Source organism: Lytechinus pictus, chromosome 13, assembly GCF_037042905.1.
Source record: "Lytechinus pictus isolate F3 Inbred chromosome 13, Lp3.0, whole genome shotgun sequence".
Classification (NCBI taxonomy): Eukaryota; Metazoa; Echinodermata; class Echinoidea; order Temnopleuroida; family Toxopneustidae; genus Lytechinus; species Lytechinus pictus.
In genome coordinates this window covers 21,316,799-21,388,887 of record NC_087257.1, presented here as the reverse complement: position 1 = coordinate 21,388,887, position 72,089 = coordinate 21,316,799, and the positions used below count along the sequence as shown (strand labels likewise).

The 72,089-nt window shown below is 36.4% G+C and overlaps 4 protein-coding genes across 7 annotated transcripts in view; 2 read left to right on the top strand and 2 right to left on the bottom strand.

The window, feature by feature from the left end:
* The window catches only part of LOC129275295 (zinc finger MYND domain-containing protein 11-like), a 33,189-nt gene extending 10,468 nt beyond the window's left edge, over window positions 1-22,721 (top strand). For all 3 annotated transcript variants that reach the window (XM_064108304.1, XM_064108302.1, XM_064108303.1), the window contains 12 exons: window positions 1,097-1,383; window positions 2,399-2,551; window positions 3,342-3,425; window positions 4,463-4,555; window positions 5,079-5,222; window positions 6,977-7,057; window positions 8,257-8,375; window positions 9,161-9,494; window positions 14,637-14,753; window positions 16,704-17,051; window positions 17,754-17,927; window positions 19,335-22,721. In XM_064108304.1, coding sequence (XP_063964374.1) covers window positions 1,102-1,383; window positions 2,399-2,551; window positions 3,342-3,425; window positions 4,463-4,555; window positions 5,079-5,222; window positions 6,977-7,057; window positions 8,257-8,375; window positions 9,161-9,494; window positions 14,637-14,753; window positions 16,704-17,051; window positions 17,754-17,927; window positions 19,335-19,457 — 2,052 coding nt within the window. In that variant the 5' untranslated portion in view covers window positions 1,097-1,101 and the 3' untranslated portion in view covers window positions 19,458-22,721. The remainder of the gene's footprint in view (window positions 1-1,096; window positions 1,384-2,398; window positions 2,552-3,341; window positions 3,426-4,462; window positions 4,556-5,078; window positions 5,223-6,976; window positions 7,058-8,256; window positions 8,376-9,160; window positions 9,495-14,636; window positions 14,754-16,703; window positions 17,052-17,753; window positions 17,928-19,334) is intronic.
* Window positions 22,722-30,115: 7,394 nt separating this feature from the next.
* Window positions 30,116-38,147, bottom strand: LOC129274334 (uncharacterized). Its single transcript, XM_054911168.2, has 5 exons — window positions 38,016-38,147; window positions 36,081-36,210; window positions 35,319-35,565; window positions 33,333-33,404; window positions 30,116-32,391 (listed from the first exon to the last, which is right to left on the bottom strand). The coding sequence occupies exons 1-5, from the start codon at window positions 38,093-38,095 to the stop codon at window positions 31,568-31,570; spliced, it is 1,353 nt and encodes a 450-aa protein (XP_054767143.2). The 5' UTR covers window positions 38,096-38,147; the 3' UTR covers window positions 30,116-31,567.
* Window positions 38,148-46,495: 8,348 nt separating this feature from the next.
* Window positions 46,496-62,365, top strand: LOC129275296 (collagen alpha-2(VIII) chain-like). 2 transcript variants are annotated; one of them, XM_054912100.2, is made up of 3 exons: window positions 46,496-47,040; window positions 51,659-51,877; window positions 59,415-62,365. In XM_054912100.2, exons 2-3 carry the CDS (start codon window positions 51,664-51,666, stop codon window positions 60,110-60,112), a joined length of 912 nt encoding a protein of 303 aa, XP_054768075.2. In that variant the 5' UTR covers window positions 46,496-47,040; window positions 51,659-51,663; the 3' UTR covers window positions 60,113-62,365. The 2 variants fall into 2 exon arrangements, with proteins under 2 accessions (XP_054768075.2, XP_063964741.1); XM_064108671.1 differs by lacking the exon at window positions 46,496-47,040 and having other exon boundaries at window positions 51,471-51,877.
* A 9,279-nt stretch (window positions 62,366-71,644) lies between these two features.
* Window positions 71,645-72,089, bottom strand: part of LOC129274335 (snRNA-activating protein complex subunit 1-like) — a 14,595-nt gene continuing 14,150 nt past the window's right edge. The window contains exon 4 of the mRNA XM_064108266.1: window positions 71,645-71,683. Within this exon, the coding sequence (XP_063964336.1) occupies window positions 71,645-71,683 (39 nt within the window). The remainder of the gene's footprint in view (window positions 71,684-72,089) is intronic.

Genomic DNA, 72,089 nt, shown 5'->3' with positions numbered 1-72,089 from the left:
GTTTTAAAATTGTTTTGAAGGGCTAACGTGTTAAAATGTATACGTTATATACATGTATCTTTCGTTATGAACTCCCGTTCTCCCAGAAGAAATACAATTGACGTATTATTCCAACAACGTTGGAAAGGAAAATAAAACAGAATATAAGTTGGTAACATCTCAGATTAGTTGGCGATCTATCAAGATATGTTTTTAAATTGTTTTGAAGGGCTAACGAGTTAAAACTTCGCGTGTGTCCATGCTTCGTGGACGGTCATTATCTAAAAAATTAGCCAATATCCTTAAAATCTGACGTGAAAAGCGACCTGAAATTATCCTTTGGGGTAAGTATTTTTCAGGATGAGTTGAGTATTCATGAAAATATTGACAAAAAATTGGCAAATTTTTCATCATTAAACAGCAGTAAAGGCGCACAGCTAATATGGGAGACTCTCCAATATGGGAGACAATCTCCCATATTGGAGACTTGCTTTGCAAAAGAACAAAAGAAACAACACCAACAAAAGCATAATTTTTTCCTCCCAAAATTTGTCTCGCTGAGGTCAAAAGCCCATTCGTTTTGTGTGTGGATGACAACAAAAATCTTTATGGAAACAAAAGTAGATGGTGAATTTTTAAAGTAGATGGTGAAAAGGGATAATTTTTCATGAGGAATCCGCTTATCACATTTTTATTTGCCACCAAGCTAATCCTTTTGCAGCAAATGTAAACAAAGGAAATTGGTCTCCCAAACTGGAGACTGTCTCTGAAATTGGATACCCAAATTCTTTACAAACATGACAAAAGTCTCTGATATTGGAGATAATCTCTCTCATGGGAGACAGTCTCACATATTGGCCGTGCGCCTCTTCCGAAGAAATCTGATATCTGCATCACAAATCTGCATCACAAATATCATCAGTTTGCAAGCAGATATCATATAAAATGTGAGTTCAATGTGGTACTGACCGATTCTATATACATGTAGAGGGCGGCAACATCATGCATCATAGCACATAATTCATAACATGGAACTACATACAGTATATGTATAGCAAAATGTATCTTTATCTATTTTTATTACAACTACTCATGCTCTCTTCATTCCCTTAATCAGGCAAAATGGTGAAAACCGTGAAGCGCCGACTATCCAACCCCCAGATCATCCTCCAGCTATGGGAGGCTATTACGTGCATTCGGCAGAGCAAACAGGTGGCCAACATGGACCGCATCTATCGCTTCATGGAGCGTTCTTACGGTGTCTCCAACAAAGATGTCCAGAAGGAGATGGCTAATGCCGTGAAGGAGGGCTTGTTGGTGAAGGAAGTGTCAACATGCAAGCGTGGAGAGAGGGAGGGACTGACGCAGGACGGCTTCTGGTGTGCTGAAGAAAGAACCGAAGAGGTGATTACTTGGTCGTTTAATGCTACACTAACACCAACATAACCAGCTAATGACTGATTAAAACTGTTATGTTGTTTTGAATGACTTAACATTAGTCTGTTTCATTGGTGTGTCATTACGTTACATTAAGTGTTGGTGTTGAGAGCATGAATTAAGCTGCTTAACTCAGCTCTTATACCAAATGCAGGTTTAAAAAAATACTAGATCAATGAATGTGATAATGTTGGTCCCAGCACAATAATGGCCCAATAACGGAGGAAGGTTTGTGATCATTGATAAATGGCAGTGGCTACTGGCTAAGCCGCTAATCATGATCATTGTTTTTATTTTTGTTCGGAAAAAAATGATTTAGAACCAATCAGAATTGTTCTTTAACATTTTGCAATCTATCACAAATCTTGTGTTATGGGACCCATGTGTCGACACCAAATTTTATAATAAAAAATATAAGGAATGTTTTCAATAACTAGTGTTATCTTAAAGCAGACCTAAAAAAAACCAAGATATATCTCCATTTTAGCCATATTTCGCTTGCGCTCTTGTACATGTATAGGTTGATGCCAGCTTGTTGCTCTGTAACACAAATATTACCAGTTGATTGAACATTTCAAACAGTTCTTCCGATAGTTATAGTGGCCAAACGAAATGTGCATAATATTTGACTAACCTTTAGAAGTTTGCATGAATTGCTTACTACAGAGCCCTGGACTAGTGTTTCATAAAATTGTTTTTAATGATATGCATGACTCCTTTGTGATTGTGAAGGACTGAAAAAGAAGTATAACAAATAATTTTGAGGTTCTACCAAAAGTGGAATAAATCGTATTCCATTCTTGTATGGCACATAATATGTAGCATGCAACATCTCTAGGTGTTCTAAAGCCGGGGACTTGGTTATTACCCTAGCTTTAGCATGTTGTATTTTATACATGTAGCGCCTAAGTATTTCAAGGTATACAATCATACCAATTATTAACCTTATTCTTCTTTCCCTAACTCTTACTTTGTTGATTAGTCTGAAGAGCCCCATGATTGGTACTGTTTTGAGTGTCACGCAGGGGGAGATGTATTGTGTTGTGGGACGTGCTGCAGAGTCTATCATCCAGATTGTGTGAAGGTCAGTGACCCGGAGAAGATACTGAGCATTTGGATCTGTCCTATTTGTGAGGTTAGTATCAAAATCAGAATTGACAGTACAACCGAGTTGCCTTGAAATAATTTTGAAAAGGATTGTGTTCTTATTATGATCATGATACAGGATTATTGATTTATTAATAGATTGATAAATGCTGTAAATATTAATAGCATGTGCAGTGATGCCAACTAGTCCTTTTTTAGCAGATTTATGCAGTTTTTTGAATGAAAATACTGCAGGTTTTCATGAAATATTTTTTCCACCAAAAATCATAATAAACACAGACCTATGACAGAAAAGTTAACAGTGTTTATCCATCAAAATACTGCAGTTCTTTTTGTTCGATTGACTTTGCTGCAATGCACTTTTTTTTCTTCTGTTATCTTGCGATTGGAAAAAAAAAATCATAGAGATTTCCATGATTCTTCAATTGTCAATAGTTTTGTCAACTTATTGTTCTCAATGACATTTTCAGAATAATAGTCTTGATTAGATTTTACTCATATTCATTATTTTTTCAAAATAATTATATAATGCAAAGCAACATTGGTCATTGAAAATAAATGTACATTTTATATTATATTGACTATTCACTGGTTTTGTGATTCATTAGGAATTTGTAGTCATTTAGGACTACTATTGGCTAAATGTATTTTTAATTTATGGTAATAAATAAAGGGAATAGCCAGTTTTGCTTAGAATTAGAAATAGCTCTTTTACCATGCATGTACATGTAATTCCTTGACTTGATGATATGAATCTTGTAGGTCTATATACTATTAGTCAGATTTGATAAATTATTTTTATTTTTTCCAAACCGTAGAGTTTCAAGAAGAAGAGCATACATTTAAGTAAATGGGATCTCAACAAAATCTTACTGCATGTTCTCAACAGAATGAAAGAAAAGGTAAGCAAAAGGTCCACGCTTCTCCCCTCCCTTGTCTCCCATTATCCCTGCCCCTCTCTTGCCCCCCCCCCCCCCCCTCTGCGCCCCTTCCTTCTCCCTCACATTCTACCTCTGCCTCCTGAATGTGTCGCAAATTCATCTCATTCTCTTCCATTCTAATCTTGGATTGCTATCATGTACGTTACATTTTTGTGGTATATATCGAGTATTTGTAATATGTGAAGGGGAGGGCAGGGTAACTCTGACTTCAAGGGAAACTGAAACCATTTTATAACAAAAATGATAAAAACAGAAAAACAGTAGTTGAAAGTGTAAGCCAAATTGCAAACAGCAATATAAGAAAATAATAATTATTTTGTTGGTCAGCCCACCTGCTCGCTCTAAAGCATCTGTATAAAATATGTTTATTAAGAATTTTTGAAAGTTCATTTATTGCGATCACTTTACCAGGAATTTCAGATTGGCCGCATAATGTGATATTCTTGTGTTGTAGGATAGGAGCAACTCCTCCATTTACTCCAATACACAAGGGCCTGTATTCTGAAGTCGGGTTTAACTTGGACCATGGGCTAACTCTGTGCTATTATGGAAAGCCATATATGTCAACATTTTGTGTACATTATCTGCTTCTTTTGTTATCTGTGCTTTTTTCGTAATTATCTTATTTACCCTTCCCAGACAGTTAAAATGATTTGAGAGTCAAATAAGCTGATTCTATGAACCTCTACTGTTAGAGATTTATGTCACTATTGGCTATCCATAGTTAATCTAACACTTATGACCAGAGTTTAAATCAAACCTGATTCCTGAATATGGGCCAAAATGACTGAAAAAAAATATTTAGAAGAACATTTTCCATTATGATGATCAATAGCAATGTGCTATCTGATTAATACAAGAGGAGACTTTGGAGCTTCTATGAATATAATAATCTTCTTTGTAATCATAGAAACATAGTTTTGATAGCTATTCCAAAAGACTTTTGTTAAATTAAAGACACCCTTTGTAATAAAAATTCAATAATTTTTATCTTTCAGGCGAGGGATCTCTCAAGGAAGCTTAACCTGAATGAATTACCTAATTATTACAACCTAGTTTATCAACACATCGATATTTCCACTATGATGGAGGTAAAGTATAAAATATTCTTTATTCTAGGAAATTTCCTGTAAAATGTTGCCTACTAAGTTATGTTTTCTTGTAGGCTTTGTTTTGAGGATCGCCCAGTTTTATTACACATGAGATAATGAACAGTTTTTCTTTAATTTTGAGGAAATATTTCTCAAAATTGTTTCATTTACTAAAGTACATCTCCAATCCCTCTAAACTTAAGTTGTGCTTGCTATATAAGATTAATGTTTGTGTTTTATTTTTTCACTAATATTATACCAAAATGCTCACTTCTACACTGTATGTGTGTGTATTATTACCTCAGATGAAAAAAAACAACAGAATCATGAGAAATAAAAACTCAAGGATATACTGATTTAGTCTAATCTTTCAATATAGATACTTTACAGCCAAACATTGGCTGATGCATGCAGTATTGTTCAAATTAAATATAGTGATTGAAATTGCTATTAATAGAAGAAACCAAGTTTTTGTTAAATCACAAACAGTAATAGATTCTTACGTTTATTTCCTTCCTGTCAGAAACTGTCAGAGAAAAGGTATCGTACTCTCGAAGAATTTGAAGGTGATGCTAAGTCCTTGGTTCACATTGCCGTTATATACTATGGACCAGTCAGTGAGAGAGCTAATATTTGTGAACAAACCCTAAAAGACTGCCTCTATGATGTAAGTTTACATTTGTTGGATTGTTGTTGTTGGTAAATTAATTATTATGGTAACATTGAAGTGTAGTGATTCTGTCTTTTGCTTCTCAATCAGGCACACAGCTTCAAATCCTTACCATGATGTTTATTCAGTTCAGCCATAAATTATTCCATTTAATGATTCATGTAGCCAGTAGTAGTGTGTGTGTATAATTTCATACACGTATCAATAAGATATGATTATTTATGTCTGGAACTGGGGAGCGTTTCATCAATATTATCATCTGACAAGTTGTCGGATCTGACATCTTTCCATGATTTTGATTGGCTGAGAGGCACTGTTCCTATAGTAACTGTCGGATAAAATGGGACTTGTCGGATAAAACGTCCGACAAGTCCTTTCATGAAACGCCCCCCAGACCTTTAATGTCACCATCCAAAGAATGTGACCAGGGCTCGACCTCTGCATCAATTTGTTACTTCCGGATGTAGCTTGGATTACAGGTGCGCACACCACAATACCCAGTTGTTATCTTGGGTTTTAAGGCGCGTACCATTCGGATATGAATTAAAGCTAGATTTAAGCATAGTCTTGATTATCTGTAGGCCTAGATACAAAGCTGGTTACATCTTACAGTATAAATCAAATATCAGCTGTTTCTCTTTTGGTTCACAGTCAAAGTATTTCCCCCTCAGTGATATCTTATCAATGCTATGCCCTTAGTCTAGAGTACCGAAACGATGACGTCAGTTGCCATGGTGTTATGGCAGCCTGGTTCTAAACAAACCCTTGTAAAAAAGTACCATACAGTACCATGGTATACTATGGTATTACCATAGTATTACCATAGTAATACTATGGTAATACTATGGTAAACAATGGTACTGTATGGTACTTTTTTACAAGGGAATGAATCCGGGGGCCGTTTCATAAAGCTGTTCATAAGTAAGGAGTGACTTTATTTGACTGGCGATCCTTTATTATGCGCTAAACCATCACCAATTTATTATACCATATACCACAAGAAAGGATCACCAGTCGTTCTTAAAGTTGTTCTTAACTTACAAACAGCTTTATGAAACACCCACCTGGAAGTATTGCGACTCGCTCATATCGCTCTATAGCGCGTGTTTCTATTGCACATCACTCTTTTTGCAAATACAAATGTGTATAGACGATCGTCAGCTGCGACTCTGTTTAGAACCAGCCGGTTTGTTGTTATGACATTGTGACTTCACACTTTGGTACTCTATTTGTCTCGAGGCAGGGCACAAATGAGAAATTTCCTATGGGCAATTCTGCTGTCTCTCAACAAAAGGAAGCAACCCTGATTATTTTTATTACTTGATTTTTTTTCATGATTTGGCATATTTTCTGAATGCTCAACATGATGCTGAAGGATTTTGAGTTACAAAGCCCCCAATTATAGACATTTAAATACAGGTAAATACATAATTTCACATAAAACATTGACATTTTTCTAATTTATTATGAAACTCATGCCACAGAGTTGCATCCTTTTGTCATGGGATGGAAAAATTGCTTTCCCTCGAACTAGTCGGTACTTGCAAAGTAAATCTGACTGCCAAAGTAAAGAACTGTTAATTGATTGATTAGGGGATGATTGCCTCCTCTGAGATCTGTGATTGAATTGTTTGAATTTGATTTGATTTCATGCACAACAAAAAGTGATATTAACAGTTAATCACACAAATTACAGGTGTAAACTCTCCTTCCTTATGAGTTTTTTGCCCTTCTCTCTTTGACCTTTTTAGCTATCAGAAATCCGTCTCTGCAAAGATTGTTACATCATGTCCAACGATAGAACACAGAAAGATTGGTTTTGCAAACCTTGTGTAAGTATGCAAATTTCTCGCTTGCTCTACAATACATGTAGGTGTCTGTCACCTTGCAATTTTACTCGGATCTTAATTTTATCAATTCACTCCTACTCGCTGCCACTTTAAAGGGAATTCATTCGATGTCTTACAGATATATGTCATTGATGTCAAATATTATTGGAATTCATTTGATGTAAGATGTCAATGGATGTCAAGATGTCATTTGATGTCATTTAAATGTCTCTTTCTCGCAATTACCAAAGAACCCTTTGTGGGTTCGACTTCAACTGGGATAATGTATAAAGCATATTGGAGTTACAATCGTTTGCTTGGATTTTGGCATCAATACATCATAGGAAAACTATCATTGGAAATTTATCCTTATTTTTAGAAATTAAAATGTATTAATTATCTAGACTTTCTTTAAGCGCATGGGCTTCTGGCAGTGCATGATGTTGATCGTGTACCAATACATGTATGTACCCTCTACCGAGTCAGTAAAAAAAAAACTTGACCCCTCACAAATCCCCATTTTAAGGAAAAATACGTCATAAATGCTTAATTGTTATATTTGTCTGTAAAGAGTATCTTCTCCCGAATAATTTGATACCATATTTTTGTTATAAGTCTTCACACTTGGATAATTGGTAGGTATTTTTTGCAGTGATGTAAATTTTGACTTGCACCAAAGTAAGGCAAGACTGCAATGATGAATCCAGATGTCATTGATGTCAAAATCCTATGTGAGTTAGTAAACATATTTGCAAATCACTTTTTAATGTAATTAACTTTAGAATTGATACTAAAATGTGCTAATTATAATGTAAGTTACTGAAAAGGTGTGTTGAAATGGATTTTAATGCAATCCTTACAGGATTATGACATTGACATCTGGATTCATTCATTGCATTTATGCCGTAATTAGGCACAAATCAAAATTTACATCACTGCAAAGAATCCCTCGTGGTCATCCAAGCGTTAACACGTACCACATAAATATGATATCAAATTATTTGGGAGAACATATTCTTTCAGGCCATATATAATAATTATGTGTTCATGGCATATCTTTTCCTTAAATTATGGATTTGTGAGGTGTCAAGTTTTTTTTTTTACTCACATGGTAGAATGATAAATAATAACTTTCACAACTGGAAACTTTTATGTACAATTTGTATTTTTTTTTTCAATCTCTCTGAATGGATTTGAAACAGAATCCTCCTCATGAGCTTGTCTGGGCCCAGATGACGGGCTTTGGATTCTGGCCTGCTAAAGTACTACAGAAAGCAGACACAAACGCAGATGTTAGATTCTTTGGATCGCGGCATGAAAGGTAACACTTAACAAACCTGTACAGATTGATGCGACAAAGCTCATCATCATTTTGTGTGGTATTCATATATGGGCCCATTGGAGAAGGAATTATGATCAAACGCAACTCCTATAAATCTCTGTCAACCACACTTCCTTATTACATTTCTTCATTATTTCAGCAACAAAGATCTACATACTCTCTTCGTTCTGCAGCTGCTCCTTCCTATGTCATTCCAAAATCCAGAAAACAGGCCAGTTTCAATCTCTTGCCCTCCGTCTTTGAAACAAACTTCCTCCATCTCTTCGAAACCTCTCCTCTTGACCTCTTTAAGAAACATCTGAAAACACACTTATATACTATAAACCTTAAACTTATGCCATCAACAGCGCTTTGTATCCTCTGGGAAAAGTGCTATATAAATCCAGTTATTGTTATTGTTATCTCTATTTTGAAATATCTGCATCAAACTATTGATATATGCACTGAAATAGTGTGGGACCATTTTGAAGCTCAAAGGCTTAGTATGTAATGATTACATTCATTAAATGGGAATGAAACATTGACAATGACATGATTAATGTGAAAAGGGATAAATTAAAAAGAGAGAAATTTGATAGTTTAAATGATATAGAGAAAAGGGGGAAAAACATGATATGGCTGGTTGAAACATTAGATCGTCTTGCAATCGGTTGTATCTCTATCTCGTACAGATCCATATTGTCTCCTTTTTTCTTTTCTCAAATCTTGATTATTCCTAACTTCTATCGCTATTGAAATATATATTTATCGTTTGCAATTTGCAGAGCGTGGATCGATCTTTGCCATCTGCGTGACATTACCGTAGAACGCAACAAACTGAGACACAAGCCCTCTACAGGCTGGCGTTCCGCTGTGAAAGAGATGGATACCTACATGGCCAACCTGGCCGAATATCAAGAGAGAGCGGCGAGCAGAGCTAAAGAAAGGACCTCTTCAACGTCGGGACGGAAGAGAAAGCTGAAGAAGGAGGGGGCAGGTTCCCAGGATGATGATGGTGATGAGGAGGATAGTAGCATTGTGGAGGAGGAGGATGATGAGGATGCGCAGTGTGAGGCAAGGCATGTTGTCAGGGCAAGCTCCTCAACGGATGCAGGGCAGGTATGTTATGTAACAGGATGGTGACCTGGATGATTAGGATTGTAGTGATGAGGATGCTGAAGAAGATGGGATGGTGGTGGTTGTGGTGGTAGTCATGTTGGTGCTGAATATGGTGATGACAATGATGAGGAAAGATGATGATGGTAATGATTGTGATGATGATGATGATAATGATGATGAACTGATGATGGTGGTGGTGGTGATGATGATTGTGATAATGATTGTGATGATGGTGGTGATGATAATGATGACTATGAGGAAGGATGATGATGATAATGATTGTGATGATTGATAGTGATGATGATGATGGTGATGATGATGATGGTGGTGATGATAATGACGACTATGAGGAAGGATGATGATGATAATGATTGAGATGATTGATAGTGATGACGATGATGGTGATGATGATAATGATGACGATGGGGAAGGATGATGATAATAAATGTGATGATGATGATGATGCTGATGATGTCAATTGGTCAATTGTTGAATGCTGGAGTATTATCATTTATATGCCAATGGTAGACTGGTCAATGGTGGTCGCTGACTGCACAAATTTTGCATCCATATGTCCTTTATTGGTGCTTGAAATGGTCTTGCTAGATCTTGTTACATTAGCTCCTGGTACATGTACCATTTTTCTTTTTTACACACCCGTCTAGACGGGACGTATTATGGTATCACTCTCGGTGTCCGTCCGTCTGTCTGTCCGTCTGTCTTGTCCGTCCGTTAACTTTTCCTTGTAAACGCGATAACTTCAGTTTGACTTAACCTACATGTAGGCTCATATAATTTGGTGTGTATGATACTTTATGGATCCAAGGAAGCCTATTAATTTTGGGGTCCAAAGGTCAAGGTCACAGTGACATGTTTTCATCTTACCCTTCTGCAGTCCTCGTAAACGCAATAACTTTAGTCTAACTTAACCTAGGCTCATATAATTTAGTGTGTATGATACTAGCATAGATCCCAGGAATTCAATTGATTTTGAGGTCAGAAGGTCATAGGTGAAGTTGACACCTTCCACTTTTCTTGCTTGACCCATAACTCCATTTTCCATGTTACAGGCGGGCGTATTATGTGCTCGCCTTAGCACCACTCTTGTTTTAATGGAAAACATTAAAGTGATATTACCTTTTCTAGCTGTTTCAACCTCAGAGGTATATGTGTGTCGAAAGGGGAGGGGATAGGTATAGTCTCTATGTGTAGCTCTTTCCCATTTGTTTTGCAACTGAATAATTCTTAAAAATGAAAAGCTTTTTTGATTATTAAATATTTTGTTTAAAAATGAAGTTAGGTTATCAAGCAATATTCTTCTTGTAACATGATTCTAGGATATCAATGTTCTTGTTTGAGATATTTTAGAGGTATTAGTTACCTGGAAAGTGGTAAAGTAGCCCCCCAAATATGTGATGAGTGGTTTCACTCATAATGCAAGCTTTAAAATTGTCCTCTCACATCCTATTGTACAATACCAAAATGGGCCATCCCTTTTGAACTTGGGCAGAAAAGTTGCTAGATTCTATGAGATGTACATGCAAACGAAAATAAGGGTGACTAGACAATGCAGACTGAACACAACACTAAAGGACCAAATTTTTATGTATGCCTCACTCAGTAAAATACAAATATTGACTGATTTTCTGGGCTGGTAAATAGCCCCTTGCGATCTTGAGATCTGGGCATAGTTCACTCTTGTGACTCTCTAGGGGTGTACAATACATTAAAGGGCAACTATACAATCAATTATTTGATTTGATTTTAGATAACTAGGCTTCTTTCCTCAAATATTTATAAAGAAGTACATGTATTTCCAGATAAACATTTGTTTGACAAATTTGTAAAATACATGTATGACTGACATTTCACTGGAAGGTGTATAATTTGCACTGTACATGTGCATGAATTTGCTCTTTTTTCAAGGAGATTTAATAGTTTGACTTTGAGGCTAAAATCCCTATCATGCTTTTTTCTTGTACATACATTGTGTACTTTAACTATGTCTTTAGTTTATGAATGATTCTTTTATCTTAGATTATTTGTTCATGTTATGATGAATCAGTCAGTACATGTTTGATTTTGTAATCGTAGCAAGTTTATGAATAAATGTCCTCATTAAATTTACATGTAGCACATGCCAGATTAATGCGCATGTGTCAGGTTAAGTAGATCCACATCATCGGTTTTCAGGGTAAAATCAATATTTTGACTATTCTAAACCCACTGATCTGTAATATTCTGCAAAATGAATAAATACTTTGTATTAAAGCCAGGTTCACGTAAGAACCTTGCAGACTCTTGTGCTAAACGTAAATCAAACAGAATTCAGGGAAACTTAATAGATGGGATCGAAGTACATGCTACGGAAAAAGGAGAGGGCAACGGCAGAGAAAATTATCTCACCTATGGTACAGATGAGGAGGGGAAGCAGGGTTGGGTACATGAGAAGTTGGATGGAATAATGATGATGCTGGAAGGAGTCATTGGTCGTATAGATAAAATGGAAGCTAAATTCTGTCACCTGGAAGCAGAATGCAGTGTGAGTAAGGGGAAAATCGATACAGTACAACATAGTGTAGAGCTTGTTTTAAAAAAAGTAAAGGATCTTAAAGAGAAATGTAGTCAGGAGCAAGAAACCATAGTTGCAAGGGGAGCTGTTGAAAGGAGATGTGATGACCTAGGAAATCGTTCCAAAAGAAACAATTTGGTGTTTTGGGGTATCCCTAAAGGAAGTGAGGATCAGTTTGAGAATTGTTGCTGACGTGCTGAAACATATATCACGAAGGTAGCTTTTTGGATGTGAACAATTATAGGCCAGGGTCTACATTTATTTTCATGTGTTTATTTTTTGTAGTTGAAGAGTATTGTGTTTTATGTTTGTATAGCTTGGTGTTACATCATTAGTCTAAATGTAGACCCACATCTGCAGTGTGTATCACAGCTGGTTCAAGAAGTCTGCATACAGTAGCAGACTAGATCAACTGTGGCTGCTGATTGTTGGTCGCTTCGCTCTCCCTTTCAGGCTGGTTTGCTTCGAAAATCAGCAGCAGCACGTGAGATGCCACCTCACGAGCCATTCAGAGTCTGCATAGCAGACTATTACATTATTGGATATGTGATGAATCAGATTTCTCCTGTGATGGTCAGAATGGAGAATGATATTATGATAAATACATGCATGATGTCTCTGAATGTAAGAGGTTTGCAGATCTAAAAGACAAAGTTTTTTTAATTGGGTTAGATGTATGAAGATGGATATTGTTATGTTACAAGAAAATCACAGCTCTTTAAAAGATGAAGTAATATGGGCAAGTGAATGGGGTTTTGCTTTCCCATGGTTCAACAAACAGTATTAAAAGGCGTGATAATTTTGTTTAACAGTAGAATGAATCTGAATTTGAATCAATTGACATTTGGCGCAGCATGAATAATAATAGCAGACAATTTATGTCACGGAGATAAAACACACCGCTCATTCAGTGCTGGCTCGATTATTTTTTATTGAACAGAGATTTATATAAACATTATTGTGATTCATGAGAGAACTTGGATGTGATAATAGATTGTATGGCCATTCTTTTGAGCTGATGGTAAATATTTTTTTAAATACTTGAGATCACAAGTTGATTCTGATATAAAACAACATTTCTAATTTCTTATATATTTTGTAGTGCTTACATGTACCTATTAACACAGTGCAGAGGGTGATACAACCTCAATAGTATTGAGGTTGTATCGCCCTCTGCAATGTGTTAATGAAAATTTAACTGATGATTATAAAAAAAGATGTTTAGCGGGGTAAAGTTGGTGCTCAAATATTTTGTCGGATGGAATGAAAATTACTGAATATAATTATACCATCATTGCTAAATTATGATTGTCAGTCATACGATGCTTATTGGAACAAAATCTGTACAGAAATGCGGGTAATATAATATATTAAACAATAGCTCATATTGGGGATAAAATTACATGGGGCTCGGGGCGATTTTGCCCCAAAAATGCTCAAAAGAGCGCGGGAAAATCCTCATTCATATTTAGGCAGTAGGTTATGTAAAGTAATTCCCAAAATAAATTAAGAAAAAAAAAATGCTAGGTCCATATTCTGAATTGTATTAAAACTTAAGCTACATGTATGGTTTAACTCTGTTCTAAAGCAAAGCTTGTCAATGAGCTTGCTTACATTGTATTGACTGCATTCCCTAACAATGTTTCAATGCCGAGTATAAAAAAACAGTGCAGTTATGATTTGCCAGACAGTTACATCATAAGTACTGATAAATCACATATCAAATTTATGTAAAAGAATTTCCTCACATTTGGCTTTTCACAGTTGAAACAAAGTTAAACTGGAATATGGGCCATTGAGTCTTGTACAAAGTCGTTGTCCCCCCCCCCCCCAAAAAAAAAAAAAAGAATAAAATACATGTAAAAAAAAAAAAAAAAAATTAAAAATAAGAAAATAGAATCCCAAGTGTAGAACCAATGGCCTGTATTCTGAAATCGGGTTTAATTTAAACTCTGGTTTTAGGTTGTGGTTTAACTATGGAAAGCCAGTTGTTGCATAAATCTATAACAGTAGAGGTTCAATGTATCAGCTCGTTTGACTCCCAAAACATTATGAATTGCCTGGGAAGGATAAGTATGATAGTTGTCTTCACCATTAAAAAATTAGTAAAGAGCACAGTAAACATGAGAAGCATTCACTGTAGACAAAATTTTGAAATGTTTGGCTTCTCATAATTTCAGCACAGAGTTAGACCATGGTCTAAGTTAAACCCGACTTCAGAATACGGGCCCATGAGATTTCCATTCATGAATCATACATGCAAAATGCTGTTCACACTGTGTGGGAGAGCTGGTGGCGTGTCCTGCCTGTTATGTAGCATTGAAAGGATTTCCTTGATGACAAGAAAAGATGATCTCTCTTTTCAAGCTTTTCTGACATATTTGGGGGACAATTCTCTTTTAATACTATGTATTCATTTTGCAAGTACTATGAATGATTTTGAATGTCTTATATTGCAAATATGTTATTTTTTTAGTTGTATTTTAATATTAAAAGTAATAAATGAGAGTATCTCTCCCATCTTGTACTTTTTAAAAATATATATTGTCTGATCTTTTTCTATTGAACAGGACCATAGCGTGAGCACCAGCCAGACATCGCCACCTGAAATAGACGAGCCTGTTAACAAGAAACTCAATGCAGAGGAAGGTTCATCATCATCAGCAGGACCAAATACTGCTTCAAAAGTAAGTATTTCCTCCAGGGACCAATTTTAGAAGACTATACAATTATGGTAACTTTGTTAACTGATATGTAGTTCTTGATTTTTATTGGCTGCAGAGCCATGTTACCATGGTATTTATTGTCAAAGGGTGTGTTTATGCTTCCATTGCGAGGACAGAATCAGCTTTTTCAAACGTCGATCCAAAACGCCGATCGTAAACGTGGTTCTGGGAGTGCTGTTTATGCTTAACTTTTCAGAGGCGAAATCACGATCTCCAGCTGGCTTCGCATCGTAATTTTCGTTGAGCAGGAAAGCGAGGTCAAATTGGGCGCGCCCTTTTTCGAAAGTTTTTTCTTCCGAGTGTTGTTATGGGGAAGGTACGTCGACTGTTATATAAACATCGAACAATTTCCGATATTTTAGTCATTGCATGGAGCTTCTTGATATAGCCATATAATTTCCACCATGGTGAGGATAATAGTAAAAAACAAAAAGAATATTAAGTATACAAAATAATTAAATATCTATTTGTTTATGCTACTGGGTTATCTTGCGATGTCTCCTCATTATAACTCATGTTCCAGGTTATTTTTTGGTGTAAATCCATTAACGTTCATCGTGATGAAAAATTGGAAGAGTAATACTAGTAATAGTACTAATGCAAAACAAGGGAGATGAGAGGTAATTCCGTGGAGGTAACATGCGACCATGGAGCAATGCGACTGTATTTGCCCGCGGATTTTCATCTCACCGGAGGCATGTACCAAATGACGTCATTTAAACACGTTTACGATCGTGGTTCTGTTTATACTTCCCCAGAAAGCCTGATTCTGGTCAAACGACGTTTACAAACGCACCTTTTTGTGAGTTTATGATCGGTGTTTTGAAACAGCGTTTAAATGAAAGTAAGCATGGAGGCAACCGTGTTTTGGACTAATCACGTTTGGAAACGCTGATTCTGGCCTGAAAAGTGGAAGCATAAACACGGCCAAAGTTTCAACATTTTTAACTCTTTTTGAAAAGGCCCCCTGCTATGGTTTTCTTGGGAGAGAGAAGAAATGGGAAGGGGATAGGGTGATGAGAACAATCAAGGAAGGAACATTGGATAAATGAATGTTTTGAGAAATAAACTGGATCTAAGCACTGCCTTTTTGCAGTTCTGAGAGAAACTTTTTTGATAACTTTGCCCCCCAATTGTAACTACCATTGTTGACATTCCCACCAGCCAATCAAAATCAAGGATTGTATGAGAATTACAGACATTCCAACCATTCCCTTTTTAGAGTATTTGTTCCTTTTTTTTCTATGAATACGCCAATACTTTTTTGTATGATTTGTTACTTTTTAAAGAAATTCTGATCATGGAGAATGTAATTATACATACCATGCGACACTAGTTCCAGTTTGACATTCCCAGACCGGTAAAAATCACTGTCGGGCCAGTAATTTGTTGCATGAAAAGAACAAGTAAATTCTTGCCTACGAGCACATGTTTAAAATGGTGAATTATCAAGTTTTCGAGTAGATTCATTTCACATATTTTCACCGATCTCACTACAACAGGCTGGCGATTGTTATGTTGAGATAAATTTTCTAAAATACTCTTTTTTTTTCCTTCTAAGAATACTTTTTTTGGTTGTAGAAAGTTGACAGATCTGTAATTATGAATAGATAGGAAGTTACCAGTATAGTAACTTCCATGCAACATGCCCGGATTGTGAAAATCAAAGACTAATGGAGAGATAGAGGGAAGAAAGGAGGTAACTAGGGAAATACAAAGACAAACGTATGCAGGCAGAGGAGGGAGTGGGAGAAAAAAAAAGGTGTGAGAGAGAAAATGCTGCTGTGAAAATATAGAAAACATTCGTTAGGGTGAACAAATTAAACCAATATCCATGATGGTGGAGTATTTCCTAACCACATCCTAAGCTGTCTATACTTTAATTCCATCTGGCTGTCCTCCTCCAATCAGACCGAAACTGAAACGGAAACGGTGCCAGATCCTGAGCCGATGGATGCAGTCCCGGAGGACAATGATGAAGAACCGATAGAAGACAGTCCCCTAGATGACACCCCACCACCGCCTCTTGAGGAGGAAGGTACAAGTGAGACGACATCACCCAACTCAAGGACATCTCCGAACTCAAGGACATCTTCGAACTCAAGGACATCTCCAAACTCAAGAACATCTCCAAACTCAAGGACATCCCAGAGCAGACTTGAAGATAATTCCAAGACGACAACGCCAGCTCTTCGATCAAGGCTAGAGGCTGATTATAAGAAGAAGCTGGACAAGGCTGTCAAAGAAGTATTAGATAAGGTAAAAAATTTCTAGTTTTTGTTAGTGTGTACTCTTGGGAACTGTTTTAAGAAACTTATTTTCAATTTGCTCTTTGAAAAATGTAAAGTAGTGTATGGAGCCCAGCAAAATTTATTTTACAAATCACACTAAGTAGCAAGAAGGATGAACCTATATCAGGCAAAACAAATTTGTTAAATCACTGAATAATGCAGAAAGAAATATGGAAGGTAAGAAACATCACACAACCCAAACAAATCCCTGATCTGTGACATTGAAATCAAAAGGTCAAAGATGAATACATGAAGAAAAAAACTAACATTCCAATTGATTGTATTGAGAGAGTATCATGTCTTGTTTTCAGCCTCCTAAGTACTCTGATATAACCGATGTGTTGGCTCATTTGGTAGAGCGTCTTTCTCACAATCGGGAGGTCGGGAGTTTAAGCCCGGCCGCGTTTGACCAAAAGACATTAAAAGATAAGAGTTGCTGCTACCCTGTTTGGCATTCAACAATTCAAGGGATAGAGCTATGCGATCTGGCGCTGCACAGCAGCTGCCGGGCCCACGATCAATTGGGCAAATAGAATCTTACAATTATTTCTGTTTTCACTTTTCATTTCGAACAATAAAATATGGATTTTAATCTTTAATTTTTCATGAGATGTAATCATATTTGAAATGTGACCTTTGACCTTGACCTTCAATGTATTATTTACTGTAGGCCAAGCAAGAATGGCAGGCAGAGAAGGAAAAGATCTTGAAAGAAGCAAAGGATAAACTCGCTGCTGAAGTTCAAAGAGTAAAGACAGAGACTGAACAAAGATGCAAGAAAGAGCACAACGAGCAAGTCCAAAAGCTCTCTGATGAAATATCTCAAACAAAGAAGAAACAATGGGTGAGTAGATAGGAAGTGTATGATCAGGGGCCCATCTTACAAAGATTTGTGATTGATCCAATCAATCGCAACTATGGAAAGCCAGCAAAGTCAACATATAAAATGCATGTTTGCTCAAATTTTTTCGAGACATGAATGTATATCCAGAAATTCATTGATTTTTTTGACAGTTCGGTGTATTCTCCTTTGTTTACAAAGGACATTTTGCACATTTCCTGTAGAAAAAATAATGACACTGATGGATTTCCATAGAGTTACGATTGATTGGATCAATCGTAACTCTTTGTAAGACGGGGCCAGGACCTCGTTGCAGGGAGAGTTGTGTTTCAGCGCAAGTAAAAAAACAAAACAACTGCAAATCCTTAATACGGGCGAATGATTGGCTCAAAATCAAGTTGCGTACGATTTTTAAAGTTGCGTTTGATTGTACCTTTTTCTGCAATTGGGGTCTTTCACCAAGAAGTCTGTTGAGAAATCACACTTAGATTCCCAGTTGTGTTTGGTATCTAATGTGTGGCTCCATTGGTTCGGATATGTTCGGAGGGTGCGTGCTACCACCACGTAATCATCAGTAAAGTTATGCAATTAATATCATGTGTATGTTGGTACTGAAGTATGACTTTTAGTCACGCTTTGTGAAGCATGATCTGTACATGGTCATTGAAATAAAATGCCAGAATTCATGACAAATGTTTCTAACCCATCTTTCAGCCGTTGCCTTCATGTCCATGTACAATTTCTATGGCATTTTATCGAAACAATAACTTAAATAGATATGCTCCTCTTAGCATCTGTGCTGAGTTGCCTACAATACTTTGAGATTGATTAAAAGTAGATGGGTGACTCCAAGTAACGTACACGATATTATAGACTGTTTCAAGCATCTCTTTAAAATTGACAGTATTTAAACAGTTGCTGAGATTATCAGAAACATTTAACGTTCATTTCCATTCCTAATTAATTTAACAGATATTCATTGAACAGTTGTCGAGAAAATTAATGTGATGGACTTCATGACACGCAATGTCATGTCCGTTATGCTCACAAAAAGTGCATTTTCTCTACAACTAATAGCAACTATCTGGGGCCTGTCTTACAAAGAGTTGCTATTGATCCGATCAATCGCAACTATGGAAAGCCAGCAAAGTCAACATAAAATGCATGTTTTTTCAAAAAAAATTCTAGATATGAATGTATATCCATAAATTCATTGATTTCTTGACAATTTGGTGTGTTCCCCTTTGTTTAAAAAGGACATTTTGCAATTTTCTGTAGAAAAAATAATGACACTGATGGATTTCCATAGAGTTACGATTGATCGGATCAATCGTAACTCTTTGTAAGACAGGGCCCAGGATTACTGAATTTATGATCATCTGGTACTCTGATTTCTTTTCTGTTTTTCAGTGTATAAACTGCGAGAAAGAAGCCATGTACCATTGCTGCTGGAACACATCCTACTGTAGCATTAGCTGCCAACAGGTCCACTGGCACCAAGAGCATAAGAGACTCTGTCGACGTAAACGATGATCATCCCACCCCCCTCCAACAAACTTCCCTTGCCCATTAAAGACACATACATGTGATGCGTGTAGACAGTGCAGCCAATGATGAACCCAACTCATGGATTTTCTGTTTCTGAATCCTTGGTAAGCAGGATTCCAGTGTTGACATGATGATTACTGAAGCAGTCAAATTGGAGTTTGTTTTTAAACGAGTCCAGAGATGGAGAAATCACAAAATCTGCAGGTAGATGCATATTACTCTCAAAATGTTGCTTCAACATGACATCTTGTATACGCGAAAGTGGATCCAGCAATCTGTAGTCGGTTGCGGCTCCCTTTTCGATAGGGCTTTTCGTAAACAATTTGATCAGTCTTCTAGTCATTTTTGTCTGACTTTACCCTTCCTTGGAAAATCCAGATGAGTCATTAATACTGGACTGTAGAAGGAATTGATGCCCAAGACAACACCAAAACTGACTCAAAGCTGACCAATGCTATGTAATAGGAAAAAGTGGAATACATTTTGTTAGTGTGACCATAGCATATGACTAGGGGAATCTGGATGAATCTGGATGAAACTGGATTGAACAGGATGAAGGTAGATGGAACAGGATGGAAGTAGTTGTAACGGGATGAATAGATCAAGAATTAGTGTTAATTGTTTACTTACATATGTAGTTGCCACCCATATGAATTGGACTATATTCAAATACATTAGTTTTTAAAATCAATCTCTTTGACATAACTTCTGAAAGGTATCCATGGTGAAGAAGTAAGAGTGTACTGGTTTCACGGTACACCGTGTATTCTTATGTGGCCATATGTAGGTCCTTAAAAGGACCACCCAAACTCGTTTGTCCTCGTGGAAGAAATATGAAGACCTTGGCTCCCCCCTCAAAGAACTACATCCATGTTCAGGTCCACATTGTTAATTTCGCCGCTTTGGGACCGGCTCCCATCCGTGTGGGTGAAATGGCCGAAAATGAGAGTGTCAAATTGGACACCAAAAGATGAAAATTAATAAAATGAAATGGAAGATTACTTTCTAATATTTTTGGTCCTTAGATGTAGGTAATCTTGGCAGGGAGACTTGGCTGGTTAGGAGAGTTGTCCAGATAAATGAAAGCCTGATAAACGAGATGAGACAGTACAGTATATGAAATTTAAGTTATTGATAGTAGACTAATACATATTTGTAAGAACCTGTCTATGATCAGAAGTTTCAACTTGCATTGGAGAACAACCATTCGAATTTGAATCATACTCTTCCATATGCCTGAATGAAAACTGTTGGGTTTTCTCTTCAAGTAATGGTGAATGATTTAAAACCTTTTGAGCCGAGGTCTTCATAAAGTAATAAAGCTTTGCGTCATAAAATCATAATAATTTATAGCAACTTTAAGTGCTTTTTCATATTGCATTTTGTGTAATATTCTGAGTTTAATGAATTTACATTTACATGATTATTAGAGTCTGGAACCCTTAAGATAACTATTTTCATAGTGTGTGAATGAGAAGACAGAGAAATCTACAAAATTATGAAAACAACGACCTGTATACTGAGATCGATTTGAATTATAGAGCAGTTGAAAATATGGAGCTATTATATATAAAGTGTAAATATTTTTATCTATGAAATGAAAGGTATCCATGCTGGATTTTGATATGTAGAAGTACTTTATGAAGACGTTTTATTGATTTAGTAATAGAGTTGCCAATTTGATAGAGGTCGTCTGGGTGAATTCTTTAAGGTAGTGTGACATTGTGAAAGTTGTAGACATGCTATGGAAAGCAGGCTAGGCTAGAACACATCAGATGAGCATATACAGGGAGACTTCATGGTGTAGGGGTTCTGACTCCTGTCTCTTAATTGGTGGGTCATAGGTTCAGAGCCTACTCCAGGCCTCGGAAAGAAATTTATCCATATTGCGCTTCACCCGACCAATATGGTGTAGGACTTTGTTCCTTGAAAAGTGGTAACAGCTGCTCTGCTAACGCCAGTAAAATTACGCTGCATTCATAAAGTTATAATAAAAGTGCTGTATATAAAGCAAGTACAGTATGCTATAATTATACAAGTACATGTACAGTGTATGTAACTTTGCAACAGCTCAGATGTTTGTACTAAGCCAATACTACATTGATCCATCGGTTTGCGTCTGTAGCTTTCATCATGTCACACTGTATTAAAGATTTACACTGGTCAGCTTATATTCTGTATTATTTAGAAATTATTTTATCAACATGTTCTATGACCAAGGCAACTTCTTATCGCATGGCATGACATAAACTGATTTGCTTTGCCAAATGACATGCTATTTTGAATTTGAAATTTTTTTTTTCATGTACAGCTCTAGAATAGATATAGCAATATTTTCCATGTGGTGTTAAAAAGTTTCTGTTGCATTCAAATTTTATTTAAGTTTGTCCAACAGCACTATTTGCCAAGAATATGATCCCCAGACTGCCAAAATTATTAATTCTAGTACGGTTGGCTTAAAGTGAGTTTCTACTTGAGATGGCAAGAAGATTTTTCTTGTTAAATGTGTAAGTTATAGCATGGCATGACATGTCTTGCCAAGTTGACTTCTAAAAATTGATATGTCATCATGATGGTAACTTGACTGTCTTGACATAATGTATATAATTTTAATGACTCAAAAAGTTGACAAGGGAACTTACCAAAAATCTCTGCAGCATCTTGAAGGGGAAAGAAACCTTTGGAACAAGTGGGCTTGTGTGAGTGGAAAGAGAAAAATCAAAGAATAAGATCAAATAAAGTTTGAGAAAAATCAGACAAGTAATGAGAAAGTTATCAGCATTTGAATATTGCAATCACTAAAACTATGGAGATCCTCCCATTGGCAATGTGATGATGTCACATGTGAACAACTTTCCCTGTGATGGAATATAAATTAGCCCCAAAATGTATCATTTTGTCCTTTATTATAGTGATATAAAATCTTTATCCATAATGTATTCTTTGAAATCTGCATTACATGCCCTCCATTAGAAAGAATACATGATCTACTGATAGATGTGATAAAAGAGGCAGTTTAAGTGAAATATATACAAAAGTAATGGGAAAGTTGTTTACACGTGATATCACACATCTTTGTCGCATTGCCAATGGGAGGATCTACATTACAATAAGGCTATCTGCTCTTTTTTGTTGGCCCCTCATTCTCATAAATATGTTTTTTGTATGTTGTCACAATGTTTTACTTATGTACCTTATGTATGTTTTTTCATGTTTTTATTGAGAGTAAATAAATTGAATTGAATTAAACTTCAAATGCTCATAACTTTCTTATTATTAATACAATTTTTCTCAAACTTTCATTGATCTTTTTCGTTGATATTTCTGTTTTCATACAAACTATCTTGTTCCAAAGGTTTCATTTTCCTTTAAGCAAGAATAGGCTATGTATTCGCACTATTCATCTTGCACAGCGACTTTCTTGCATTTCCCATCGTTATATCTATAATGAATGTGAAGATTCCTGATGAAAAGATGCTGGGATTCCAGGGTGAAAGACTTAACTCCGAATTTTGCTATGGTGCCTAAGTCAACATAATTATTTAATAAGGTTAACAAAGTCTATTTGACAGAACAAAACCTCTCACCATCGCGTCAACTGCAATCGCTCTTTAAAGCTCCCATATTGATAAGGTCAACTCAGTAGTACATTTGTATTTCATTTTATTGGAAATGGCCAAAGCTGAAGTCACAGTGTTATCATGTTTGTGTATTTGGACAATGAAAGTAGTGCCTACAGGTAGTGTCTGGATGAATTTCTTTTCATTAGATTATAATATTGCTTTATTTTAGAATGATGGGATTAATTAGTCCTTCGTATTATTATCTGTTCGAGCATCTTTAATATTTATTCAATAAACAAAAAAAAATTGAAATCCTTATTCTTGAGAACAGGGCAGCATATTTTAGGATTTTTTTCTCTCATTCTGTAAATATTGCTTTGCTTTTGAATATTTTTGCCTTATAAATGAAAACGTAAGAAAAATCAATGATGTAACACAACTGAAATATATGCATGTTTCCTTCAGCTTTCTTTATTGTAATAATTCAGATTTTGTTCCTTCTGAGCGGTGTAAGACACCATGTTTGTATTTTTTTTCAGTGATTTTTGAGGTTTTGGTTTTTTGTTTGTTTGTATTTAGATGTGTTTTATTCCAGAATGTGAGGCCTTGTTCAGATATTATGCGACAAAGGTCAGGAATTGTATAGTTTTCAGATATGATGACATAAATTGCATGACTTGTGCTTAATAGCAAATGCACATATCATGCTTCAAGCCTTGAAAAGTAGCCCATTGTCATGGAAACTCCTGACAATGGTTACATTATGATGTCATGATGATGTCATGATTCATGTTATTTGAGTCATAATTCTCATTCCTCTCTCAAGCAGGATGGGGATTCATTGTCTTGACTCTTAATACAGATAATTTGATCTTTTCCAATTAGTTTTCTCACCATTTGATCATCAAATAGTAAAAAGATAGTGAAGGTCTGTGCTTTGCAAAATTGTCCGACATTACTTGCAAACGATTTATGAAATATTGCTTAATTTTTTTTTGAAATCACTGTTTTGTCTTGACGAAGGACCCTTCTGGTACTAAGGCACCTGAATAAGCGTCATAATAATTTTGTTATTACGCCTTGGTCAGTTGAATGGAATGTTGTCATGAGTTTGTCTGCGTAAGTCTGGACAGATTATTTCTTTGAGTTAGTGCTAACTCTAAACAAGAATTTGATAGGACCGTAGGTTTTTGTCACCTTGCCACAAAATGATACCCCTGCTTCAGTTTTCTGACACCTCAGGTGTTTCATAAGGCTGTTCATAAAGTAAGGCATGACTTTATACACGATTGGAACATGTTCTTAGGTGCTAGGTCAGCTACGTAGAGATATATCTTGTAGCACAAGAAAGGGTCGCCAGTCACGTGTAAAGTCATTCATTCTTTCATGAAACACAACAATATAGCTGAGCTTTGTGGCATCATGTCGGAATGAGTCTTCAGAAGTACTAGTGTATGGATTAGTGATAAACCCAGCTTGAGGTTTTGTAGAGTAGGAAGGAATGATGTAATGTATGTGGCACAATGTTATTAGAATAACATTGAATTCCTGCCTTTTTTTATACTTGGAATTTGCATCAGCTGTAACTGTGAAATTTTTTATGAATGTTTTGTCTGGTATTCTTTGATGTTGGTGATACATCATTAAGTTGTATATGTGGGACCAAAGCAATGTGAAATACATGTATGAAAGGGGGAGTTGGACCAGTTGGCAAGGAACCTACTTGTCACCTAAGAGGTTGTGGGTTCAAGGCCCAAGTCAAGCAGTTGACCAAAGTCTGCATTTTAATACATTTAGGATCACATTTTATGGCTTTGTTCAATAACTTTTGATGCAGATACCCCCAAAAATAATAATAAAGTAACTCAAAAATAAAAAATCATGAAAATCATTGATAAGATATGATTATTATACCTCGGTCACATTTGCTCTATGGCGGCCGTACAGCGAGTCGAAAACAGCCGTTTTAACATTTTTCTAACATAAAGAGGAAATATTTAAACACTCTATGCCCATTTTTTGTTGCATCAAAAATTTTTTTTTTAATATTAAAATATATGTGAAGGAAAAGAAAATCCTTATAATGGCAATGTAATAAAAATGCTCATTGGAAAATTGAACTTGCAAACATATTGAAAATATCAAAAAAGCCAATAGCAGCATGACTAGCACAAATGAGCTTACCGGTATTTCAGGGCTCGGCCATCCTGTTCAAATGCAATGTACAATGAATGCAGGCCACTTGTTCTACATTGCCTGCCAAAACCTACATGTAGTAGTTGCAGCCAAAACATTGCAATTTTTATTTGTTTACTCTTTCTTTGCTTACATTTCATTATTTCATTTGACATTTATGTATTGCTCATTATTACTATACAACTCGCAGAAGCAAATTATTTTCGAGTATTTTGTCTATATATGACTTAGGTGCGGTAGAAAAAGTTGTTATTTTATTGATATAATTTACAATAACAATGCTTTGTATAGCCAATGCTGCATCGGTTCAAAACATGTGTTCATGTAGCAGCAATATTATGAAAGCATGACATGAAGTATGAGTATAAGAAAATGAAATCTTCAGTCATTACCGGCTGCCATTTCAAATACTTCATGCATGTGGAAGAATTGGACATGTACTGTATACTTGTGGTATAGAATGTATGCAAATTATGCGTTTCATAATACACACACCACCAACGTTTTCATAAGAGGCTTTTTGGTCGAGCATTATTTTTTTCTTGGGCTGGGATTAAGAATGGAAAATTTGAAGAAGATATCTTCTTCCCAAGCGCAAGTATGATTAATCAGAAGAACTATATGTGAGATCCCAGAAAATGGCGTTTAAAATGAGTTTTTTTTGTCACTTAGAGAGACTACCACAGTGATTGGATGCACGGCTGTTGTGCACACTTTTGTTGACCAAATCTATGACGATTAATGCATTCAAGTGCCATCGCAATATTGGTGCGACTTCTGCGCAGGTATTATGAAACTCAAAATTTGCATCGTTTGCCATGAGGAAATTTATTAAAAGTGAAGTGTATTTACTTGGAGGATAGACTTGGTGTAGAAAGCATACATGTACTGTAGCTGGATATTTTCTGTATGTTTATATGTGTTACATTTATTATTGTACAAATTGAACAATGTGCCTTTTACTATACTTTTAGAAGATTGTTTTGATCTTTCTGTCATATATTGCTGTGATTGACATTCCTCTATGATTCATCATCTACATCATAATATTACCAATCAAAATTGTACTTGACATGTATTGCAAGCATGATACATGTAGGTACATGTACATCATATGTAACATATGAAGAAATTATAGATGAAAGGAAAACTTGCGTAACCAACAAGATCTCTTAAAAGGGAATATCTACCCAGAAATAAGGTTGGATTTGAAAAAGAAATAGAAATGAAATATGTCAATATTGTTTTTCATTTATTCTAAGGTGATTCATCAGAAAAAAAATGATGCCAATTTGAGCGTTTTGTACATTGTTTAAATATTAAGTAACTCAATATTTTCCCCTACTGTGATGAGATATGTCTTTATCCAGGGAGTGCTCCATGAAAATGCATTCTATCGACTGAAATTCACACTTACATGCAGCATTTACATGTAATATCATGCTCTACATTATTTGCAGTTATCAAAGAGAGCGCACCTAAGGGCATTGGCTATGTGCTTATTGGTACTCTAATCAGTTGGAGGTGGAAACCACATACTGTATATACAGCTTGGAGTCTGTGAAAATGTGTGTTATAGCTCAGTTAGCCAGTCTCTAATGGGTTATTCACAACTTGAAGTTAAACTCTTAGGCCCGAATTCACAAAGGTGGTTTTGAAAACCATCGGTTGAACCCATGGTTTATGCAGATTTCCTGCATAAATTACGTTAATTTACCGCATATATTAGAAACTGTCCAATGCTGATGCGCGCTTTTGTCACAGTGCACCAAATTGATGCCTGTTGCCATGGTTGAGTATGCTATTTTATTCACGAGTCCACTTTTTAAAGAGTGGACTCTTTAATTCAAAACAGTGGACTCACAAATAAAATAGCGTGGATAACCACGTCAACAGGCATCAATTTTGTGCACTAACAAAAGTGCGCATCAGCGTTGGACTTTTTTTTATATACCCTGTAAATAAGCTGATTTATTCAGGAAATCTGCGTAAACCATGGGTTCAATCAAACTGCATAATATATAATATATGGGTGTCAATATTTATTTAGCCCAACATCAACAGGATATGGAAACCATGATTTTACCCGTCCCAAGTTTTATTATCCATAATTAGAAACTTCTCTGAAATCGTTTCAATTTCAATCTTCATTTTCAATTTGAAACATACATTTACATTGAAAAATACATATATAAAACAGCAACAGTAGCATGAATATAGAACATGGACATCAAATTATATCTAGAAGATATATAATATATATAAGAAGAAAGAAAATAATTTGGACTAAACAGCTAAAAAATTGGAAAAAAAGTGGGCAATTATTTATTTGTCAATGATACTAATGGTTGACTTGAAATAACCCACATCTTGATTTTGATTTAATTAACTGTATATACTTCAGCTTTTCATATCACGTCAAGCTCTTTGTATCCTTGTATCCAAACTATCCACAAATACAGTCTGGCATTTCGAAAGAATTCAATTCAATTGTGATCTGAACGTAACATTATGTACAGCTAGAGATCTGAAGAAGATAAATTTTTCATTGGAAGTGGTAAAAAGGAAGGATATTTTATTTTCAATCGTCAAAACAGGTGTTGCTGTCCGTTTTTTTTTTTGTGATCGTGGAATCTATTTGTTGGGTAATGGAGTTTTGATTTACAACTGTATAGTTTTCTAGGAATGTAATATATATAAAAAATAAAAAGAAACATCACAACTTTTCAAAAAGTATTGTTTTTCTGAATGCATTGCTTCTTTGAGTTTCATTGGTGTCCCTATAAATATTTCTGATTTCTTGAACTTCGCTTTTACCTATCCATTGCTTTTTCTTTCCCCCTTTATTCTCTTCTCTATCATTTCAGCCATTCCAAACTTTGTTTTCTCTCGAGGCTTTATATCTTTCTTCCTCTCTAAACTGTATATATCCCATATCTTACCCCCTCTTCTCAGTTCATCTCTCCCCTGTTCTAAGTTCCATATCTTCCCTCTTTCTAAGCTCCATATCTTCCATCTCTCTAATACCCTTTTTACACACGCTAAAATTTCCTTAACCCCGTACTATAGGTGGGGCTAAATTGCCATTTAGCCCCACCTATAGTACGGGGTTAAGCTTAGCCCACTTTCTTTTTACACAGCATTTTTGCAAAGTGGGCTAACCCCACCTTTAGTACGGGATTATTTGGCCCTGCAAAAAAGCAGGGTTATCCCAGCAATTGCGGTGCTAAGAGCGATAGTACGGGGTTAAGATAGCTAGTGTAAAACGAAAGTGGGCTAAGCTTAACCCCGTACTATAGGTGGGGCTAAATGGCAATTTAGCCCCACCTATAGTACGGGGTTAAGACAATTTTAGCGTGCGTAAAAAGGGTACGAGTGAATGATGAGCTACCACTAGTCCGGGGTTAGCGAGTTTCGTGTGTGAAAAGCAAGCATTCATTATCCGGGGTTAGCAATAACAATTTGGCATGTGTGAAAAGGAAAAAAATAGTACGGGGTTAAGGATAGTACGGGGTTAGCGATAGTCAGGGGCTAAGAAAATCCTGTGTAAAAAGGGTATAAATGTCATATCTCCCCCTCTCTAAGCTCCATATCCCCCCCTCTATTCAAGCTCCATATCTCCCCCTCTCTAAGCTCCATATCTTCCTCTATAAAAGCTCCATATCCCCCCTCTCTAAGCTCCATATATCTCCCTCTCTAAGCTCCATATCTTTCCCCCGCTATTAGAGCTCCATCCCTCCCCCCTCTCTAAGCTCCTTATCTCTCCCCCTCTATTAAAGCTCCATATCTTCCCCTCTCTTAATAGCTCCTTATCTCCCCTCTCTAAGCTCCATATCTTTCTCCCCCTGTTCTTGCCCTCCCATCTCAAAGTTCCTCCAGTTTTATTTCTCCATCTTCCTCATCTGTTCCCTCTGCACCTCTTATACTCTTCTTCTCCCCTCTCATCTATTCTTTTTCTCTTCCTTTCTACCAATGGTGTTTCCTTTCCTCTGTTTTACACATCTCATTTTTGCACAGATATTAGCTGCTCAAATTATTGGACCGGGGGGGGGGGGGGGGCAGTCAAATATATTGCTGTACACATGCGTGACCCAAAAAACGTGTTTAAAGGGTTGTTTTTTCAGTTTTGGATGCGGGCAACTCAAGCACTCGTTAAGGGTATCAAAAACACTGATTTTCAATTAAAAAGGTGGTTTTGGAAGACTGGTCAATGGTCAATCGCAGGGTCAAACGTGTTTAGGGTATGTTTTTCCCCAGGGTCATATTCTGGCGACAACTTGTTTAGGGGCCAAAATGTGTAAATAAAGCCCACAAAAAACTTGTTTATGGGGTTATTTTGCACACAAAACATGTTTCGGGGTGTTTGGAATAATTTGGTCACGCATGTGTACAGCAATACATTTGACTGCCCCCCCCCCCAGCTTAAAGTCAGTCTTAAAACCTGGTGCGCACAAAGAAACGAGGGAGGGTTTCATGAAAGGACTTGGATGTTTTATCCGACAAGCCTCGTTTTATCTTATATTTACCCTAGTAACAGTGCTACAGAGACAATCAGAATCAAGGAAAGATATCAGGTCCAACATGTCAGACAAAAATGTTGATGAAACACTCCTCAGATGGGTTTGCTTAAATACACTTTTATTAAATTTTGAAGATGCAAAAGAAAAATGCCTATAAAAGGAGTGAAATTTTTCTCTTGCTTGACCACTCTGATTGCTCAGAAATAACCAACAAATTCATTAGCTTGTCTCATACCCCCTTCCAATGGTCATGAACAGAAATTGTAGAATTTTCATAGAACAAACAACTTTTTATCACTCAAAAGCACTATCCCAACATCACACAAATTTTCACTCAAGAACATATCTCAAAGACAAATTGGTATCAAAGATTATTAATCTTTTAATTGTCTTCTTAAAAAACAAGCTGGAATATACATATTTACAAATTTTATGTACATGATCAAATGAAGCAAATAAAATGAAAAAAAAAAACACTGCTGAAATGAATTGTACTTATTGTGCATATGCTATGACATGGTGAAATATATTTTGCTTACATTTTGTCATTCAGGCGGAAGGTGGTAATAAGGAGTTAACACTGGAAAGTATGAAAAATTCATTTGAAAACTGTTACCAGCACATTTTCATTGGGAGGCATTCAAGATAAAAACTGTTTAGATGCCAAGAAAAAGGTTACAGGTTCTCTTTAAAGTGGCGGGCACATCATGGAATATCTATTTTTTCTAAAAGGTTTTCTACACACCATTTCATATAACATGTGCAGAACAATATAAGTAGACAAAGGAATCAACATTATACCATGTGCACATCAATGCTGCATAAACACGTTCAAGTGAATCTGTCCAAAATGAATGTCTTGGGGACCGCAGAAATCTGTTTGTCTTTGGCAAAATTTGAACTGCAAGATGCAATGACTCTTCATAGGTTGACCTTCCATAAATATTTGTCTCGAAGCATTATTTCAGACCAGGGAGGTGTTTCACAAAGATTTAAGTATGACTTACAGTCGAACTTAAATGTCTAGTTGTGTGCGTTATAAAAGGCATTACCGCATTGTCAGATCATGGCAAGAGGACGCATGCTACTGCGTATTGATCAATAAGATTGCGCGTTTCATATCATCATCATGTACCCGTCGGCATTTAAGTGCGACTCTAAGTCATACTTAAATCTTTGAGAAACACCCCCCAGATTATGCAAAAGATGTCCTATTAACACATTCTTTTCGAACTTCGCCCGGGTCGAACAGATTTCTGTGGACCCACAAGATTTGAAATAGGCAGCTAGAGTTACTTGTATTTCACATGATAGTCTGAAATACTGCTCCAACCCAAGGCAATTATTTGACTATTTTGCTACAAGGATTCTTGCATCAATTAGCACTGCAACTCAAATAAGACTGAAGTGAAAGTACAGAATGAGAACCAATGTGGAGCGTTGAGGCCTAGTGGATTAGTCTTCTGACTTTGAAACAGAGGGTCATGGGTTCGAATCCCAGCCATGGCGCAAGAAACTCATCCACATTGTGCTGTACTCAACCAAGGTGAGGTGAGAAATTCTTTGAATGCTTGAGCGCCTAGCAGCTCAGCTAAAGCCGGGGTAACAGCAGGGCCCGCTGGTAGAACAGTTTTCGAAACTGAAGTGGCTACCCTTGGGTAATTATACCTATATTTTTATTATTATAAGCTTAATAAATGACAGCTGATGATGGCATTTGTATGGTTGATGACTGAAATGGCAATGACAGATTGATATATTTTACTCCATTAAAACAGCTTCTTCAATACAAGTTCATCCTTTACAAGTAAAGTGATCAAGTCTCATACTTGACCACCTTTCTTGGTCTTGATGATTTCCTTGGGGATCTCTCTACTGCACCCTTCGGCTTCCTTCCCCGTTTCCTCTTCTCCTCCTGTGGTTTCTCCACCCCATTCCCATCTTGAACAGTCACTCCCTTCCCAGATTCCTGCACAGGTGAGTCCTTCCGTGGTGTCTTTTTCACACCGAGTAATATTTTCTTAGGTGGCGTTCTCTTCACAGCTTCCGATCCGTCTCTACTAAAGTCAACACGGACACCGGAGCTGGGTCCGCCATCACTGACCCAACCATCCTGATGACGGTTCATATTTCCAAGTTTACTCCATATGTCTTCTTCTGGCATGACCGACTTCTTTGGTCGCCCCCGTCTCTTCCGCTTCAGAGAGGTAAACTCCTCATCCTCACTCCTCGCACCTGTGACAGCATCGTCGGAGTCGTAGAAGGAAATCTGTGAAGTCTGTCCTATGGGGGATTTCCCCTTTATAGGGGAAGTCCCCAGCTCATCCCTATCACTCTCAAACCACCCATCTTTCAGCCCATCAGAGTCTGAAACACTCCCCTTCTTCCTCCCATCACTACTCTCAGCCCCGCTTGGAGACGACCCTCGCTTCCTCTTCCGACCTCGCCGTTTCCGTGGCGATGACTCGGTCTCCGTACCGGATGTTGCGCTTCCGGTGACCTCGCTTTTATCATCCCAAGAGGTTTCTCCTGTTGACCCATCCGTCTCAGATTTCCGACACTTCTTCTTCTTCATTTTCTTCTTTTTCTTCATCTTTTTTTCCTTCCCCTTGTCTTCTTTCTTCTGTGATCTCTTTTTTCCTGTTTGAAATGAGAGAAAAATAAACTAATTATCGATGGAGGTAAAATTATATTTTGATACAATTTCTTTATTCTGATATTAAATTAACATTTTCAAACTAGGAAGCAGACAAATATTTTCAGGAAAGGTACTCACAAATGCTTAGCGCTTAAAATCAACATAAGGAGCTGTCACACCTGAGAGTTTTGGTCACCACAAGCCAACCATAAGTTTATCCATGATATGCCCTTTTTTATTCCCATATTGATATCAATAATTACCTTTTGTTAAGAAAACAAATTATTCTTCATATGTTACCAGCAACCCCAACACCAACAATAAATTGCCAGGGAAGATTATCTGTAAATAGCCAAAATAGTAATTTGGTCTTCAAAAATATGAAAATTACTTTAACGGGAAGAGCAATTCTTCCCCATCATGATGTCAGAATTTGAAGTTGTAAAGTTGAAAAAAGTCAAGATTCAAGATTTTCATTGACACAAGTTTTCTGCGTACTGCTTTGGAAGTTTCACCGAGATTGCACAGTGTGCACATGTCATGCTTGAGTGAATCCCAAAATTCAAACCTTGTTTTCTCCTTATTTTTTGAAGCTCTCACTAAATTTCTTCTGCATTCAAATCAAGACTTGTGAGGGTCATTGTTGAACAATATTGACAGGTTATATATCATTTCAAAGCTTAAAATGTACTTTTCCAAGCTCAATGAAAATCTCACAATTTATTTTGGGCGGGTTATTGTTGGTTTTCAGGTGGTTGGTCACATAATTTTATACAGAATTTGAAATCTTGATATTTTGTGGTGATTACAAAACGCAATATTAATAGATCTGAAGAAATGGGATTAAAGGAGAAAATGGTTGGCCACACGTACAGTACATCAGCGTACGGTGGCTAAAACATCTAAGTGAGACAGCCAACTCAAAGAGCTCTTCTGCCCTCACCTTTTACACCTTTCTTTGTAGCTGATTTTTGTGGCGATTTTCTCTTCTTTCTGTCTTGCTCAGAATCAGAATCTGCACAAAAAAAAATATTGAAATGAACATGACGGAATATAAGCACATATTGCATGCAACTGCATTCAGCATTATCAATATAGGAAAAACTGGGGGGGGGGGGTGTTTCACAAAAGCTCAAGTGAGACTAAAATATAATTGAATTCCAATTCATGTTCAGAATGACCAGTAAAAATTCACACCACTGCACTGGTCGATTAATGGTCAGTGAGTGTGCACTACCACACATCTATCAATAAGAATGTGAATTAGATATGCATGTTGGTTCAAGCATGACTTTGAGTCATACTTCATACCTAATGAACACCCCAAGATTTGAAACTTGCCCAACACTGAATACTCGGAGGGGGGGGGGGGCACTTCCATTGATGAGTCGATACCAGGCACGACCATGTGGTTTCGAAAAGAACCCTAAACAAGTATTTTCCATATTCTTAAAATGCAACCCTTAACAAACAAACCCTACCCTTAGCAAGTATTGGAAACAAAACGATACCCTTGACAAGTATTCCCTGAATTGACCCCCTAAACAAGTACAGCGATATTTAGTATGTCACAGATGTCGGCTTTACCTTTACTTACATTAGGTTTAGTACCGCCACACCTCACTCAAATCGGACTGTAAACACGTAGTGTTGGGGCAAAAAGTACATCCTTTATAAAGTATTATTGTCTCTTTAATACCCTCACAAACTTGACCATAAACATGTAGCTTTCCAAGCGAAATATATACCCTTTTTTCACTATTTCAGTGTTTTTTGCACCCTCATTACGTTACATACGGAATGTGACCAATCTTGAAAAAGAGATTGTTTTTACGCATTTCTTTTGTCACGCCTGGTATCCACTCATCAATGGTAGTGCCCCCCCCCCCCCCCCGAGACTGAATAACATAAGATACAATGGAAAATGTTATTGTGTCCAACACAAAGAAGCAACATGCTGCCTTCCTCTATTCTATAGATAACGTCAGACAGGAACAACTACATACTGCACCTCACTCCTAGCTGTTTTTGATAGCATATACCAACAGACATCCACGCATGGCAAGAAATAGAATTCATGGTGAAACTGCTTTTGAAACATACATCGACATACATTGACTAGAGCTTCCAGAGACCTGTTTCATAGAATTACAACAATTGTAATTTTGCTATTATGGCAACAAACCATGGTAATGTGGCTAAGCAGCAAATCACAATCAAAGTTTCCATGGTAGCAAAGAGTCAAAGACACTACAAGGAGAAGACCGGACAGTACATAGAGCGCACAATGAAACGGTCGGGAAGAGCGCCCCACAGCGTTGAGTAAGTAAACCTTCGTGTATCGCCATTATTGGTCGTGTACAAAACATATGAGGGAAATGATGGAGAGGTGGAGGAATAGACGATTTTTACATTGTAAGATTTTTTTTTCTTTAAATTTTTTTCTATAATTAGAGATGAATATATTTTAGAGGTTTCTAGGGAAGAAAAAGGAAGAATTATCCACACGTGTTGCCCTTGTGCCCTCTCCAAAATCCCCTCTCTCATTTTCCCCATATGTTTTATACACAGCCGATGTTCAAAGGTTTACTTACTAAACGCTGTTGGGCGCCCTTCCCCATGAGTGAAACAAATAATCGCCAAAGTGTCCGATCTTCCCCTTGTTATATCTTTAATGGTAGTTACAATATTAAAAGGCAAAGTTAGAATAGTTGGAACAGGCTCCCGATGTGAGAGTCCCGTCAACTATAAAACTTTATAAAACACTGTCTGTGGTTGAGACCTACTTTTTTTGGGCCTAAAAATGGCAAAGAAAGTAGTATTTTCCAGTAAAGTTATCAAAGAAAGTCACATAGAAACTGGAGCTCAGAGTGGTTAAACAACAATTCTCTTCCCTCCAAACTAATAATGGTTGAGAGGATCTCTTCACCTTCATCACGATCTTCCTCCTTCTCCTCGTCCACATCAATCAACCTCCTCATCGGTAGAATAGACCACGCCTTCTTCTTCTCTATCTCGGTGGCTGGTCGATCCCTCTCCATCCTCTTTCTCCCTCGTGTCTTCTTCATCCTCTTTCTGCCCCGCCTTCCAGGTTTGTCGGGAGACAGCGAGGGCTTCTCGTCCATCTCCGAGGTGGAGGTGGCGGCCTCTTGGAGGTGACGTTGGGAGCTGGTACCCTGTGTTGTCATGGTAATTAGAGAAAATTAGAACAGTTAGGAGGACCGTGGTGTAACTGGCAAGTCGCAAATACTCTATTGTATGACATAAACTACAATTCTTGATGAAAGATTTGTCAAAAGTTCAGATTCAGAAATCTTGTAAAATATGAGCATCCTTCATAACCATTTTAAATCATGCCCTGAAAGTCAGGGAAAAAATTACAAGGGGGCTGGGGGCAATTTATCCCCTGAAATGATCAGATGAGCCCTGGAAACTAAAAAAGGAGCACTGGAAATCCCTATCCGTCACAATGTTAAAGATTATCCAATGTCGCTGATTTAGGAAGGAAGTTATGAAAAGTAGCCCACGAAAAGTAAAAATTCTTTTTTTTGCCTGCTGAAAGTTCACTTAAAAACTATCCTCACATGATCAAAAAGATGGACTAAGTGGGATGAGACAGAACGGAATGTAGACGAAGTGGCTGTAGACCAAATGGGAATTCATCTCTAAGATTTCCTTCAAATGTTCCTACCTGTCCTTTGGTGGTGAATGATTTGTTTTTTATCATAGCAATCCTGGCTGCCCTCTCCTGCGCTGGATTCGCTTCCCGTTCTTGTTCGCTATCGTCCTCGTCATCATCGGAAGCCTGGTAGCCATGGACCCTGAAGACAAACAAGAAAATAGGAAATATGTAAAAATTATAAACCTCTCTTCAAGATAATTCAATGATCCTGTCACCTGATAGGCGAAAAATGCATTTGGTTATATTTTCAACAATGCCTGCAATGTAACTGTTTTTTTTTCTATTTTCTTCTGTTTTTCAAGTTAGTATTTCAATTATTCTGTCATCCATTTTTGCTAATTCAATATGATTATTTATTTAATACATGTTTTTGGTTTGTCATATTCTCAAGCATTTTGCTCACAATGACAATATGTCTTCTGCAAGTGATTTTATGTTCAACGATGTATATATCTGATCTATTGTCAAAACTTCTTTGTCATATTTGTGTTACTATATCATATTGTTAAATGCAGAAAAAAGTTAATAAAATTAAATACAATGAACTGAGATAGCTACCATGTCTAGTAAGGCACTCGTGAGTAATGCAGACTCCCATTCACTCACGTTTTAAATCATAACTCATCAAAAAATGGAGTAACTTAAGAATCCAATGCCATAATCTATTACGAGAAAAACCTACCTAGCGCCATACTAACTGGAGTTTTAGAACGAAGCATCACACACGTATATCACATCTGTAATTGATTCATGACATTGAAAGGTAAGCCCCCAAAATCAATCCCTAGATAGATGTCCCTTTAATTCACTGACATTTATCACAATGAATAGTACAGTAAAACCAGATACGTTAATCTGGTACTCGTCCAGCTGAAACAAAAGTTAAATGGCCTAAAATAAAATGAACAAGATATTTGTGATGATGATGATGATGATAATGGAGATCATCATCGTCATCATTATCATAATAATGATGATGAACAAGATATTTTTGATAATGATGATAATGGTGATAATGGTAATGATGATGGTGATGATAATGGTGATGATGATGGTGATGATGGTGATGATGATGATGGTGATGATAATGGTGATAATGGTGATGATGATAATGGTGATGATGATAATGATGATGATAATGATGATGATGGTGATGATGATGGTGATAATGATGATGATGATGATAATGGTGATGATGATGCTGATGATAATGGTGATGATGATGATAATGATGATGGTGATGATGATTATAATGGCGATGATGATGATGATAATGATGATGATGATGATGGTGATAATGGTGATGATGATGATGATAATGATGATGGTGATGATGATGATAATGGCGATGATGGTGATGATAATGATGATGATGATGATAATGGTGATGATGATGATAATGGTGATGATGATGATGATGATGATAATGGTGATGATGATGGTGATAATGGTGATGATGATGCTGATGATGATGATGGTGATGATGATGATAATGGTGATGATGATCATGATGGATGATGATGATGATAATAATGGTGATGATGATGATAATGGTGATGATGATGATAATGGTGATGATGATGATAATGGTGATGATGATCATGATGGATGATGATGATGATGATAATGGTGATGATGATGATAATGGTGATGATGATGGTGATGATGATGATAATGGTGATGATGATGGTGATAATGATGATGATGATGCTGATGATGATAATGGTGATGATGGTGATAATGGTGATGATGATCATGATGGATGATGATGATGGAGATCATCATCATCATTATCATCATAATAATGATGATAATGATCAAGATATTTGTGATAATGATGGTGATGATGATGAACAAGATATTTGTGATGATGATGAACAAGATATTTGTGATAATGATGATAGTGATCATGATAATGACAATGCCAAGGATATAGATTCTTACCTCTGTATTATGTAATCAGCCATTGACTCTCTGACCAGCTTCATTGAGAGGTTATCCTGAAAACCCATGTTTTGCTTCATTTGTTGATAGTGGTCGTGAAGACCATGAAGTTGCTATGGAAAAAAAATAAACAAACAAAAAAGAAAAAGTAAGCTATAAAAGATATAAGCAATTATTAAAACAGGGAAATACATAAGAATTGATAGAAAGCTGGAAGAAGAAATTGAAATAAAGAAATATACAAAAGAATTGATACAAGAGAAAATAAAAGAAGGATAAAAATATGGAAATACATGAAAGTTGATAGAAGAGAGATGAAAGGACACAAAACAAAGAAATACAAAAGGATTGATATAGTTTGCGTTTTTTCTTCACTGGACTTGCTAGCATGACCTTGCATATATGCCAACATCTAGTGTGATTTGAATGGTCCTTACTTTAATTACCGTGATAATGAGAAGGAATGTCATCCCTCGTTTGTGGGGGGGGGGGGGTTGCAGGGGCACATGACAAAAAAGATTAGCAACATATAATCAACACACTCAGGCAGTTTTTTTGTCATTAACAAATTTTTGACAAGCCCCCCCCCTCAAAAAAAATCACAAGGCCCCCAGATAAAAGGGGGCTCCCATCCTCCCTTTGCCCCCTCTCCAAATGCACAGCTGTAAAAATTGAACAATAAAACAAGTGTGTTGTATGTATCCTTGAAGAAAAGATCAAACCCATCATGTGTCATGGGAGGTTCTACTGGACCTCATGCCAAACAATAAACACATGTCTGAAACTGACCAACAAGAGGAAATATCAAATATTTTTTGTCACGACATACCTTCTCACAAAGTACATTCTTATCATATAATACAAAGAAAAGGACAAACAAGGCTGTTCTTCAACTTCTTTGTCACAAAAATTGAGGGCAAGTTGTTAGTCTATCCTACGAATGTGGTAGTATTCTGACTTGACCTTGCCCCTCCCTCAAAAAATGTCTCTCCCCTTATGCAACTGACAAGTAATTCCATGTATTTCACACTCTACACTCGGTTGATTACCAAAAATTATTAGCAAAGGCAGGGGTAGTGGTAGGGTATTCGGAGAGCAAATATTTGGAGGGTGCAGCTAACCTAAGAATAAACTTGTGTAGGTTTGATAATGAAAAGAGAAATGAATCATGAATCACAATAACTGTGATTCAAAATGTTCAAGGAGGAGACCAACCTTGTTGTATATTGAAGGATATAAAATGAAAATATTTCTTTCTATATCAATCTAATCAAATACAATAGAGTCAAGTATATGACATCAATGATACCCTTATTTGCATAATGCATAGTGTTGCGTTAAGGGAGATTAAGCAATACTATAAAATATCACAACTTTCATGCTTCAAATCCAATTTTTAAAAAGTAATGTCACACACTTTATTTTCTATTATTTTATTCAAGTATACTTGTTGGGATTGGATTGGCCTTTAAGAAACTAAAATAAACAAATGATTTGGCCTATTAAAAAAATAGTGTGACCTTAACATATTTCCACATATCAAATTTTTATAAAAGTAATGTCACACTCTTTATTTTCTATTGTTTCATTCAAGTATACTTGTTGGGATTGGATTGGCCTTTCAGAAACTAAAATAAACAAATGATTTGGCCTATTAAAAAAATAGTGTGACCTTAATGTATTTCCCTTAGCTTGTAACAAGGGGGATTAATATCTTCTGAATGAGGACTAATTTTCTTACTTCTGTTCATTTCAAAAGATTTATATTGAGCAAAGTACCAATTTACAGCTGTCCTTTAGTTTGTTGAATTTGTCAACGATTTACAAGGACTATTTTATAATATATTTTGGGGGTGAATCACACTTGACCCTGTATATTTCTTTTACAAGCATGCACCCCTACTGTTCCATTAATACCCCTTTCATAAACCTATCCTCCAATTAAACGCCTAATAGTAATGCGGATAATTCAATAAAAATTGCATTCACAAACTCCGAAAATTATCTGCATTATTTTTACGAGCGCCCGTCCTGAAAAAGGTGGATAATCGTCATGACAACTGGACACGCCCCCTCCGATGCGGTTGTGTTGGAAAAGGGTGACCTTGTGACCGCACCATGGCAATTATCCGCATTATTTGGAAATACGTTCATAAACTCAAAATCTTGTCCCGATGCTGCTATTATGCGGATAATTGCAGCATCAAAATAATGCGGATAACTCTGGTCCTCCTCCGTTTTTAGGCCAAATTATGCTGCTATTAGCCGCATAATTGGGTTTATGAAAGGGGTATAAGATCATCCATTGTATCCATTAGTGGATCACACATGTTGCGAAGCTCTAGTAAGTTCAGAGGAGGTTATTAATGACGTCTGCTGATAAATCTCTTCCAGAAAGTTGGCTTGCACCCCTGTTGTTTTGAAGATCGGGACCTGTCATCTCCTGTTTATGGTTTAGAAGGACCCTTTCACATGGAGGGTGTCAAGGGTGACACGACATTTGCTCCTGTGGCAATTGCTCCGGGCTCTATTTCGTCTAAGATTTAAGGTTAGGGTTGCAATAGGGTTTTATATTAGGTTTGGGGTAGGGTATAGTGTTAAATCCAGGGTTGAATTTAGTCATTCCATTAATGTGTGGAATTTACAACGAAGTAATTGTCGCCTGAGAAATTGTCACCGGAGAAAATGTCTTGGAACCATGTCATGAAGAGCAATAGCTTCTTGGTCTCATCTCTTTTTTCTAACGCCTGTTTCAGTTTAAATCAACATGAGCCCAGCTATCTCCATGGAACCAGTTTATCTCATCCCTGATCATTATGCCCATGTACACTTTAATAATTTAAACTATAATCTAGTTCGGTGTAATTGTTTTTACCAATTCATCTAAGGTCCATTTTGCACAATGCCTACTTGGTCTAATACAACTATACATGATATGAGCTTATAAAAGTCCGCTAATAAAACAAATGATCGTGAGAAAAACCCCAATTTTATTAGCCCACTTCCTTCAGCTCCGTCGCACCTGGGCTAATGATGACATGCACTCAGACCGTCACAGGGAAGGGGCAGAATCACACACATTTTCCAGGGAGTGACAAAAATCCAATAATTCCCTGACCCACATTGCATTGTAAAATCGTAACAAAATAACTCTTCCACTTCCTGATCAATTGTTCCGAGACAATTTCTGGCCTATTTACTTATTTCCTTTCATGAGTTCACAAAAATTTGAATAATTGCTCAATGAGACACAGGAAATTATTAATGAATGGTTTAAATCTGTTGTATTATCAGACTATATTGTTGTACAGAGATATTGCTTGTCATGTTTTGCATGGTGTCAATTAGAGATTGTCACCCCACCAGCTGACTCAAAGATCTAATGGCTGAAAGGTGCGTTCACGCAAATTTATCCAAGCTGGAATTAAAAACGTGAATCACAAATCAAAACACAACATAAATCATGGTCACTGCGAGAAAGCATTCAAGCAATATATTATTAATACTGATTCTCAAAATGCTCAACTTATAATTTACTTTAAGTTAGGTACAGAAAGTAGGACGACGGGTTAACTTAAGAGTGCTTGCAATTTAAGCTAATACCAGAAACACAGTCACTAAAACTACATCATAGAATCATGGTTAAATACGCTCAAGCAGGTTTCAGCCAATGTCATTCTGCAGAAATTTCCACAATGCATCTTCTTCGGCATTCATGTTTGTGTCTTGAAAGACACTTATAGCCATGACCAATGAAAAATGAAAATCTTGATTACAATTTTTGTACATTTATATAATGTTTTCTTGCTTATATTCGTATATCAAAATGTACAAAACAAATGGCAAATGGAAATAAACAAAATGAAATGAAATGGAACACAACCATGAATAAACAATTGAAGTGATTTTGAAAGCCGTGATTTTGAAAGCCCTGATTCTAGAGTGAAAAAATAGTCTGAATGAAATATCATTCCTCTAAAAACATATAATTTATCAGTGATTCTTGTTTGTATTTTTAAGATTTTATTGCAATGATAGATAAAAAGTATAATGAAACTATGTTTATAGTCCTATTGTGACCTATGACTTTGAAAACTGCATTTCTGGTGTGAACACAACCATATTTTGTCCCTCTCAACGATGCATAACTTTACCAATGTTATGACTGTTTTATTAGCCACTCAAGAAAACTATTTGGTTGAAGATAATGACTACCATGAGATGGACAGGAAAAGAGATTCATCTTGAAGAAATTGGATGTGAAAAGTTATGAGATGGATTCATAAACAGACTTCAGAAGATTCCCATGAAAAAGAATGAATAATATGCACACAGTGCTCTCTTTAAGAGCGGGGGGGGGGGGGGGGGATCCAGCCTTGGTCATACACTCTGAATTCCAAGGATTTAAAATAAATCCAGATCGGCTGTGAATAGTGACCAGCTGAATATTAGATTAAGATTTAAACATAATGCTAAAAGATTTGAATTTAAATCATTTGAGATTTAAAAGTTAATACTTAAGATCTGGATTTATTTTAAATCCTTGGAATTTAGAGTGTAATGTTCTGTTGGAAAGGAGAAATATGAAAAAAACAGAATGGTGAAAGTTTGACAGATATCGGACAAGCAATTGGAAAGTTATGGCTGCTTTAAAATTGAGATCCCTGGGACTATGTAGATTTCAAATTGGCAACTGGGTAAGTAAATTATGACAAGGGGCAAGGACAACTTTCCCATAGACCATGTACAGGACAAGTCCATCCCAACACAAAGTTTATTTGAATAAAAAGAGAAAAATCCAACAAACATAACACTGAAAATTTTGTCAAAATCTGATGTAAAATAAGAAAGTTCATATTTTAAGTTTCGCTTAATTTCACAATTTTACAGTAATATATGCACATCCCAGTTGGTATGCAAACTAGGGAACTGATGACATCACTCACTCACTATTTCTTTTGTATTTTATTATATATGAAATATTCTAATTTTCTCCTCATTGTCCTGTGAAAATTTCTCCCTGAACATGTGGAATTACCAAGTTGTTTAACATTATATGGTTAAGTCTAGTTGGACATTATTGTCAAATCTGTAAAAATTGATATATTGTATAATTCAAACAATAAAATACAAAAGAAATAGTGAGTGAGGGACATCATCGATTCTCACATTTGCATCTTTTTTTGCCATGTGACTAAATTGGGCATATAACTACTTTGTGAAAAATAAGAGAAAATTTAAAATGTCATAACTTTCTTATTTTACATCCGATTTTGATGAAATTTTCAGCATTATGCTTGTCTGATTTTTATTTTTTTGATTCAAATCAACATATTTCTGAGGTGGACTTGACCTTTAATTATCAGGTATTTGTCATTTTCTCCAAAGTACCCATTCCCCTGGGGCAGTAATCTAAAAATAACCCAGGTAGACTATTGTTTTATGTTTTCATGAAAGAAAAATATAATTTGAAGTAAAACTTGAAAAAAATTACAATTTAGCCATTTTATGTACATGTACTGGTGTACATGGAAGACTCGTATTTGCCTTACATTACTATGACATCACATATGTGGCCAATTTAAAGTCTCCGTGGGGATAGTGATCACCAATATTTACAACTTTTAAAAATTCATAACTTTCTTATTTTTTGTCCGAAATTGTTCAAATTCTCTGTCTATCAACTTGTCTGACTTTTCTTTTTCCTCCAAAAACAAATTTTTATTTCGGTTGGATTCTCCTTTAAGAGTTGAAGGGGAAATCCAACCAAACAAAATAAAAAAAAAATGAGGAAAACTCAGACAAGCATTTTTAATGCTGAAAATTTCATCACATTGGGTATGAAATAAATAAGTAAAACATTTTAAAAATATAATTTAATTTCTAATTTATATGATCATCCTGGTCAGTATGCAAACAGAGGATGTGGTATCTTCAATACTATTTAATCATCACTATTTTGGGGATATTCTATTACTAGCTAGTAGACCAATGAAATTGCTATTGTGAAACACAGATTGATTTCTCATTTAATACATGGAAATTATATTTTTGAAACATATTGCGGTTATTAAAATGAAGAGCTTCAATAATGTCATACCAGCAAAAATCTAATATTTTCAAATTTATAATAAATACAAATAGTGAGCATTGTCAGCACATTCACTTGCAAATCACTATGTTGCGCATCAGAGAATAATTTTCCTTGTATCACATTTCAAATTGTTCCACATTTTTCAATGACTGCTTCACAAAATTTCCTTTGTTTTCCTATTTAGGACTGAACAGAACTTACATGTAGTTGAAAGATTTCGCCTAACAACCAGAAATGCTAATCAAGTGAAATTATTCCCTGGTGCATGTATTTATTGTGAAAATAAGTGAAATTTCAAATTGTCATATATTTCTCATTTACATGCAATCAATTTTTTCAGCATTTTGACCTTGCATTTTAAAAAATATATAGATTTAAATCAACTTTTTGATTTTGGGGGATTTGACTTTTAAAGGCCTTTTGTTCGTGAATCATCTTCTTTGATCAAGTAGGAAGGTGAAGAGCAATATATCAATATTCCGGAAGATTTAATTTCTTCCTGTTTCCTTCCTTTTCAACCTAAAAATGAAATCTCACAATCATTGATTCTCTTTCAGGAGATAACAGTATTGAAGAATAAATGCAGGAGGCTAGTCATAGAGGTATACATGTATGCAATAGAAACCTGCATTAGGGCCTATGAACTGGAATATTGCACGTTTAATTCGTGTGGGTTAAAAAAAAATCTGAACTTGTTTTCCAGATCGAACATCTGACTTTATTTTACTGGTTGCAAGAAATGTATACTGTACATTCATTAACTTCCTCAGAAAAAAACTTTTTCCATTCCATTATGTAACTTAATTGTAAAAAAAAATATCAACTCTTTCTTGCTTTCTAATATTTATCCTCGTTCATTTAATTCCTATAAATTCGTTCATTCACTCAATGATTCATTCATTTAATGATTCATTCATTCATAAATTCATTCAATGATTCATTCATTCATTTGTTCGTTCATTCAATCGTTCGTTTGTTCATTCATTCATTCGTTCATTGTTTTCTATCTCATTCATTTATTCTTTCATTAATTCACTTTTTTGTTTTTCTTTATCAATCATTATTCCTTCACACACATTTTAACAGGTATACAAGATCAGAATTACTATTTTACATCCTAGTAAATGTGTTTGTGTGCATTTTCATTATTATTCATAAAGATTTCTTGAACGCACCTGTAAAACGCACCTGTAATTTCAATAATTGAGGGGGAAAAAATTCCAAGAGCCAAAGGCTCACCTTGGCATGTGCCAGAGGTTATCCCAAGACAAAGTAACACTCTGTAAAGAGAAAGAGTTTTCCCCTTGGTCTGACCATGAACTGTCTAACTCCTCTTTCACACCAGACTAAATCTAATGTATAACCCTCTAGTAAAAGCAAAATCATACAGAAAAAAAGTTTATCCTATTAAACGAGAGAATACAGTTAAACTTTAAGAATCAAGATTAGCATCTTATATGCTTTTCACATTGCATTTCCTTAACCCCATACTATCCTTAACCCCACACTATCTTTTTTGGATTCACACTGTCTTTCTTAACCCCATACTATCTGCTTAGCCGGGGTTAACGCCTTAACCCCGGACTATCCCAAAGCTCATGAATATTGATGATTTTACCATACAGAGCGTGATAAACGTACAATTTCGACTTCTGTGATTGGCTATTGCTTAGCCCCACTTTTCCTTAGCCCAGTTTCATTTCACACTGCATCTCTTAGCACCGCAATTGTGGTGCTAGCACCACAATAAGCCGGCTAACCCTGCTTTTTTGCAGGGCCAGATAGTACCGTACTATTTACCGAGCTAGCCCACTTTGCTAAAACATAGTGTGAAAACGAAGTGGGCTAAGCTTAACCCCGGGAAATTGGTGGGGCTAAGGCCCCCCCTTAGCCCCACCAATTTCCCGGGGTTAAGGAAAAAAAGTACAGTGTGAAAAGCATACTACAGTGATATCAGCAGCAAACAGATAACAGTGCAGGGATTGTGGTGAGTATACTATGGTAATTGGTGAACTATTATGCCAATTCTCCATATCAAGATTTAAAGTTCAACTAACTCTCTTCTCAACTGAATGCAATAATGGGTCCACTTTATCTCCACCCCCCCCCCCCGTCCATCCCCTCCCTCTTCTTCCCATAAAATGCCAATTCGTCCACTCGCCACACTTCCTTTTAGTCTAATGCCATTCCTTCCATCAACATTTCGTCTAAGAACCATTTGGTCCAATCATCACTTCATCTATTATCACCATTTCGTCTATGACAAATTCGTCTCATAACCAGCAGTTGGTCCAACATCCATTTCATTTTCATTCAACTTGCACAATGAATACTTAGTCCAATTACCAAATGGTATGGACCGACTGGGTATTAGACGAAATAGTGAGTGGACAAATTAGCAATTAGACCATGTGGATAGTGGACGAACTGATGGTAGACCAAATGATAGTAGACGAGTTGACAATTAGACGAAGTGGCATTAGTCGAATTGGAAATAACCTTCTTCCCTTCTCTCCAAACTCCAGTCTCTCCCTCCTTTCCCTCCCCTCCCCTCTCCAAGTCCCCTCTCACACCCCCCCCCCCCTCTCTCTGTCCATCTCTCTCACACACACAAACCACAACCATCCGTGATCTCTTTGAGCCAACCAACGACGACCAGCAGTCAGTCAGTCAGTCAGTACATGTAGCTCAATCAATCCCCTCCTTCATTCACCCACAAGACCACGGTCATGGATTCATCATAAGCCAACTCCACTCCTATCACAGCCAATGGGAAGACCACTTTGCACAGACACAGCTGGATTTGAATTTCACTTCACATCTTTATGTCAACTGGACTCCAATGTGACTTGAATATTGGATCTTTAATACTGGGTTTACTTGGTTTATAATACTCTTAATCATTCTTGGCAAATTACAACATATTTGGAGGTAAGTTTATATTTTTTAATTACCTTCTACCTAATCAATATGTATGTTATTTGTAGGTTTACGATGGCTTTGGTTAATTTGCTAAATATACTTTACTGGAGTGGAAAGAGCAGGGGTGGTTCTGTAAAATACCTTTACCTTTATTGCTAAATTTCCATTTTAAAATTCCTAAACAAAATAAAATAGAGGCATTTTATAGTTGCATGACCCCATTACACTTTCAACAACATTCTCATTTTCCTCTCTTATTTCTTTAATTTTTATCAAAAAACCCCTCCCCCATTTCAATTGCATTTGTTTTCTTTTAGTTAACTTACATGTACTTTGTAGGAGAGTGATATGCAGTTAAAGGGAAAGTTCACCCTGAAGAAAAGTTTGTTGTAGACAGTGCGTCCCAGAAAAAACGAAACCGAGATTAAGCGATGATTTATCATAACTTAATCACAAATACAATAGACAAATGACCTACCAATGTAAAGCTTTGAATCTCCTCTTTCATCTGATATTACTAAGATTATTCCCCATTCACGCATGAGTGAGCAAAGACAATTTGAAAAAAGGATACCAAAAACTCATTTGGCGGGGGGTATCTGAATTTCAAAAAGAAAATCACATGCCTAAAAAGTTCAATATCTGCTCTTTTATTTGATGCCTTTAATCACAAAAAATTGTCATGAAGTAAAAAAGTTATTTTCCCTCTATAGTATAGAAGTGCTTTTTCACCAAAATAATGCGAAACTTAAAAATGTCAGAACTTTGTTGTTCCTTGTCCGATTTAGATGAAATTTTCTAGGCTTTTTTTTAAAAGTCTGATTCTTCTATTTTCAGCATGGAGTACCCCTTTAACAATGATATCAAGAAGAAGGAACAGAAATAGGTCTTCTGCTCAAATGAGTAAGAGTGCTTAATTGGTAGACATGAGGAAGCAAAACATTTTGATACAATTTTCTGCCTTGATACAATTATGATATTTATACAAATATTGACATGTTCAGAGAAAGAAAATGAGTATAACCTTGATTCAATTAATTCGCTCATGCTATCTCAGGATACACATTGGAAGTCTAACCCCGTAAGTAGAGGATGGGGCATAAATGAAAGGGAAATATAAAAAAAGGTAAAGAGAAGGGGCCAAAAAACCCCCACTAAGGTAGAAAACGGATTAGAAAGTGTGAACAAAATCAAGGGTAAAAAATATATCTTGAATTTAGACAAAATGCACACAACCCTTCCTTCCCCACCTCTACTTACATCAGCACTCCATATTGGCCAAATTTAGTTATAACTCATGATTCCAAGGAATTTAGGTCTTGCCAATCATATCATCACCTCGACAAGTCTACATCTGATAAGTACACAACAATATGATTAAGAAACAAGTTTAGCCACTGAAGTTGAAAGTTTATCAAGTCGGTCGTAAATCTGTCCTATAACGAACCCACCCCTGGCACTAATAAGGTTCATATTTATTTATCAAAGATGTCAACAATACTAATGGAACAATCCTTCTCAGCTGGGCCAAAAAGTCCCCATTCAAAAGTCCGATAACGTGAAAGATATCTGATTAAGCGATGACACCATGCTAGGGACCTCTGATTATTCTTTCTTTCAATAACTGGTTGACCCAATCTACTTTGCAACATACATTCCATAAATTCATTTTTCTAAAAGGAAACCTTGGGCATAACTATTAATTTGCCGCTCTCCACCCAGGTTTTAGATGAAGACCTAAGAAACATGATATTGATAGTCAATATTGTACAACGCCTACTTAGCTTGTTGTACGCGAGCAAATGGGAGGCTGAATGTCAAACATTCGCAACGTTGCACAAAAGACGTACCATCCAAAATGTACCGTCCAGAATGTACCGTTGCACGGTTTTAGGATGTGACGTCACGATACGATTTAATTCATTGCGCTTAGTAAAAATGAAGGTGCAATACGCGTATAAGCCTGCTGGCTAAATGCGCAATACTGCCATGCCCAAGGTCGTGTGCGCTTGTGGGATTTTGCTTTCCGCATTTTTGCTCCCTTTTCATAGATTACTACAGGGATAAATTCTTGTTTTTTCATATTTTCGCTAAATTCCGAGGCGTTGTACAACACAAATAGCGAATATTCTTATTCGTGCAATGGTGCGAGATTTCGCATTCGGTGGAAGAAAGAGACGCTCTATTCAACTCGGCTAACGCATCGTCGAATAGAGCATCTTTCTTTCACCTCATGCGAAATCTCGCACCATCGCACTCATGCCTATTCGCTATTTGTATAATGTTTGAGCTCCAGTGTGAGCAAATCAACTGACCAGGATACTCCCCAGGAAGTGAAGAATGTGCAAACAATGCCCACACAAAATAAGTACATGTATTTCTATAAAGACTTAACAGAATATATGTAGGGCCGATCTTGGCCTTTTCAAAACATTTCCCTCTGGGGAGTGGGATGGGGGGTTAATGGACAAGGGTGATGATCACAACAAACTGATCACAACCAAGGATGCAGCACCTGGGACTGGTGAGATGAGTCACAGGGTGTGTTCAAACCATTTTTCTTTAGCTGTCACAGGGTGCGTTCCAACCATTTTCATAAGCGAGAATCGCAAAAGTGATTCAGAATGCAGCATTTATGAAATTTTTCCTCACAAGCCATGGACCATAGAGATATCAACACAGATCTCGATGGTTTGACCTGTGAAGTGAGTAGAGATCAACTGGAGTGTCCACAACTCATTTTATGAACACAGACTCATTATTGAGATCTCATTTTTAAAAATCAAATTCTATCAATTATTTAACTAAGTTTCTGCAAAATAAACTTACAAAACATACCTTTTCTTATAGGGCACAGACCTACATGTACATGTATATGCAAGAAAAATTTACATTCAATTCCAAAGTCAAAGTTGAATGTTTGAATTCGTTCCAACTTGTGTTCAAATGTGAAACCACCCATAAGTCCCACAATTAAGGGTAATTCCTTTTATTAAACAAAAATCAACTACAATTTTTTTGTGCAACCTAATTTTCTTGTAACGCCCAATTACCCCTGACTTGGGGACTAATGCTCGATTTGCAATTGAATAAGATTTTTTTTTTCCAATGCTCCATTGGTGTTTCATTGAGATCTACATTTTTTTTAAATCAGGCAATTATTTTAGTTACTGGTTCATTGGACCTCAAAATAACCTTACAAAACATATTTTCTTATGGGGCATATTACAAGAAAACTCATATAATATTCTGAATTCGAATTTGAATGTTCCAATTGGTTCAAATCGAGGTTCAAATTATGTCAAGTTCCACAATCAAGAGTAAGTCCTGTGATCAAAATAAACTACTATTTTTTATCTGCAGCTCAATTTTCTTTTAACATCCAATTACCCTTGACTCGGGGACTTACGCTTGATTTGCAATCGAACATAAGTTTCTTTCAATGCTCTATTAGGGCTCCATGTTTGCATTTTGAAATATGATTGCTTTTATGACCAACCAAAAAACTTCACTTGAACACAGCCAGAGAACCCTTGAATGGGAAACGAAGTTGAGAGATGGTCCATGATGACTTGGAAATTGGACAACACTTCTCAAGGTCAACTGGTCATGCTTCATCGCAACAAACAAGTTGTGACAACTTTGGCAAGTTAAGCACATTTTTGACAAGTGCGAGTGTTTAATTTGATGAAAGTAGGTTTTTTTTAATTATTTCTATAATAGAAAATTGATCACTTCAATTGAGGGACAGGTGAATTTTTCCCCCAGACTGCTTTAATAGAAAGGAGTCTCTTTCAGGAGGTGGAGAATTACCTGCTGAAGCCCCCAAAAGGGAATATTTCACCTGTGCCTTTCACACTGAGCCACTTTTCACTGCCTTTCATCATTCTTTTCTGCTTGTTTAATTGGAAAGGGGTAAAAGTTTCCCATGTCTTCATGAGAATGACCCAAAGTTTTCTCCAGACATTCACTCATGTATCTATTTCTTAGAAAAAACATCACATTAGGGTTGGAATTGTGGTGAGATTAGGACTATAAGCCTGTTCATGGTTGTAAACTGCACACGAGCAGAAAAAGGTCATTTGAGATAAACCATGAAGGTGGCTTTCATATTCACTGACATAGGCATTTGTGATTTGATGATTATTCATGTATTCCTTTCAAAATATTCATTTTATGACATCCAAGCTGAGGAGTAATAAATAGAGCTTTCATAATCACTGGTATTTGACAGTAGCCTAAACAATAGTCAAATGTGCCAAAGGCAGACAATAAAACAGATTTCCAAACTTTATCCCTGATGTACTATTCTAGTCACCTGGTCTATACAATGCCTTTTGTTCTTAGAATTTGAATACTCTACCGGTAAAGCTTACGCAACATCTACATTTGAAAATGATAGTGCTTATCCTAATGAAAAATCACAAAGGTCATTTGAGACAAGTTAATCATGAGCTAACCGTGAACTGGCTTATTAAAGGGTAGTCTGTGGCATTAGTTTAAAGACTTTCCATCAGCGAAATGGTAGTCGGAGCAAATGACACAGAACTTTCAAGGCAATACAATATACCAGTAAATGTATCTACTACATTGTCATTTCACAATTGTTTCCCTCTGTATCATTTAGAAATCATGGAGCTTGGATTGCTGTCTCTGCAGTCCCTTCTCATCTCTATGGGTCTGGTAATACTTGGACTGACCCATGGGGAAGGTCTTGGTCCTACAAAGCGCCCCCTACCAGGGCAGGAGGAGCATGGGACCTGTAGGGAATGCTGTGAGAGGGGGCTACCGGGCCAACAAGGGAACCCGGGTTACCCTGGGGTGCAAGGACCCGCTGGATTACCAGGTAAGATATCCTCAGGCAAGGCGTTTGTAGTTTCATTGTTAGAGGCACCAGAATGTGCGCCACGGACAAAGATTTGAAGGGTTGATTGATACTACAGCTCCCCCCTACAAACCTTTGTCTGGAGCATTTCATGGAGAGTTTTGTCAGTAATTTTCCAAGGCTAGTTTTCTCTCAGCCAATCGGATTCAGGGATTTCCAATAGCTTTTAGAATTTTGTCAGAGAAAATCACTGTGTAACCTTCATGAACTAGTCCTTGATGATTCCGCTGCCACTGGTCATTCTGAAGGTAACAAGTGAATTACATAAGTTTTAATTGGGTAAAGTCAATTCAAAATCATGTGAGAAATCTTTAAAATTTCTAGATTTTCACTTTGGACTCTGAGTTCAGGGCCCCATCTCACAATACAAAGAGTTACGATTGATCCAATCAACCTCAAGTATATGGAAGTCCATCAATCTCATAATCTTTTCTTCAGGAAATTTGCACAATGTCCTTTGAAAACAAAGAGAGAAGCACACTGAATTTTCAAGAAAACTATGAATGTATGAATAGAAATCATATCTATATATGTGGAGCGTTGTGGAACCAGTGGATTAGTCTCCAGACTTTGAAACAGAGGGTCGTGGGTTCAAATCCTAGCCATGGCGTAGTTTCCTTCAGCAAGAAATTAATCCACATTGTGCTGCACTCAACCCAGGTGAGGTGAATGGGTACCTGGCAGGAATTTATTCCTTGAAATGCCGAGTGCATAAAAGCTGTTTGAGCTACAGCCAAGGTGATAATATCCAAGTCCTTTGGAAGCGCATAGAGACGTTATTCATGTGTTATGCGCTGTTCAAGAACTGACTATTATTATCTAGAAACTATTTTGAACAAACTTGTATTTTAGATGTTGATGTTGTTGGCTTTCCATAGTTGTGGTTGATTGGATCAATCGTAACTCTTTGAAAGACGGGGCTGAGAGCCTCGTCTAACAAAGAGTTGCAATGGATTTGCACTCATCTCTACAATCATGCCCTTCACAATAGAGATTTAAGCCTACATGGTCAAGGTAGAAAGGGCTTCAAGACAAAGGAAATACAAGTTAAGGATTGAATATAGCAATGGAAATTAATTTCAACAACATGTCTCCCCAATGAACTTTGCCACACATGTATCAAGATGTTGACATGAATTTGCAGATCTTGAGAAACGTTTTTTTTTTTTAAGAGCTCTTGTTGAACTTTTGTTAGGAAGTTCATAAATAACATTTCCCTGTTGGTGATGGATAAAATAAATCAATTTTATTTAGTAGTATATTGGACCATGCATGAACCAATCATGTTCAGAATAAATCATGGATATGTTTAGATGAAATCAAAATTTATGACTTCAGGAGATGAATGGGTGAGTGCTTCAATTGGTACATTGTTAGAGGACAAGTCCACCCCAACAAAAAGCTGATTTGAATAAAAAGAGAAAAATCAAGCAAGCATAACACTGAATATTTCATCAAAATCGGATGTAAAATAAGAAAGTTATAACATTTTAAAGTTTTGCTTATTTTCTCAAAACAGTTATATGCACATCCTGTTCGGTATGCAAATGAGGGGACCGATGACATCACCCACTCACTATTTTCTTTTGTATTTCATTATATATGAAATATTTTGATTTTCTCGTCATTGTCATGTGAACAAAGTTTTATTCCTCCCTGAACACGTGGAATTCCATTATTTTAACATTTTGTGGTTCAAGCAAGGGGGTCCTAATTGTCAAATTCGTGAAAATTGAAATATTGTATAATTCAAACAATAAAAAAGAAAAGAAATAGTGAGTGAGTGACATCATCGACTCTCTCATTTGCATATCACTGAGTTGAGCATAGAACTGTTTTGTGAAAAATAAGCGAAACTTTAAAATGTCATAACATTCTAATTTTACAACCGATTTTGATGAAGTTTTCAGCGTTATTCATGTTTGATTTTTCTCTATTTATTTAAATCAACTTTTTTCTGGGGTGGACTTGACCTTTAACAAGAAACGTTTGATTGCGAACAAATATACAGGCCTATTGGCCTAGAGAGCTTCCAAGAAAAGTAGAAAATAAACTATCAATGGTTTCTCCACAATTTTGTAACTTCATATTCAGGCATCGCAAATTTGGTCTCCAATGTAACACAAGAGTTGTAAGTAAATAGTCATGAATGATGAGGCGTAATCCTCAAACGTTACAGATTCATAACCTTCACCCCCCCCCCATATTAGTGTTAAAAACATGTATAATAGTAACTTGTCCATAAAGACAAAATTTTTTTCTCCCTTGGGCGTACCAGATGTGTTCCATTGTATAATAAACAATCAGGCATTGAATTTTCACCACACTTCAAATCAAGGTTCCCAGCTTTTCAAGAAAACAAAATTCCCTGATGAAGTTTAAAAACTCCCTGATAATTATTTAAACCCAGAGCCAGTTTCGCATGTTTTCTAAGTTGTTGCAGTGAATTACTTGTAAAAAAACACAAAAAACACTATAACCAGTCATTCAATGGATGATGTTTTGATATGTAACAAAATATAACAGAGTCTGACTGATTACCGTGCTTTCGACTTTGGGACCGATCAAAATTCCCTGATTTTCTTCCTTCATTTTAGGCATTTTCCCCTGATTCAAGGTATTTTTATCAAATTCCCTGATTTTTCCCTGACTGGAAAAAAGTAAAATAATTTTCCCTGATTACCCTGATGAGCTGGGAACCCTGTCAAATTGTTAACCACACATCAACTTGTATATTGGTTTCATATGAACACAATGTAGCCATAGAACAAAACCTAATGTGGTGTGCGCACTGCGGAATATTTCAAACCCTTTCTGTGCATGAATCTGGTAAATTCTTAAGGCCGCAGAGTTATTTAAAGAAAACCACGAAATGTGGAACAGTTGTGAAGAGTTGAATGACATACCAATTATATGAGCCTCATGAAAAGATGTAATATGGATTCTAGGGTGTCCTTTATCAGCCTCATTTTGCTAACTCAGGAGGTTCTGGATTATTAAACACATTCATGTAGAAAGACATAGCTTTCATAGGACGCAGATGAAACTTCTCTAGTCCTCAAATAGGAAATAATAATCAATTTTCTAGTTATTTCTATAACTTGAACAAAAAATTAATGAAAAATTAGCAATTCAAATGAAGAAAAGTTACACCAATTTGCATTTTAACCAGTGATTTTGCTGTGTTCATTGCATTGCCAACTTAGAGTGTATACAAAGATTAGCTTTAGCTAAACATTTATTATTTTGCAGTAATGACATCACATACTGCGTGAGCAATACAGGAGGCATTTACACCTCCCCCTAAAAAGTTTGAAACCATTTTTTTTTACTACAGATTTTAAAAATTTACTCAAAGTATGCAAAAAACCTTTGATATTTACTTTTGAAAAATGTATAAGTGCCCCAATGAAAGCTCAGTTGCTTCGCTCCCTTGCTTTCTAGTTTAAAAAAAAAATACTCATCTACCCCTCCGCCCCCCCGGAATTTTTTTTTGCATCTATGTTCCAGAGCTAGGGATAGTGCAAACAGGCATACCGATCCCTGCTGTTACTGTAGCTATAACTGTGTAATGGTATGTAAGGTGCTGGGATGAAGCTGTCTTCACAGGAGGGTGCTGTTTCTAAACCGCTCTAAGTCTAAACAAAAGGGGGCCTGTTTCACCAAAAACGTCAGTCTTAAAAGAGAAATGCTACCTTGAAAATATAAATAGAATGATTAAAATGGTTGCATGGAAGGAGAAAGTTAAGAATGACTGAAAATTGGCAATTCACAATGAATGTTGTGACAAGAGGCAGGGATAGCTCTCTCATTCATGTTCTCATTTATAAGGCATTACATTTTATGCACCTTTTTCAACTCCCTCAGGACGGTAATAAAAATTGTACACATAAAAGAGAAATGTCATGAATGGAAAACAAAAAAAGCTTGAGAAAAATATTACAATTTAGACACTTTTTTAAAAGTAGAGTAGTAGAACATAGATTACCCCTTAAAATTCACAATAAATTATGTTAACTTTCTAAATATTCAATCAATTTTGTACAAAGCTCACCTATCCCCTTCTATTTTTCTGTATTTTAACCATCACATCAACTTTAAGTTTGTTGGATTCTCCTTTTATGCACAGATAGACCACTCCTACAGGTTGTCTTGAAGGTTTTGTGAAATGGGGTTCTGGTTTGAATTAGACTAGTATGAACAAAAGAGGCAATGTCGGTTTAAAAATCACAACACCTTGCGGTCAATTAGAGGGGAATCGCTTTTCAAGTATACTAGTAATTGAAAACATTCAGGTTACTAATCCAGACTCCTCCTTTTTTTCTTTGTCTATGGTAAAGCTCCCCTTGAGAGCTGGCAGTGATGAAAGATGATGTGCTACAACCATGAATACTACTTGCACTTGTTTCCTTGGAGACAATGAACTTCAAAGGACGAGGATTTGAAAGGGGTGATGAATGGGTGAAGGTTGGAAAACATGAGAATGGAGAGAAGGGAAGGAAGGGGAGGAAGGGGAGAGGGTGTGGAAGGGGGAGATGAAGGAAGGTAGAAACTAGAAAGGGAACATGGAAGGAAAATTGATCAATTGTTAGCTTGGAGACTGGCAAAATGAATGGTAGATATTTTTCTGCAATAAGCCCTACTCGTTAATAGTTCCAATTTCGATTTATAATTCCTTCACCTGAGCAGTTACTAAAATTATATAGAGTGAACCATAGATTCTTAGAATGTAAAGCAAGATCTGAAGACCATCTTGCCAGTTGGGGTCACGTGTCTGCAGTCTATGAATGGATGAAGGAGAAGCAACATGAGTGTGAAGAGAAGAGGAAGGAGGAGGGGGAAGAGAATGGAAACGGTATTGGAACTTCAGGATGAAAGCAAGAGAGATTGTAAGCGAGCAGACGAAAAGGCAAACTTAGAACATTTAAACTGAATTTTCAAGAAAACTATGAATGTATGAATATATATCATATCTAGAAACTATTTTGAACAAACTTAGATGTTGATGTTGTTGGCTTTCCATAGTTGTGGTTGATTGGATCAATCGTAACTCTTTGTAAGACGGGGCTGAGAGCCTCATCTAACAAAGAGTTGCAAAGGATCTCTACAATCATTCCCTTCACAATAGAGATTAAAGCCTACATGGTCAAGTAAACTAGTTTACTGGAAACTAGTTTAGTTGAAAAAAACAAAGTTTAACATGTAATGAGAACGGTCGAAGCTGTCTTGGTAGCGACCTTCCAAACCAGTTCGGAAAACCACTTTGCGATGTAGTTTTCAAGATCCCTTTGCATTGTTAGACTGGTTTTAGCATGAGGACACAACCGTTCTTCAGAAAGAGACCTTCGCACATTTTGAGTACGCTACCCCACACACTGTGTGTAGAATGTTTACATTGTCACCCCCACAAAGAGCGTTCCCATAGCAACAAGGCCACTTTACGTGAAGTGGTTTTGGAAACCGCTTTTGGCTTATCAAATGGGAACGCTAGCAAAGCGATCTTCCAAACTGATTCCCTGAACCGATTTCCAGTAAACTAGTTTGAGAAAGTATGATAATGAGAACGGTGTCTACTAGGGGGAAGGGGAGGTTGGGGAAAAGTTGGAAGACGAGAGGAAGGAGGAGGAGAAGAGAGTTGAATTTCTTTACACATAAGTCACACATAAGAGGATGGACGTGGAAGAGATGAATAGGAAATATTTCATTCTGAACCTCCGGGGATGGGCGATGCCAGGAGGAGAGTTCTTAGAATACCCCTCATGAGATGACTCACCTGTCATCACCGGCTTATGTTTTCAGGTAGCATTGGACGCCCTACGGAAGGAACATGCTCCTATTTTGATAATGCCCGCAGACATGTCTGAATCTAGAACTTTCATATTTTCTTCATGTTTTAAAAACACCCCAAAGAGAAGGACCTGGAATGGTTTGAATCCAAGTCTTTAAGTTTTTGGTCCTCCTGTGCATTGATAGAACAATGAAAACAACACAAGAGTTTGCAGGGATTTTGAAACTGTTGCTACAGCCGTCTGAAAGAACTGTCCTACATGTAAACAATTTTCATTTTCTTGGGATGTTCTAATTTTTCATCTTTTTTATTTTCTATATCTTTGCATTCATTTCTTAATTTTTTTTTTTTTGGGGGGGGGGGGTGTAATGGGCACATCTGATCATTTTCTGGAATTATTTGTGACTATATACACATATGCCTACTATTTGATTCATGCTCTAAACAAAATCAAACAGAGGAATGTTCATTATGTAATGAAAAGGTTAACCAAATTTAAGGTAATGAGACAGTGAAACCCATACACAAGACACTATGGATCATGGACTCCACATCAAACCAGCTCAATACAAACTTATGAGCTGCTATCAAGTTACATGTATAGTATACACCCGTTGCATAAAACTTTTGCCATAAAAATACTCTGGCAAATAAACAAAAACTCTAGCAAACAAAATTATGCCATTGAAATTACACATTAAAAAACTTTTCTTATGGCATAAGTTTTATGCAATGGGCCCCTGATTGGATAATATGCTTGGTATTTGCCAGCTTTCTGTCTAATAAGACTGGTTTGGTTCCACAGATTCCACTCACTATCTTTGTTTCTAATCACAACCAACTAAAAAATTTAGATTTACAAGTCTGTACTGAAAAGTGAAAATGTTAATGAATGAATGAATGATGCTACAACCATTTACACTGTATATTTCAATTCCTTCAGCCTCAGGTAACCATAAGTCTGGTTTACTCCAAAGGTTTATCATGTTGCAATACATTTAATTCTTAATAATCACAACCAACTATTAAAGGTCAAGTCCACCCCAGCAAAATGTTGATTTGAATAAATAGAGAAAAATCAAACTAGCATAACAATGAAAATTTCATCAAAATCAGATGTGAAATAAGAAAGTTATGGCATTTTAAAGTTTCGCTTATTTTTCACAAAACAGTGATATGCACAACTCAGTGACATGCAAATGTGTCAGTCGATGACGTCCATCACTCACTATTTCTTTTGTTTTTTATTGTTTGAATTATACAATATTTCATTTTTTACAGATATGATCATAGGGACCGACTTGACTGAATCATATAGTATTAAGCAATGCTAATATCACATGTTCAGGGAGGAATTAATCACTCTTTCACTTGAAAATGAGGAGAAAATTAGAATATTTCATATAATAAAATACAAAAGAAATAGTGAGTGGATGACGTCATCAGTCTCCTCATTTGCATACCAACCAGGATGTGCATATAACTGTTATGTGAAATTAAGCGAAACTTTAAAATGTCATAACTTTCTTATTTTACATCCGATTTTGATGAAATTTTCAGTGTTATGCTTGTTGGATTTTTCTCTTTTTATCAAATCAATTTTTTGTTGGTGTGGACTTGTCCTTTAAGTAGCGATTTACAAGTCTGTACTGCATTGTTAATCAATGACTGAATGACTGATGGTACAATCATTTATCTCTATTCCTTCAGGTAACCATGGGAACAATGGCAACAACGGTCCTCCGGGCGTCCAGGGTCCGAAGGGAGATGCGGGACCAAGAGGCATGGACGGGACCATAGGAAGCAAGGGAGACCAAGGACCAATAGGACTACCAGGAAAGAGAGGGCAGGCAGGAGATCCTGGTATACCTGGAGCCCCTGGGAAGCCCCACGGTGCGGTCAACTCACAGCCACAGGGTCCCAGAGGCCCACGAGGGCACGCTGGACCAAGGGGCCCTAAGGGAGAACCCGGCGACAGCGGTCGTAACTCCCATAACCTGCGGAGGTGGTCTGCTTTCTCCTTCGGTAGCACCAATGTCATCACCGCATCCACCCACGACGATCGAATCCTCGAGTTCAACCACGAATTTGTGAACATAGGAGACGATTTTGATACAGAAAGGAGCGTCTTCACTTGCCAAATCAACGGAACCTACTATTTTGTCATGCACGCCAACAAATGGTCGAACTCGCGGAATCTTTACATTAAACTGATGAAAAATGGGGAAATGGTTACGGCAATTTATGAGGATGCAGGGTACGATTATTACGATGGGATCAGTAACAGTCTGCTACTGCATCTTAGGCGGGGTGACCGGGTGTGGTTACAACTGCATAGCAACAATGAAGTTTATGGAGGATTGGCAAAAATGACTACATTCTCAGGATGGTTGGTGCGAGAGGATTGATGACAAGGCAATCCAAAGAACAGTAGACCTTGAAACAGTCTTTGTGTATTGGACAACTTGAGAGACATTATGTAATGGAGACCTGGCGGCAACGCTTCTTTCTTAATTTTCTCGAAAGACATAGGGTTAGGAACAATAACAAAAGTATGAGGCAAGTCTTTCTGCTGGAAGCACATTCAGCATCTCTTTCACTGCAGGTGGGTGTTACATAAAGCTGTTTGTAAGTTAAGAGTAACTTAAGAATGACTGGTGATCCTTTGTTGTGGTAAAGGGTATTCAGTCGTTCTTCAAGTCGCTCTAAACTTAAGAACAAATTTATGAAACACCTCCCGGACCCTAACGAGAAGTAGAGATAAACACAGCCTCACTCACCTCAAAGAAAATATTTACGGTCAAATATGACTGCTATGCAGTTATTATTCATGAATGTCAAACCCAAAGTCAAATTTCTTTCATTCAAATGTTTGTGACAACCACTGTCTTGCAGAATCATTACATTTATGGTAAAGTTAATCACAGGCAAAATTACATGCAAAACTTTGTTGTCCAAAAACATAGAAATATCATCTGTGAATATTATGAAATTTCTACATCAACCCACAAGATTACATTGTGAAATGAGTTGATAGTGAACTAATTGGGAAATCACAAAAGGAAAAAGTGTAAATATTCCTATTAGGTGGATTTTGCCTGTTGTGCCAACGTGACAGACAAAGTATTTATAGAGCCTTGGGTGTCAGCCAAATCGTCAATACAGTGAGAATATCAATCTGGCATTTCCCTGTTTTGCAAATTTTGATTACCTACTTCAACTTTACCATGAACTACATTGTATATACACAGGAAGTTCAAGATTATTTAAAATAATGGTTAACTGGCATATCATTACTCTTGAATGGAAGCGAATCAGGAAAGGGGATGAACTTTGTGAGGGCATGAAATAACTTTTTAAAAACCTAAAAATGACCTCTAGGGCCCGTAACACAAAGCTTCGCAATGATCGTAGAACATTTTTCTATGATTGATTTCATTGACTACAATGTACAATCAATCGTAAAACCCTGGTCTGATGAGATTTGTTATGACTCTTTCTAAATCACAAAATTGAAGAGATGCTTTGAACGAAAGCCACATCTAGAGGTGGGTGACGCGTGTCTTTCATGAAACGCCCCCCTGGTTGGTGGTGAAGGTGGGGGTGGTGAGGGGGGGTGGGGGTGATGGCACATAAATTGTGCATTTATTTTACCTACATACATGATTATGTGTACTGGTAGATCTGTGCCTACACTATTTTGAAACGTGCTATCCTCTCTTGAAGACATAAGCCTTTTTAGTTAAAAATATTTTTTGCTTAAAAGTTTGAACACATTGGATCACCTCCTGTAGCCATCACTTATGAATTAATGGATTTTGTATGGTTCATACCAAATAATTTTAATTTGGTTGTTGTTTAAATTGTTTCAAGTTGATTGCTGTCACTTTTGGGAGATTGATATCAATTTTTGGGTAGTCTATATCTCTGAGGGTGGACTCAGGGATTTAAATGGGGACTGTCCTCAATGAGGTCCACTGCAAAGTGGAAAACTAGACTTGAGACTGATGGCTTTTGATAAAACAATTCAAAGAATATTGCAAATTTGGGTATAAATCATGATGAGAATCTGATCTTTACTGAAAATTGAAATGTTGGGGGCAATATGTGATCCTTACAGGTAGGTTCTTCTGTAAAATGTGATCTTTTTGAAGAGGTAAGTTGACTTTCATCATACTATTTAAGGTAAAAATTACATGACTACACTAATCAAAATATTGAATTCTGGTTAAATAACCATGAACCGTGAAAGCAGTTTCAAGACAGAAGCAAATTCTATTCATTGTGATTGTGGACCACAGCCTTCAACCTCTACATCAGCACTTTGAAAAAAAAATAATAAAAACGAACTAATGCCACCCCTGCCCTTCATTCTTGCCGAGTATTCCCATTCATAGAACTTTGTACCTTTAGAAAATCAGACCTGTTTATCTCAGGAAAGATCTATATTTGTCTCTCTTTGAAATATTTATTTGGATGTCTTAATTGGATTTGATAGTTATCACATCACAATAGCTGTCAATGTTCTGTACATACCTGTAAATTTTTACTCTGTTCTATTGTTCATTTTTTTGGGGGGTGGTGGTGGTGGTTTCAAGAACATATATACATATATTTGTGTTTGTATCAATTTCTCTGCAATTAAATTCATACCATTTGTATTCATTGCTGTGTCTGTATCACTAATGTTTTGTTTCATTAAAGAAATCGACCCATTTCTTACCGGAACCGGGTTGCTCATTTGCAAAGCCTATGGGATATGCAGAACTCAGAAGTCCACAGATTACGGGAACTTCATTTCAGAATATTTCAATGATACTTTTCAATGAGTAAATCAAAATAATTTTGTATCATATCATGTCCCTGATTCCCTCGTGCTGCCAAATCTATCCATCTTTGCCTTTCTACTTTTATTTTCACACAAGAAATAAAAAAATGAAGTTTTATGAATTCCCCAATAAATATTTCTGACTGTACTACCGCTGCCTGTTGGTCTAAATGTCTCTCTCTCTCTCTCTCTCTCTATGTTTATCAGTTTCCATCTCTCTCTTCGGCCCCTCCCCTCCCTACTTTAATCTTTATCGGTCTCTGACTATATATGTTTTCCCACATCAAACATTCCGTCTTCAAAAGTATTTTTCTCCCATCTTCTTACTCGTTCTCTCTCCCTTTCTGTTTCTACATTCTCTTTCTCATTCTCTTTAATAGCTCACAAAGAAAATTCCATTGTCTGAGCATGGCTTCTTTCCCAATTAAACATTCTTTCTCAAAAGTTATTTTTCTCCCATCTCCTCATTACTCATTCTCCCCCTTCAACATTTTTCTCTTTTTCTCTCTTCCACCCCCCCCCCCCCCAAAAAAAAAAAAAATCTAACAAAATTGCACTGTCTGAGCACAACTCTATTTGGAATCAGTGTAAACAAAAGAGAGAATAGTTTTACTCCCATCAAACATTCTTTCTCCACAGGTATAATTCTTCCCATCTCCTTTTTTTTCTTGGGGGGAGGGGGATGGGGTTGTGGGGGTGGTTGAGAGTAATTAAGAATCTTGAAAGGGAAAGGGAGAGAACAGGTAAACAAAAGGAAGAGTAGCTTTATCCCAGATCAAAACACTCCTTCTCCGCAGCCCCCCCCCCCCTCCATTTGCTCATCTTCTATATACTTGTTCTCTACTTTTCCCTTTCAATATTTTCTCTTGCTATCTTCTTCCCTCCCTCCCTTACCCCAAAATAATAATAGCAAAACTTCATTGTCTGAGCATAACTCTATTGGTATCCAAGCAAACAAAGAGAAGACAAGCTCGTGATTAAATAGTGGGAGGACTAAGGAAGTATTCAAATTGTTAGCATGACGCTGTGGTCTAAATGAGATTTCAATAGATCCGACCACATTGTATTAAAACAGGAAACTTGGCATCAACCAAAAAATAGGGAAGACCGAACAAAAATAGGAAGCAAAGGGACTGTGTTCTAAGCCCAGGCTGTGATGAGCAATAAGCAATTAAGAAAGACATCTGATAGTAATAAAGTCTGAAATATTAGTTAAAATACGATGAACCCTCCAAAAGTTTAATAGAATAATTGCTTGTTACTTTAAAGGCTTATTCCTGTGAGCCCAATTACCAAATTAGCATGTTAAAAAAGGGGGCACCTGATGAAAAGCGCCCTGAAACACACACAAGTACACGAGATATGCCAATACTGGAAAGAATAATATGCATACACTGTACTTTGCTAGAAAGCTCGTAAACTATAACATTATCTGGTTTCAGAAGATGTGAATACATGGAAAAATTATTGGTGTATTGAGACCGGCCTGAACATGTTCTTGTAATAAGCAGGATATTTCTTCCAATGTAGAGAGTGAAAATGCATCTTTGTTGCGATACAGTCTCACATTTTCAATGGTGTGTTATCAGTTAAGAGCAAGTTCTTATTATGATCATTGTTTTTCCAGATTAAGTCGGTAATAATCTGCCTCGGGTGCCGTACAGTCTTACATATTCAAAATTGTGCTATCAAAAGAGGAAGCTATTAACATATATCAACAGGAAGTAATTCCTCACCTCTAATAGGTCTGGGTTGAAGGTCGTTGTCATGAGCTCTTTGCCAGCTTTCCATCTTTCATAAGCCTGATCTTCAGTTTTATGTCTCGTGTAGGTTGCCTATTGTAAGACGAAACAAGGAAAAGCAAACAATACCAAGTCACTCCTATCATACTAAGAGTGTACACTTTTTAAAGTTGATTTTTTTTAATGTCTTACCAAAATTCTGCTTATTTTCCTCCTCTTGGTTTATGGTTCTTCTACTCCATACAAAGTTTAACGTTCACAAACATACTCCTGTCAAATCTTTGTACCTTGTATCTACTGTTGTGCAATCCATTACGATTTGCCTTTCGTAGCCGATAGCGAAACTTCTTGAGCTGTCCAAAATGTTTTTTACAATCAAAACAATTGCCACTTAACTGACCTTACGATCTGACGCAATCACTGCAGTCACACCATGACCTAGACCACGGTTACAATCATGATGAAAATCGTGACTGTGGGAACTACGTATTACATTCATCAAAATCTAAATTTTCTTGTTAAATTCCCAAAGCTACAAAAGCATGGGGGATACTGGCTTTTGAACATGCTGGTCCAGCTCTCTTGATTGAGCCTCCTCTGGTTTCACAAAATCGCACTGCTGCATACATTTGAATGATACTTGAAGACATAGCTATTTCATGCTTAATTCTTATTTTTGTCTTTGAAAATATTTTCTTACTTTTTTTGTACAAATCTGATCTTTTTTAATCTTTACTACACTGTGCCTTGAGCATTATGAAGAGCGGATCTGGCACATTACAAATTCCATCTGTTATTACTAAAAAAATACTTGACCGTCCATTAACTTACATGTCTTAGGGTTGCGGTGAACTGGAAGATCTTGTCTTTTTGCATCTTGAGGAGTATGTAGGCTGCGTCCAGATGACCTTGATCTTTGAGTTCCTTGGAGAGATTCATCAAGGCTTTCCAGGTCTCTGGGTCTACCCGGATCTACAAACACCAAAGTAAAGAAAGAAAAGTAGATGAAAATATAACAATGATCAATATCAATGAAGATCTACAAACTAAAAGATATAAAAGGAAGGTAGATGAGGATATGATATCAACCAACGAACAATGTGCATCTTAAAGGGTATGCATCCAAGTGACCTTGTGACCAAATTGTTTTATGCTTCTATTCTTTCTATGTTTTTATATTGCTCACTTTTTATTTCCTCAAGACTTTTATAGGCTTTTCATTTTCAGCCACTTATACTCTGCTATTATTTCTCTCTCCCTAGTTAGTGTCAAAATGGAGAATCTCCTACATGTAATTAGTATCGCATTTGAATCTTACGTTTACGTCTGCCCCCTCTCCCGGATGACCTGGCAATCGCTCCTGCCTTAATTTGTCTTAAAGATGTTTGATTAGGGTTGTGTTAATGAAGATGAAAATTAGGATGAGGGTGAAGTCTAAATTAAAGTTAGGGATTGAGATTCTGGGAGATTTTTCATAATTCTTTATAGCTGGAAGAAAATGTCATGGATTCCCACCTCCCCCTCTCTCCTTATTCACAATATCAACTGACTGCACATCAAAATAATTGGCTGAGGAACTTGACCAGGGGCCCGTTTCATAAAGGACTTGAAACTGTTGTAACTTTGCCATAAAGGCAAATACCATGGTAACAGGAATCAGCAGCCAATCAGAATCAAGGATTCCATGGTAGTTGCCATAATGGCAAAGTTACAACAGTTGCAAGTCCTTAATGAAACGGGGCCCAGCTCTCACGGCATTCTGAAACCCTCCAGTATGACAGCAAATGACCCAAGCACCCAATGCTCTGAATCTCGTTGTAAACCAAGAAAAACACATGCTTCGTAAAATACTTGGCAGATGGCATGCCACAAATCAAATTAGATGATCTCACACCGATTGGCCCAAAACCAAAACATGGAAATATCAGCACATCGTCACTATCTCTGAGACCACATGAATCAATATTTGGATTATGGGAGACTTTTGAAGCCAAATTCACATCTCACAGTTTTGAATTTACACTAATTTTTAGGATGATATCTACTCCACGAACCATTCCCCCTAGTCCCTGGGAAGTTATCCAAGAGTTTTTGAAAATATAGAGATCTATAATGTGATCAGCCACCCCAAGACGAACATTTAGTTGCCAGGGAAGGTTCTCTATAAAAAGAAAAACTGATAATTTGGTCTTTAAAAAATAGCTTTTTATCTGGAAGAGTAATTCTTCTTCTTCAGGCTGTCAAATTGTGAAGTTGTACAGTTGAATAAAAAAAAAACAGATAACAAAGAGTTTATTTGACACCATTTTTTGCAGACTGCTTGAAAGTTTCATCAAGATTTTACAGTGTACACATCTCACTCACAAAATTTCTTCTGCATTCAATCTTTGAGTGCTTGTGGGGGTTATTGTTGATCAATTTTGACAAGTTAAATATCAATTAAAAGCTTTAGGATGTGCTTTTTCATGCTATGTGAAAGTCTCAACATCGCTTTGGGTGATTTATTGTTGATTTGGGGACGGCTGATATGTTCATTGCTATTCATTTTTCATAATTGTGATGAAAGCTAAATACAGTGTAGAAGCAATATAAATGTTTTAATGAGCCCATGGGTGGTGATTTGGGGGATTCTGTTTGAACTGATTTTGAGGTTGTATTTTAAAAGTAAAACTTGCATTTTATGTTCAAGATATGGCAAAATTGATCATCCTGTTTTGAGATGCATTCCCAACTGGTTTTCTTGGAACATGCTGTATGTCTAACTGTTTCTTTACAAAATTTTGGTGCAAATTCAATTTGATAATCATACTTTGGTAATCACGCTGTGTGTATGCTACAACATGGAAGCTGAATTAGATCTTCTTGGCAGCCAAGTTGTACCCCTACTGGTTCTCTGAGCAACGGAGATTCTTAATTCATTAGTGTAATTTGAGACTTCCATGTACCGTACCCTAAAGATTGTTTGATATAGCAATTATGAACATTCATGTTTGCAAGTGCTGCCTCTAATTCATTTCATAATTAGGCTTTTGGGTCGCCTATTTACGTTTCGAATCTGCTTAAATATTTTTTTTTCAAAACAGGCGAGCAAATTATTGGCACGAGAGTGAACTTCATAATACAGATCCCATTTAAAGATAAATTCCAGTTGTGGTAACTCTCAACATGAGTTCGAACAGAATCCAATAACAGTACCATCAAAGTGTTTGTATGTAAGAAATATGTGCCAAATAGCTCTGAAAGAAAATGCATAATTGCTGAGAAATGAGCAAAATAAGCACAAAATTCCATCAAATGTCCAGCATTTCTTGAGGCAATATTAATACACTGTCCCACTTATGCTTTTCTGTGTAATAGTGATCATCAGAATTATTGATTTCGAGCTCAGATTTCATGATTTTACAAAGGTAAGTTTACATTTAATGTACCAGATCTAGATGTACATGTATCATGAAATCACGGTTTGTACAACTACTGTCTTTAATTGCTCATGGGACAGCGGGAGAACCTTCTAAAGAAATCTCTTGAGATCTATAGACAGCTTCTCAAATGAATAAACTAAGATTCAATTTGTAGGAACACTTCCTCCTAATGATAGCAACAGGTTTCATAAATTTTTAATTGTTATTTTCATTTAACCCGTTTCAGACTAAAAAAAAAATTCTGCTATTATCAGGGGTGTGAGTGGTCACAAATAAAAAGATCTGAAAAAAGCTGAAGAGTGTTGAAAAAGTCTGAAATAGAAAGAGCTCCCATACTTTTTGTACAGAGGACGGCCAAAAATAAGCTGAAATTAAGCTGAAAATCAAAACAAAAAAAATCTGAAATCAGATAAAAATCTTAACTCTCACACCCCTGTATTATGCATTTTGCTACATGTATGACCCATGTTTTTCAGAGGCTCCAGCCAACATTGTATTGGGTTCAAGGGGAAATTCATCCTGAAAAAAGTTTGTTGTAAAAATGGCAGAAAAAAATAATTAGAAATATTGGTGAAGGTTTGAGGAAAATCCATTAAAGATTAAGAAAGTTATTAGAATTTTCAGTTTTGGATTTGTGATTTCATAAATGAGCAGCTGCCCCATATGTCATGTAACATAAAATGCATATAATGCTGGTTCATGACTTATTTTTGTTTTCTTTTTAGGAACGGGTGTGGAATGGTTTGTCTATTAAAGGAGAATGAAACTCTTGGAGCAAGTTAGCTTTTGTGAAAGCAGAAAAATCAAAGAATAAGATCAACAAAAGTTTGCGTAAAATAGGACTAGCAATAGAAGAGTTATGAGCATTTGAATGTCGAGATCACTAATGCTATGGAGATCCTCCCATTGGCAATGCAACCAAGATCTATGATGTCACAGATGAACAACTCTCCCCTTTTGGACACTGAAAATATACCCCAAAACATCTCTTTTTGCTCATTCTAATCATATGACAAACGATTCATCAATGATATAATGTTGTGAAACCTCTGAACTTGTCCTCTCAAAAAGAGAACACCTCACCTTGTGATAGACTCTATAAAAGTGAGAATATAAGTGAAATAAGTACTAAAGTAATGAGGGAGTTGTACGTGTGTGACATCACAGATCTTGGTCGCATTGCCAATGGGAGGATCTACATGGCATTGGTGATCTCGACATTCAAATGCTCATAACTTTCTTATTATTCATTCAATCTTCCTCAAACTTTCAACAATATGTTTCTTTGATTTTTCTCTTTGATATGGATTCAGCTGGTTTCAAGGGTTTCATTCTCCTTTAACATACTGAAGGTACAGTAAAATTAATTTTCAATATTCTGAGAAAATAACATTTCATTGATTTTTTTACCATGCAATATGTACATGTAGGAAAGCTGCTCGCATATGACACCACAAATTAAATAATTAAAATTCAAAAAACTTTTTTTTATTCTTGGTGGATTTCTCTCAAACCTTTGACAATATTTTTCATTATTTTTTCTGCTATTTTTTTTTTTTAATGTTGTCATGTGAACTTCCCCTTTAATAATTTGATTTGAGCTAGGAAAAATATTAAAAACAAGCAACAAGTAGCCTAGATTCACACTGCAAATATTCCCGTACAGTTGGAGAAATTCCTGTAAAAGCTTTTATAACTTTGAAGAAGACAAAGACCAATAATCTAGACAAGAACAAAACCTCAAGAATGAATTGATATCCCAATGGAGTAAGAGATTGACTCTTAATTCCTGTTTACAATGCATCAACAATGATAGAAGTAAAACAGTTTTGACATCACATGCCCTTTAAGCAAGCAATTGATATTGAAGTAAAAAACAATATTAAAACCATATCACAATTGAAAGCTTATGAACTAGCAGACAATTTGAATTTTGAACCATAGTATGCAACTATGTAACATCATATTGAGAAGGTGGCCTAATAAGATGAGGTTACAGCTTCCCCACCTGGGACCATATTTGCCAGAGATTTTTACAGGCAAAAGTTTCATGCAACAGGCCTAAGGATTTCGCTTTTTCACCATTTGGTTTTACGGAAACTATGTCAAAACTTTATACTAGATCTAGATCTATGATGATAGAGAACGTTCAAGCTTGATCTTAAAGATTTTCTCTTGAATTTGTTGCTCACTGCAACACTCCAGTTTAGCTTTAAAGGTCAAATCCACCCAAGATTTTTTTTTATTTGAATCAATAGAGAAAATCAAACAAGCATAACGCTGAAAATTTCACAAAAATTGGATGTAAAATAAGAATATTATGACATATTTAAGTTTTTCTTATTTTCACAAAACAGTTTAATAATATGCACATGCACAACTCAGTGATATGCAATGAGAGAGTCGATGGTGTCTCTCAAGCTCACTATTTCTTTAGTTTTTTTCTTGTGTGAATTATACAATCTTTCAATTATTACAGATTTGACAATAAGGACCAACTCGACTTAACCATAAACTGTTAAAAATAATGGTAATTCCACATGATCAGGGAGGACTAATATTTTGTTTCATATGACAATAATATATTTCATATAATAAAATACAAAAGAAATAGTGAGTGGGTGACATCATCAGTCTGCTCATTTGCATGATACCGACCAGGATGTGCATATAACTGTTTTGTGAAATTAAGCAAAACTTTAAAATGTCATAACTTTCTTAATCTACATCCAATTTTGATAAAATTTTCAGTGTTATAATTGTTGGATTTTTCTCTTTTTATTCAAATCAACTTTTTGTTGGGGTGGACTTTTCCTTTAAGTTTCCTTTGGATTATTGCACATTTATAAGCAGTGGCAGAGTTTATTTTCACAGGGGGTATAAAGAAAATCTAGAATGGTGACATATGTTTTCCTCAATTTAATTACAGGTGCAAAATAGGTCCAATATAATAACATTGCATAAAGGCTACACCTTTCTTTGATACTTTTCTTTCTCATTTCTTTCTCTTTTCCTTTTTTTTCTGCCGTGATCACTATTTGAAAATCATGGGGGGGGGGGGTGATCAACCCCTGAAGCGGTGCCCCTACATGGATACAAGAACATGATACTGAGAGTGGAGTTACTTAGCACCCCAAATCTGTCATCACCTTGTCCGAGATTGTTTTTTGAAGCTCACATCCAAAACATTTCAAAGTTGATTTCAATGTTTTTGATGTGTCTGCATACTGACAGAATATCAACAAGAATCTGAAATGGTCTAGCGCACTTCTGAATGATCTGATATCCACCTGGAAAGCATTAAAAACACATCGCTGTGGCAACCATTATAATCAATGGCAGATATACTAGAAGTCCTTAACAAAAGATATAAATAAAATTTAGGTACTACATGAACAAGTCTATTAAAAAAGAATGGCCCTTTTTATTTTATCTGTTTGTGTGTGGGGGAGGGTCTAGTATAATGAATAAAATTAAGTGAAAATATAGTATCATAAATTTACAAGTTTCCATGAATTCCACTTGAAAATCTTCAGTGCATTAAGAATTCCTGAAATAAAAAAAAAGTATTCATTCTGTCATCTCAAGGGCGTGGTCTGGGGAGGGGGGGGGATGCACACATGCACCCTCCCGCTGAGGAAGAGGAGTTCCGACACTGGCAAGCCATGGACCTATTACAACAGGTCCATGGGCAAGCAATACAAAATTTGTACCCCTTCTTCTGCTTTTAACAGCTGATTTTCCAAACTTACGTTCTACCTCCCAAAGATGTGCACCCCCATACCACTTTAGTTCAACCTCCCCAGCATGTGCACCTCCCCATACTCAAACCAGCCTATGCCCTTGCATCTTATTTCAATTTAAAAGGCTTTTCACAACTTATTTCATCAAAATAACGAAAGATTTTTTCTTTCAACTCTCGATGCGAACTTGATATTACTGGTCCAATCAATCATCAAACATCTCTATCAACATATCAATCTCCACCTGATGAAAGAAGAGACCATTAGATAGGGGGTTAACATTTGATATGTCTGCATCCCTTGGAATGGCTCCATGCATCTACAGGTCCTTTCATTTGACACTCTTTACCCTTGAAACATGTTTCTCAAACGTTAAAGAGCAAGTCCAAGAACATGTGTGCATTATGTATGGGACAAATATAAAAACTCATAGAACATCGAAACAAAACTTGAGAGATTTAATCATAGGTGGCTCATGGACCCCCTAATGTATTACTTTTTTGGAAAAATTGGTGTTATCTAATTTAATATGCAAATAAGGTCATGTCAAAGGATGAAATGTCCCATTCGTAACATTTTGAGGACGTTTTTTCCATAATATATACATATATATCATAGTATATAAAATTATGCAAATTAGGTGCCCCAAA

Bases quoted from the DNA above. Each gene is read 5' to 3' on its own strand.
- LOC129274334 (XM_054911168.2), bottom strand. From the start codon at position 38,095: ATGAAGCAAAACATGGGTTTTCAGGATAACCTCTCAATGAAGCTGGTC. The intron at 33,405-35,318 runs GTGAAGAGATCC...TTTTTTGTGCAG, and splicing joins GGAGGAAGATCGTGATGAAG to ATTCTGATTCTGAGCAAGAC. The intron at 32,392-33,332 runs GTGAGGGCAGAA...CATTTCAAACAG, and splicing joins TACAAAGAAAGGTGTAAAAG to GAAAAAAGAGATCACAGAAG.
- LOC129275296 (XM_064108671.1), top strand. From the start codon at position 51,553: ATGGTAGTCGGAGCAAATGACACAGAACTTTCAAGGCAATACAATATA. The intron at 51,878-59,414 runs GTAAGATATCCT...CTATTCCTTCAG, and splicing joins AGGACCCGCTGGATTACCAG to GTAACCATGGGAACAATGGC.